Consider the following 72,089-nt stretch of genomic DNA (forward strand, 5'->3'; position numbering starts at 1 on the left):
GGGGGTTCACCTCCAAAAAATTTAGTGTACCACGTGCATTCAAAAGGAGGGGTATTTTAATACCACTTTTGGAAACAATTTAATAGGAGTACAAACCAAGTATCCCCCACATCCTCCATGCAATCATATGAAACATGCAATAAATAAATGAAAGCACCCACAAACACAAGCAATAGTAGGACTACATGAAATATTAGAGTTGAAGAAAGGAATGATAGTCGAAATATGTGCAGGCAGCATAGATATTCAAGACTGGATCGTCAATGGTGCTGATGGTATTTTCAAAACCACAAGTGGAGACCAACGACAACCAGTGATTTGGATTTACTTCCTTAGCACCAACATATTCTATGAAAATAATTCTCTTTACCTAAAGCAATATCACCAAATTGGACACCACTACATCAAACCACCAAAGAATTTCAAATTGGGAAAACCCCTTGAACATAATCACTCAAAAACAAACTTTAATACAACTAGCAAACGCTCAAACAATACATAGATCGCAAGGACTAACATGGCAATTGTAGCTTTTGACCCACGTAACGCTCGTTTGCACGGACTTACATATACAATGCTTTCTCTTTCTTGCTTAATAAGCTAGAACATAAACATACCAAAGTTGACACTAGTGTATAAGATGCCTACAAACAACGACAAGATGGGAATGCCTTCAATGACAAATAGCCTCCAAATAGCAACACGAAATGAAACACTTGATCAAAAGCACAAAAATAGCACACAAAGGCATAGAGCTTATAAGCGTTATCTTCACAAATGAAACATTTGAAACTGTACATATCATCGAAATATTCAAATCATCTAAAACAAACATCAGCAAATTCATCATAATGCTAGAAACACATTAGTGCCAAATACACAACAACAAGCTAGCAATCATCATACGAGACTTCAAAATCAATATCCAAAAAAAGACATATCCATCCAACACCCTTACCAACAATCTTTGACAAAAGGAACTTCATTCTAGTAATCAACATACCAATTAAAATAAGAACACAAGTAGACACATAGATTTCCCATTTTAAATATCATGATCTTTAGTGAAAATGTGGAGTTTATATCACTTTAAGCCCTCAAATTCTTCACAAAGTCTTTTTATCCACAAAACAATTGATCTAAAGATCTCAAGGGTTTTGTGGGAAAAAATGGGGAAAAAAGATGGACCACATGCCACCTTGGAGTTCAAGTTCCCATCCCTAGAACACCATCACAATTTCATATGCCCTTTAGTCTCTAACTATCAAAACCCCCACAATGCCTAGGGAATTGTCTTGGTGGTTGATTGTGTGTGTGAGTGAGGTGTGGGTGTGTGCTCAATCACAAGCCAAGGCTCCTTGTGCCCACTGGTCCCGAATAGTTTGCCCCTTGATAGGGATCGGGTGAGGCTAGAGTAAAGGTGAGATTTTTTAATAAAAACTACATGGCCCTTCTATCTTTTATGATGCTATGTACTTATATGTACTATTAACTAGAAAAGAATTCGAGGGATGATGCTAGACGCGAGGCATGGCGACGTTCGAGGGCCATAGAGGAAAAGGGAACATGAGATGAGTAGCTTTAACATGGGTGGGGAAAAGGGATTCAGAGGGGTGGGAATGAAGAGGGAGAATATGGCACAAGGGGAGAGGGAGAGGGGAAAGAGGAGCATGTACATAATGGGACGAGGAATGTAGAGATGGAGACATCAAGGGAAGAGAGTCATGCTTTATTTGAAAGGAAGGATGGGAGGGGGGGGGGGGAATCAAAGTACTAGCTAGGTGGCTTTACAAGAATGAGCGTGTTCCATCAAGGAATAGCCCCCTCCTTATATAGCCAAGAGAGGGGGTCTCTCCCAATAAATGCATCCTCCCACATGCATGGTGTGTGTGGAAAAGTCTCCCATGTGGGCTAGGCGGTTACACACTCTTAATTGTGTGCGACAACCCTTGGTCTCATTTTTCCACATATATCAAACCCCATATCCCAAGTCTAAGATACTCCCCTGGTCTCTTCCCAATTTTATAATACGTTCAATCATCTAGGAGGACAAGTGGAGGGTGGGCACAAGGAATCTTGCCACCTCATCCTACTTTCCCCATTATTTAACTTGCGTTCTTGGACTATCTACACCCCCCCCCCACATGGGCCTATCCTACATGGAGGGAATAATCCAATATAATATCCATCTCCACCTATTTTATATTACTTCTCCCATGGTCCTTGGTCCATGTCTCACTAAATGCAGGCATGGGACCGCCTAGGTGGAGGGGTGGCACATGGAGGAACCATGCCACCTTAACATTTTATAATATAACTACCATGGATTATGTACAATACACCTTATGGGTTCTCTTACGTGGAAGGGTGGCACATGGTCATGCCCTGCCACCTCAACCTTGGGCCCTATGCACACCATATTTTATTATACTATTGCTAGACATAAAGCACACACATATATTTATGCCTTTTACCTTGGTCAAATTTATCCATAACAGCTCCCCTCCCCAGGCAAGGAATGCACAGCATTTCCATGCCTGGGACCATCACGCACAAAGAAGGGCTTGAGGTAACGCTTGTTGATCACCTTCTTGCCATATGACTCATACAGCTCCTGTACTTGTACAGACTCATTGCTATGTTCCTTGATGAGTGTGTATGGACCGGTCCACAGTGGAAGGAACTTTTTATCCATCTGGTGGTCCAATCTATTATCAAAGCATAGCAAAACATCCCCCTCAGCAAAGTGTGTTTCCCATCCCTTGCGAATCTTAGCATCCATGCGAGCCTTTTGTCGGTTCTTTTGGATCTCTATCTGATGGAGTGCAAGGCGTCGGGTTTCATCTAGCTTCTCAAGTTGTACCAACCTAGCCTCTACATGTTCATCTTCTATCACACTCTGTTCTCGTGCCAATCTCAAGGCTGGAATCTCTATCTCTAGTGGCAAAACTGCCTCAGTACTGTACACCAACTCAAAAGGAGTGTGACCTGTAGATGTTTTATAGGTGATGTTGTAAGCCCACATGGCTTCGGTGACCTTCTGATCCCACTGGCTCTTGTTCCCTGTGGCCATTTTCCCCATGGTTTTACAAAGGAGGCCATTGGTCCGCTCCGTTTGTCCCATGGATGCTAGATAATAGATGCTAGAAGTGCGGTGATCAATACCCATGCGATCCATGAGCAACTCCACTGCTTCATTTAAGAATGGACTCCCATGGTCAGATACTATTTCCATGGGTGTCCCAAACCTTGTGTAGATACGTTCAAATATGAAATTTGAAACTGCCTTACCATTTGGAGGGCCATAGCTTCAGCCCACTTAGTGACATACTGAGTGGCTACCAGAAGATACTTCTTTTTGCAGGTAGTCATGGGCAGAGGCCCAACAAAATCTATTCCCCACTTCTGAAATGGATGGATGGACATCACTGGGTGATGTTGCCCAAGACGCAAATCATTCCTACCAAAGAATTGGCATGGTTCACAAGTTTTGCAATACATAGTGACATCCTTGAACAAGGTCGGCCAGTAGTACCCAGCATGTAAAATCTTCTTAGCTGTATAGTCATCGGAATAATGGCCTCCACAAAATCCATCATGATAATGCTTCAATACCTTAGGTACTTCATCTGCATCAATGGCCCGTCTTAGTACTCCATCCAAGCCTTGACGGTATAACACCCCATCAAAGAGAGTGTAGCACCTAATCTCTCTGCGGATCTTCTTTCTCTCATAGCTAGTACTTTCTGGAGGAAAGGAGAAAGCAGTAAGAAATCTATAGATAATGCCATACCATGGATCCCCAACTTCTATGGCCACTACAAGGGTTACATCGAGGCACTCCTCTAAATCAATCAAAGCATTCTTCAAGTTGGAACAACCCCCTTTTACAATTTTGAAAGAAAAATCATATTCTTTGTAAAACTGCCAACCATTTGCCAACCGGCCCATGGGATTTGGTGATTGAAGAACCTGCTTTGCAAGACCATTGCTGCAGATTATGATGAAGGACTTTCCAGCCACATAATGCTTAAATTTCTCAATGTAGAATACCAAATACAACCCTTGCTGGAGAAGAATACCCACGAGAGTGTGCTCACCAAACCCAAGATTGATATAGAAAGTCTTTGACCAATCAGGATTGCATAGAATGGGTTCTGAAGCCAGAGCACTCTTGATTTGTACAAACCCATGATCACAATCCTCATCCCAAGAGAAATCAACTCCATCTTTTAATAGCATAGTCATGGGTCACGTTAAAGCAGCATATTGATCAATGAAGCAGCGATAGTATTCTGCTAGAATGACAAATGAGCGTACTTGACATTTGGTTGTTAGCTTGACGCCCTCCACTGAGACAATATGTCCCAGTAACCTCCCTTGAGTGGCTCCAATGGTGCATTTATCAGGGTTGAGGCTACCATTTGCATCATTGACTCTTTGGAAGGCCAACCTAAACTTCATGCTGTGCTCCTTACGTGCCGAGAATATACAAAAATCATCTAAAAACACCTCCAAGAAAACCCCCAAATATGGAGCAAACACCATCTGTATAAATCTTTGAAAGGTAGCAGGAGCATTGGTGAGGCCGAATGGCATTACTTTGAATGCAAACGTCCCCCAAGGTGTGGCAAATGTGGTTTTAAGCACATCCTCCTCAGCAATTCTGATTTGATAAAACCCGGAGTAACCATCATAGAAAGTATACATCTCATGACCACTTACCTTCTCAAGAATGAGGTCTTGAAAGGGAAGAGGATGATGGTCCCTCTTGGTGGCCGCATTGAGTTTCTTATAGTTGATGGAGACTCGCCACTTGTTGTTTTTCTTTGGGGTGACTACCACTGGTGAAACCCATTCAGTATTGTGAACCGGAAGAATAAACCCAGCTTCTACAAGTTTTTGCAACTCTGAGCGCAAAGCATCGGTCTGTAGGGGCCCTAATCTTTGATACTTCTGAGCCACAGGCTTCGCATTAGGCTTCAGCTCTATCTTATGCTCTATGGCAGTCACATGGCGAAGGTGGTGGTAGCTAGTTGCAAAGAGGTCAGGGAAATCTTTGAACATTTCTAGGAACTCGTCTTTCTCACTTGGAGTGAGGTCTGGGGAAAGCATAGATTCAAGCTGTTGAGGACTAGCTATTACCTTTTCTGCAGGTGGCGGGGTCAGAGACACCCCCATCATGTAAACTTCCTCCTCTGAGATCTCCTCCCCCCCGTGTGATTTTTCCATTGATTTAGACACCTAGGATGAGAGAGTATCACTGTCTTGCTCCTCTTCTTCTTTTGGTTCAGTGGCACCTGGTTGCACTGGGATCTTCTCCTTAGAAGCACCAAAAGACATGTGTCCTGTCTTCCAATAGCTGACTGCATCACTCTTTCTCAACCATGGTCTCTCGAGTATGGCTGGGTAACTCCTGCTTGTATCTTCGATGTCCACTACATAGAAATTGACGGTGGTGGTTAACCCATTGATAGTGATGGGCAAATCCTCAATGACTCCTAGGGTGGCGAGTCGTTGACCATCTGCTACCTTGATTCGAGTGGAGGAATGCCTTGTGCATTTCAAATCCAATTTCTTCATGATATGGGGCACCATGATATTACATGCAGCTCCCCCATCGACACACACACTTTTGACATGGCAATTATCTATGATGACATCTACTGTATGCGGGTGCCGATCAATTTCTTCAAGGATAGAAGAAACCTCTCGTACCTTTCCCTTTTTCTTGCTGCTCCTTATTGAGAGCCCTTGCTACAGCTCACGTCTCACCTTAGGGCTTAATGCTATTAGTTGAGGAAGCATGATGCTCAAAGACCGATGAGCAAGGTCGTGAACGATCGAATAGTCCTCTTGCCCCAAGCCGATGGGAAAATCCGAGGGCGACCACTTACTCCTGCGAGATCTTTTAGTCTTCTCTGTTGGTGGGTCTGCCATATCAGCATCTGAGGGCTCTGAGAAGGACACCTTCTTCCTAGGGCAGCCCAGTCCACGGTTTGGAGAGGGGTCTGAGGTGGTACGACTTCTTTTCCCGAGGTCAAGGATCTCCATGTCAGAATCCTCGATGCCTGATTCGCTTAGAAGATTCACCCTTGGAATATTGGGACATTCCATGCGATAATGACCCTTCTGGTGGCACTCATAGCACACAACATTGGCACGTTCTCTTGGAGGGTGATTCGCTTGATTTCTGATGCCCACCATCTCAAGCCGAAGATCATTCAGGGCCTTGGCTAGGTCATTGACTCCGGGTTCTTTAGCAAGAGGGGCCGAGGAAGTAGGAATGAGGGGGGCTCGTGGGCGAGGCTGGGAAAATCTTCTAGGTGGAGGTTGAGGATATACTCCTTGTTAAGGGTAAGCATCTAGGGGAGGACCATACATTTGAGGTGGAGGTGGTGGATACATCCCTGATGGGGGGTGGGGGTATGCCCCTGAGTTTGGACGCCCCAGGTTGTTGCAAGAATTGAGGGGTTGCGGAGGGACAATCGTCTTCTTTGAAGCGGGGTCAGATTGAACTTTATCAAACTTTTAAGCAATCTCATGTGCTAGCACCATGGTTTCTGGATTCTCCCATTTAAGCTTGAGGTGGAATTCATCACTTGCTCCTGCTAGGAGGTAGCCTAGCACATGCCGAGTCATTCCAGCTCGAAATCCAGCATTGTCCTCATGTGTGGCAACTAAATGGTCCAAGAGAATGGCCGCTTGATCCACATATCGACACGCCATCTCACCTTCTGACTACTTCAAGTTTGCCACCTGTAGGTACACATTCTCCGGCTCCTCTTCTTTGTCGAAATACTCAATCATCATTGCTGTCAACCTTGGCCAGCTTTGGCGAATGTCTTTGGCGTGCTTCTCATACCACACTTGAGCCAAACCCTCTAGAAATGTGGGAAGAACCAACATCCATCTATCTTCAGTAAGAAAGTTGAGAGAAACACAACGGCGCTTGAAGGCCACAAGATACTCATTTGGATTTTCTTCAACCTGTCCACAAAACACGGGAACTCTGCAGCAGAAAGGGTATAGATGCTATAACCCTTCTACTCGTAAGTTTACAGTAAGCAGAGATGTTTTTGATGAGATGAGCAGCTGGTATTGGTATAAACCAGTAAATGTGATTGATGATGTAGATGCACAAAATGGTAACTCTGCATAGAATTCACAGCAGTAATCACAAAATATTAGTGGACCTATAGTGTCCTCTAGCAGTGGTTCACATACTTTGCCATGGACAGGTAGATTGAGATCAAGAGGATCTCCTCAAAGCAATGCAGATAGTGGTATGCAAGTATCACAAAAAGGAAAAGAGAAAGTAGATCAGCCCATGTTTGATGTGAATGCAGGTCACTCTTATGTGGATGGTGAATCCAGTGGCTCAGAATAGAGCCTTGATGATGAGTTGGGTATTCCTTCTGTTGTTACACCTGGAGTAAGGAAGACAAGGGATGTTTTGAGAGCACTTGGTAGTGAGCCTATTTTGCACAGGTCTACCAGATCTAGGTTTCCTGTGGATAGGCTGAAATATGATGGATTTACAGCCATTCACTATGCCTATATGGTCAAAGTGATAGATGAACCAGAACCCACTTCTTTTGAGCAAGCCATGGGAAAAGAAAAATGGGAGAAAGCCATGGATGAAGAAATGGATGCCTTGGAAGCAAATGCTACATGGGAATTGGTGCCTTTGCCTAAAGACAAGAATGCAATTGGCTGCAAGTGGGTTTATAAGGTGAAGCACAATGCAGATGGTTCTGTGAACAGATACAAGGCAAGATTAGTTGTCAAGGGGTATGCACAGACAAACATATGGCATTGATTATGAAGAAACATTCAATCTGGTTGCAAGGATGGCAATCGTAAGAGCAGTCATTGCTATGGCTGCATCAAAGGGATGGTCTTTACATCAGATGGATGTAAAGAATGCTTTCTTGCATGGTGATTTGCAAGAAGAGGTCTATATGGAGCAGCCACCAGGTTATGTTCATGCTGTTCATCCTGAATTTGTTTGCAGGTTGAAGAAATCCTTGTATGGCTTGAAGCAAGCACCCAAAGCATGGTCTGACAAGATAGGACAGTATCTTGTCTCTATTGGCTTTCAGATTTCCAAGGCAGATTTCTCACTTTATGTGAGAAAAACAGAGAAAGGCATTATGCTGCTTGTCATTTATGTTGATGATTTGATCATCACAGGTGATAGTGATGAAGATATCCTTCATGTGAAAATGCTATTGAAGCAGAAGTTTGAGATGATGTGGGAGAGCTGCATTACTTCTTGGGCATTGAGGTGATTAGATCCACAAGTGGGATATGGCTCTTGCAGAGGCAGTATGGATTGGACATGCTGTCCAAATATGGGATGATAGGCTGTAAGCCTATTTCAGTTCCTTTGGAGCAGAATGTGAAGTTGAGCGCAGATGCTGGTGAGCTTTTGGAAGACCCTACTATGTACAGACGCATAGTAGGAAGTTTGATTTATATGACTATTACCAGGCCAGATTTGAGCTATGCTCTTGGGTTGGTAAGTTAGTTTATGCAGGCTCCAAGGAAACCACATTTGGATGCGGCTAGACGCATACTGAGGTATGTGAAGTCCACATTGCAATATGGACTATTTTATGAGACTGGGGTTCAGATACAGTTGCATGGATACACTGATGCTGATTTGGCTAGTAGTATTTCTGATAGATGATTTACCAGTGGATATGTGTTCTCTTTTGGGAGTGTTGCAGTCACTTGGAGCAGCAAGAAACGGCCTACTGTTGCCTTGTCAAGCACAGAGGCTGAGTACAGGGGTGTAGCAATGGCTGCATGTGAGGTAGCTTGGTTGCTTAAGCTACTTTATGATATGCATCAGTATACAGATGGGCCAGTTGTCATTTATTGTGACAACATGAGTAGTATACACTTGGCAAATAACCCAGTCTATCATGCTAGAACAAAGCACATTGAGGTGCATTATCACTATGTGCAGGAGAAGGTTCTAGTAGGTTTTATTGATCTAGTTTATGTCAGCACAGAGGATCAGGTGGCTGACATGTTCACGAAGGCATTGGGCGCAAAGAAGCTGCACAAGTTCAGAGACCTGCTTGGTGTGTAGTATGGGGGCCTTACAACTTGAGCACCTTGGACCATTGGTGGTTACCAGGAGGGTGGGGCATTGAGCATATCTAACAGGCCTTGGTGCTCAGGATTAGAGAAATCTATGTGTAGGTCATGGATCAACGGTAGTGTGGCTTTGTAACAGCCCCTGGCATTTTCAATAACATTTTGATTGTTTCCATGGCCTTGGATCACATGCCTGCAACACAAGCCATAAGGTAATCCTTTTTGGATTTGATCTTGATAAGGCTTACTGGGATGATATCCTTGAGGTGCTAGATAGGCTGGGGTTTGGGGTGAATTTTATCTGCATGGTTGCAACCTTGTTCGGTAACTCATCGGCCATCCTTTACCTCAATGGGGGCACCATGGGTACATAAGACTCGTGGAGATCAAACTGTCAAGAATGTCCACTTGCCCCCTTGCTGTTCACCATAAGCACAGTGCCCTTGATCCATGCAATCAAGAGTGCCATCATTGCTGGTCACATCATAGGCGTCACTCTCCCGTTAGGGTGACAACTCACCTTGCAACTCTTTATGGATGATCTGATGTCCTTTTTTGTTGAAGATAAGGAGAGTGTCTTGACCTCTATTGGAGATCATGAAATTTTTTTATAGGGCGTCAGGGCCACCATGCAGCTGGACAAAGAGCTTCGCATTACCCACCGACTATGATCCCCCACAAGATTGGCTACTTGAATTGCAGGTACAGGTAGTTCGAATGAAGAAAGTGGTCAAATTCTTAGGGGCGCCCCTCGGCCTATGGCTTATGGTATGTCAGAGCTTAAACTAGTTTATAAGAGGATCAAAAGCAAGCTGAAGGAATGGCATGGACTACAACTCAATTGGAGCACCAGACTCCTCATCATCCAGCATATCCTCTCGGCCACAACAATGTGTGTTGCCATGGTATGGAATTTCTCCAACTCGAATTGGGTGAAAGTTGAAAGAATGTTTCGAGATTTTTTATGGGTGGAGCATGGAAGTAAAAGAAATATGTATTACACCCCTTGTGATCCTCATAAGGTCCCTAGGTCCCAAGGGGGGCAGCTTCTTGACATAAGGTTGTGCAATAGATCTTTGATATGCAAATGGCTTCCTCGTTTGTTCCACGGCCGCTCCTTTTGGACGGAGATAGTGAAACATTTCATAGAGAAAGGCAAGGGTCAAGATGTAGGACGTGGGTTGGCCTCTCATGTAACGATAGGTTGATTTCAAGCTTTCCCTTGTGGGTGCATGGCTTGAATTGTCTGCAGGATTTGTAGCTGCTTATAAAGAGGGTGTGAATTTACTATCCTAGAAGGGTCGAGTAGACATGAGGGGCAATGCCAGCCTCTTCAAGAGTATCTGGTGGAGTAAGGCCTCTAGGATGGATGATGTAGTGCGGGCATGCATAGATTTGTGGGAGCCGAATTAGGCTGATTGGCTCTCGATAGTATAGATAGAAAATAGATTTGGGCTAAGTGATGGGGAGAAAGACCTTTTGCAATAAGTGGTCTTGAGCAGGTCTTGATTGGAGGGAGGATCTGTGGATAATGGATAAAACCCGCCTAAGGAAGATTCTGGCCAGAGTGATGTACCACCATTTGACACAAGGACATTCTATGATTCCTGGCATGAATAAGAAATGGGCTTTGAGAAGAGGGATGGCATGGTGGAGGCAACATCTACACACAATGTGGAAGAACTATGTTGCAAGTAAAGCCTGATTCCTCCTTTGGAAGGTTATGCATTAGTGGTAGGCATCTCCCGATCCCCCTGATGTGCCCTCTATGCAATAAAGTGATAGAAATGGTGAGCCACTTGATGTGGTATTACTCGGTGTCGTGCATAGTTTGGCGCAACAATGGGGAGAAAGCCATTCGTGAGTGTGGCCTCATGGCGAAGTTCTTCATCGGTTCCAGATGGCGAATGGTATTGCTGGGAGAAGATGAGATGCTTCCATCATCCTTCGTTGCTTGCTGGCCTTACATCAGGGTGACGGTCTTGATCGCCATTTGGGAATTTCCGCAATAACCTTGTCTTTGATGTGGCTGAAGCGGTGGAATACAGGGAGTCTATTATTACTGCTCAAGTCAAGGGTTCACTCAAGGACTTGGGTTGGGTCTTGAGTGATAAGTCTCCCGTTATAAGTAGGAATTTGTTTGTGATAGGGACCCATATTTGGGTCTAGGGGTTCCCTCTATCTACGTATAGCATAGGTTGTGGGTGGGTGGCCCTTTTTGCTCAGCCAAATTTTGTAAGGTCTTTCTTTTGGGCATGACCAACCCCTTAATGTAGCTTGCATGTTATTAAAAAAGAAAAAAAGATTGGCGATCTTTATCTCCACATTGAATACTCTCCATTATCCATATTATTAGTGTACTAGCCTTTTCCCACCTAACATAACATAATTCCATTTCTGTTGCATAAAGTGGTCCTAACAAAAAATGTTCCAATCTTTTTTCTCACAAAACGGTATATCTTCAAACTACAATGTCCATTCTTTGAGCTTTCGATCCCCATGGCTTCTTCCTTTCAAGGGCTTTCAATCTAGTACCATATTGTATAGTTTTGATTTAGTTTAGGCTTTAAAAAATAATTAATAAAAATCTTAAGTGTAGTAGCATTTCCATTGCCTAGCGTTAAGTTAAACCCTTCTTTTCTATATTTCAACTTGTATCCTTCACAAAAGGTCCTTAAAGTACCTATTTCCTAGGAGTTAAAAATTTCAAGCGTAAGTGGACCCCCTTGGTCCCAATTGGGATGCATACTATTGTTAAAATCCTTAACTTGTCCTTATTAACCGGTAGTGGGAATAGGCCCTTAGACAATAGGTAATCAACGATGGCTTTCCTAAACTTGTCCTTATTAATAACTAGTAGTGGGAATAGGCCCTTTGACAATAGGTAATGAGCAATGGCTTTCAATCCTCTCACTTAGTGGACCTAGGTTGGGGATGATGACACCATCATCATGTATTATGGCCATTAGCTTTGTGGAAGGGGTCTTCCATTTGCATGTGATGGGATAGTAGGGTCATTTTCCTTAGCTCTCACTTGAGGATAAAGGTCTTAATATGCAATAGTGGTTGTAATCCTAAATGGGGCAAACGGGGTCAGTTTCCTTTGCTCTGAATGAGTGCAACTCCCTTTAGAGGTTGTATGTGCAATGGTTTGTGTTACCTTGCATTGATTGGCCATGCCATTAGCAGCCTTAGAGAGAGGGTGAGCCATGTGATGGTAAGGCGAAGGCACACGGTTGTGTTGAACAACTATGTTGAGGTGATACATATTGACATGGGTGTGGAGGATGATTGAGAAACGTCTCGTGAGAAAGACTTGTAGAAAGAGAATTGTGCTAGAATGCGAAGAGGAAACAACTTGCAAATTGAAGCTACGGTAACACGGATCCGGAGTTGGAGAGACAACCTGAGATGTGGTTTTTTATTTCACTCACACACCCACTGACACACAAATGATCCATTACAAGGGACACATCCGCTTGAGACCTATGTTGCTAGACAACAAGGAGTCATTCGTCAGGATTCGATAGCCGCTCAGGTGAGTAACTGTCAATGGCTGGGGTCGGTGAAAAGTCAATCCCTGCCGTTTGATAAGAAATTCTTCAACATGGGAATGTGTGTGCTAGACACCAAGAATATGGTGCGGCTTTGACACTCAATTGCATTGAGTGGCAACTTAACTGTAGGGAGTAGCGACTGCAACAACCTGAGCCATTATATATGTGCAGATCTAATGGTTAAGAAATACGGCAATCTACATGTTGTTCAATCTTTTTGTCGATCCAATGGTCCAAAAAAGGTGCTGTGTGTTTATTGTTTGATTGAATCTTTGATCCTGTGGCTACAAATGCGCATCCACGAATGCCCTTAGATGATATGCCTCCTGTACGAGATGATAGCCATGTGTCCACCCCCTTCCCTAATAGTTGTTGATCCAATGGTCCAAAAAAGGCATTGTGTGTCTACTGTTCGATTGGGATCGTTGATCCTATGGCTACAAACGCGCATCCACGGATGCCCTTAAATCGTATGCCTCTTGTACTGGATGATGGCCATGTGTCCACCTGCTCCCCTAATAGCCGTCAAAGGTCCATAATTTGCGAGTTGTGGGTGGGAAAGGGCTTGAGGGTGGTATCCCATTTCGTCCAAGAAATGGACCCCCGAAGCCGGATAGTGATGATTGAAATGTGATTAACTGTCCCATTTCCTGCAAGAGATGTGGTTAAGTGGTACCACAATGCACACGAGGAAAGAGTAGAAGCTCTCTTGAGATATTTCCTCTTGAATGCTAGCCGTACGCCAGCTCCCATTCGCCATAGCCAACCTCCTTTCAAGCTTTCCATTCCGCCATAGCTCACCTCCTGCAACCTCTTCTCCTTCATCCTTTCTTCAGAAGCCAAGCCTTTCCCTGAGTCAATTGAGTGCAGAAACCCCGCGTTTCTGCACTCAGTTGGCTCCTTCATCTCTCTGCACTCGCTCTCGTTTTTCCACATTTCCTTCCAATTTCGCGCTCTTCACACTTCTTCTGCTGATTTCTTTCCCAATTTGTCGACACCTCGTTAGCATATTTTGAGCCAGTCTTCTCATTGTTAGCAAGTCAACTTGGGATATTTTCTTGTTATAGCCTGTCTTTGAATTTCAGTGTCTGCATCTCGACGACTATCGCGATCCTATTCACTTCTACATGAGGACGCGGTGGTTGCTTGGGAATGGTGATGGCCTTCTCAGTGAACATGTTCACACCCAAGGAAGTTTGAAAGGAGTGCATCGGCTTGCCTTTTGGTCTTATACGAAAGACAGGTTAGGGGCAATCAATGTCTCTTGTATGGCTTTTGGAGAACCAGAGACCTCGATTTGTAGTTTTAGAACAGCTCAGAAGAAAGTCCTCCAGAAGGCTACCGAGACTCGTTCAGGAAACAATTATTCCAGAAGATCGGCCTCTCCTGGTGGGGATTTTGCTGCACTTGACACATCTGAGGAATGGGACGAGGACGACCCGTACGACCAGTACGACCAGGAGCTTACGCACTACCGGGGCCTTGTGCTTGATGTTACCTACAGGTACAATCCACCGAAATCACAACTGAAAGTCTGTTCTCGGCTGTACAAATTGGCGGGATCACTTTAATTTACAAAATTACCAAGGGCCATCGTCGGAAAAAGGCAATGAAATATTTTGCTATGCCGTTCAAATGTACTTTCGATCCTATGTATAATTTCCTACTTATATTAATCAGCCTACAAAGCTAACAATGCTGGTTTTGCGGCCTCGTATAAGTTTGTGAATGAATTTTTCCCAGGGTTTTATGCTCGTTCTCGGCCACGGTATGACAACAAACCAAACGATATCAGTTAGGCTGTTGCGGGTTTTCATTTTTGCAAAGTGTATTGGCCTGAACAAGGAAAACTCTTAGCTAAGCGTAAAAGTGGTACATGATGTGATACTGACACATTCAATACATAGAGGACATGCTCCTTCCTGAGCTCTCTGGGGAACTACCTTGCTGAAATGACCTGCAATTTAGGGGTGGCAATGCCTTGCAATGCTATAGTTCTACCCTTGTGGACAAAGCTGAGTGATAAGGCATTTAAATCCATGCTGATTTTACCCAAAGTTTTTAACCAATCGCAGCCTAGGACAGCATCTATTGGGCCCATATCTAGTGCCAAGAGATCCCCAACAAAATCATAATCTGTAAGAAATCCTAGATTTACTATATTTAGAAATGTGCTAAGGAACAGAAAGGAGACTGAAATAGCAGAGAACAAGGAATAATTGTATTGCTTGAGTGTCTGTAGTCTAGCTGTAGCCCATACAATTGGGCCTCTCTTATATAGAGAGTGAAGAGTCACACATGAAAAGGTGTGTACTCCAAAGTGTATGTGCATGAAGAGGTGTGTACCCCTTGTGAAGGGTGTGACCCTTGATGAGAGGGTACATTACAATAGGAGTGTCTCTTCAATAGAATGTCTCTTGTGAAGGGTTGTGCCTCATAGGAAGTGTCCCGTCGAAAGGGCATACCCTTCCACAAGTGTCCATTCATCAAACCATCCATAAATCTAGAAATAGAGAAAGGAATACGTCATAGATCGTGACATCCCCTCCCACTCAAAATAAGACCCTGGTGGAGATAATGAACTGATGTAGAAAATATCACGGTAAATTCTAAACATACTGCTGTAAAATGTCAGGGTACTGCTGTAAGTCTTCATCAGATTGCCAAGTAGTGTCGGAGTCGTCCAGATCTCGCCAAAGAACAAGGAATTCCGTGATAAGTCGATGTCGAGTCTCTCACTGTCGATGGTCCAGAATACGCTCATGAATAAGGAGAACATAATCGTCTTCGATTTCTGGGACATAATCACCTGCAGGAGGAACTGCTTCATCGTCGGGAATGTACGTCTTTAGCCAAGAAATATGAAATGTCGGATGGATTTTACCCCATGATGGTGGTAATTCCAATTTGTAACTTAAAGGTGAATTTTTCTTGACGATCCGGAAAGGTCCATAGTATCTTGGTCACAACTTAGGAAACACAGACTTAACCGTCTTATAGCGATGTGGGGTTACAAATAATAGCACCATGTCACGAGTGTCAAATTCCAGGTGACGTCTATGTTTGTTGGCAGACCGTTGATACCGCTCTTGCGCTTTTCGCATATGATCCCTGACTTGGAGTAGAATGTCTTGCATTTCTTGAACCAGTTGATCAGCTAGGGCTACTCGATGTTGAAGTACAAAATTTGTTGGTACAATCGGAGTGTGTCCAGAAGCTGCTTGAAATGGAGTCATGCTGATGGCACTATGGAAAGAGTTATTATAAGCAAACTCAAGGAGTGGTAGATACTCTTCCCAAGCTGCTAGGTGTGACTGAATATAATGTCGAAGCATTTCTTCCAGAACTTGGCTGACTCTTTCAGTCTGGCCATCTGATTCTGGGTGGTAAGCTGAACTAAACAGTAGAGTTGTACCCAAAGATTCGAACAGTGAAATCCAAAAGTGACTGGTAAACTTAGGATCTCTGTCGGATATGATATTCTTGGGCAATCCATGGTGTCGGAAGATGTGTTGTATGAAGAGTTTGGCGATGTCCGGAGCCTGTGCACTGCTTTTGCAAGCAACAAAGTGTGCCATTTTGGACAATCGATCAACAATTACCATAATTTGAGTGTTACCTCTGGAGGATCGTGGTAGTGTTGTAATAAAATCCATGGAAATACTTTCCCACCTTTCAGTTGGAAGTGGAAGAGGTTGAAGAAGTCCTGCTGGAAGTCGTCGGCTTGCTTTCATTTGTTGACAAGATAAGCAAGATGTAACCATTTTGATGACGTCGCTTTTCATCTAAGGCCAGTAGTATGTTGCACTGAGTAACCTATAAGTCTTGTTGATGCCTGGATGGGCAGCATAAGGAACTACATGATGCTCTTTTAACAAAAGACGTCAAACATCCTTGTCATGTGGTACACAGACGCGATCTTGATAATACAGAAGGTCATCCGTATAAGAATAGGATGAGAAAATCTTCTGTTCGGAAGTCGAAGGTTGATCTTTTGAAAGAACTTGTACTGCTGTGCCCAAGTTATAAAGAAAGTTCTTGGAGACAAATAAAACAACACTGAAGACTAATGATAGCTGAAGAAGAAATATATATCACCAAAGGAACTCGATACAAGATAAGAAATATCTGAGAAAGAAACTGTGGAGGGAGCAAACAGCAGTCCTCCAGAATAGCCAACTGAAGTGGGCTCTGCACTAGCTCCACTAGCTGGAACTGAACCAGATTTGGGTTATTAACCTATTGCCAGAAGAGCAAAGGTTTGCTGCAGATCTGGAGAAAATAATACAGCAACAGTAGAGATATAAGACGATGCTGATCTGGAGCAGCAGCAGGAGAGGATGATGGAGCTGAAGCAGAGGAGGCAGAGATGGTGAAGCTGAGGCAGAGGAGGCAGAGATGCTGAAGCGGAAGCAGGAGTGGAGGCAGAGGATGCTGGAGAGGATGCAGGAGTGGAGGCAGAGGAAGCTGGACAGGATGCAGGAGTGGAGGCAGAGGAACCAGAGGCAGCAGCAATACTGGAGCGCAGGTGTGCAGCAGCCTGTTCCAGAAAAGGTGAGTAAGTAGCCAGGGGGCTACAGCCTTTTATAGGCCTGACCTATCTGGTCGGTTACCAGATCTGGTCAGTTAGGTGGGCCAGTTCTGGTCGGCCAGATCTGGTCGGCCAGTTCTGGTCAGCCAGATCTGGTCGGCCAGGTTTGGTCGACCAGTTATGGCCTTTTTGGCCATTTATTTGGCCCTGACCTGGTCGGCGAGTTATGGCCTTTTTGGCCATTTATTTGGCCCTGACAATGGTGTTTGGAGTTTTGCCATTTTTGGCCTTTCTGGCCAGTTGTTTGGCCCTGGCCTCTGCTTTTGGAGATTGCCTGTCTTAACACCCCCTCTCAATGTCCAAGGTAGAATGGTTCCAGGGGTAATCAAAAAATAGTTCCAGGGGTGATCTATCTTCTTCATCAGCCTTTAAAAAAAAAATTAAAAAAAATACAAGAGGGTTTTCATTTAGATGGAGATGCCTACAAAGTAGGTTTTCATCTTCACTAAATGCCCAGTAGTGATGGTACAATCAGAAAGTACAAAAAAGAGGTACTTAAGGAGTGCCCTCGCAGGGGATTTGTTCACTTCCTTAAGCACAAGTATACAAATGCTGCTAAGGAGAAGGAGGCGGTACACCAATCCCAAGCCGTGGGCTAAGATGCTCAAGAATAGGTCGGTTAACCGGCTTGGTAAGAATGTCAGCATGATTATCGGCAGCTGGAACATATATCAATCGAATAGTACCCAATTCCACTTGCTCGCGAGTAAAATGAAAGTGTACGCCAACATGTTTGGTGCGGTTGGAGAAAATGGGATCGCCGACGAGAGCGATGGCACTTTTGTTGTCGACGTAGAGGACCGTTGGTTCAGTACAAGGAAAGTGTAGCTCTGCCAGAAACTGCCGGAGATATATGGCCTCTGTGGTACAATCATACAAGGCCCGGTATTCAGCCTCAGTAGAAGATCCAGCAACAGTTTCTTGTTTACGGTTGGACCAAGAAACAGGTGCCGAGCCGAACGAGAAAATGTAGCCGCCATGAGAACGGCGATTGTCCGAGTCGCCAACCCAGTCGGAATCAGTGTATCCCTGTAGTGTTAGTCCTGGTCTTGCACTGATTCTTGTGGGATAGGCATTGTCGAATAACCCATTGTCCTCATGCCAGCCTGTCCTCTTTCGTCAGGGTATACTTGTTCTTCGTCGGCACCGAACTTGAGATGTTGCTCTGCTTCTTCCGAGTTGAATAGAGGTCCTTGTTGACGTATTGGAGAAAAACGTGGAGAAGAAGAAGCACGAGGTGTGCGGGTACCTGCTTCAAGTTCCTTCCATTTCTGAAATTCAGCAAATTCTTTAAAGAGTTTGGAGAGGTATTAATCACCTTCGATCCTTGCAGCCTCTCTCTCGACATATGACGAGGGTGGTGGTTGAATAGAGGTCGATTCAGGCTGAGATCGCTTCGGGGAAGAAGGAGAAGACATCTTCAGTTGATGATCTATCTTCCAAGCTTTCCAGGTCAAGGCTCAGGTGTTGATAGGCACACCTTGCTCTGATACCATATAAAGAAAGTTCTTGGAGACAAATAAAACAACACTGAAGACTAATGATAGCTGAAGAAGAAATATATATCACCAAAGGAACTCAATACAAGATAAGAAATATCTGAGAAAGAAACTGTGGAGGGAGCAAACAGCAGTCCTCCAGAACAGCCAACTGAAGTGGTCTCTGCACTAGCTTTACTAGCTGGAACTGAACCGGATCTGGGTCAGTAACCTATTGCCAGAAGAGCAAAGGTTTGCTGCAGATGTGGAGAAAATAATACAGCAACAGTAGAGATATAAGACGATGCTGATCTGGAGCAGCAGCAAGAGAGGACGATGGAGCTGATGCAGAGGAGGCAGAGATGTTGAAGCTGAGGCAGAGATGCTGAAGCTGAGGCAGAGGAGGCAGAGATGCTGAAGCGGAAGCATGAGTGGAGGCAGAGGATGCTGGAGAGGATGCAGGAGTGGAGGTAGAGGAAGCTGGAGAGGATGCGTGTTCCAAAAAAGGTGAGTAAGTAGCTAAGGGGCTACAGCCTTTTATTGGCCTGACCTATCTGTTTGGTTAGGTGGGCCAGTTGTGGTCGGCCAGTTATGGCCTTTTTGGCTATTTATTTGGCCTTGACCTGGTCAGCCAGTTATGGCCTTTTTGGCCATTTATTTGGCCCTGACCTTGGTGTTTGGAGTTTTGCCATTTTTGGCCTTTCTGGCCAGTTGTTTGGCCCTGGCCTTTGCATTTGGAGATTGCCTGTTTTAATAGAAGTCTTTATCATTGAAATACTTCCCTTTGAATGAATTCGGAACATCCACATATAATGTAGAGATTACCATAGCTGATGCTAGAGTTAACCTGCTGAGAGCATCTGCAACTACATTGCGTAGTCCGGGAATGTACTCAACGGTCATGTGAAAGTTGGCCAGAAACTCAACCCAGCGTGCATGTCGAGCGTTCATGATTGGCTGAGTAAAGATATACTTTAGAGAGTGATGGTCTGTCTTGACCACCGAGTCGGCTCCCATGAGAGCGATAAGCATGTACAACAGCAAGAAACTCCTTATCATAAACCGGGTATCGGGTATGGATATCGGAATGTTTATGGCTATCAAAAGCAATAACTCTGCCTTCTTGCATCAAGACTGCTCCTGTAACGATGTCGGAAGCGTCGGTCATGACCTCAAATAGAAGGTTTGGGTCGGCAATAGCCATAATTGGTGTTGTAGTGAGTGCTTGCTTGAGTTGTTGGAAACTATACTATGTTTCGGGAAGCCACTGAAAAACTGCTGTGCTTTTCAATAATTCGGACATAGGAGCTGCGATTTCGGAAAACTGATAGACCTTTGTATGGTAGAAGTTTGCCAATCCAAGAAAAGAGCGGACATCATGAACATTCTTAGGAATAGGCCAGTTTCGGATTACCTCGACCTTCTTGGGATCCACAGAGATGCCTTGAGCTGAAATAACATGTCCCAAATATTCGAGTTGGGTCTTGAAGAACTCACTCTTCTCAATGTTGATGTAGAGAGAAATTGCGTGGAGAACTTCAAAAACTTGGTGAAGATGTTGTTTGTGCTCATGTAGAGATCTGCTGAAAACGAGGATGTCATCGAGGTAAACGATGACGAACTTATCGAGGCAAGGCCTGAAGATGTCGTTCATTAAGGTCATGAATGTGGCCGGGGCATTGTTTAACCCAAAAGGGATGACCAAACATTCATAGTGTCCATACTTTGTTCGAAAAGCTGTCTTGTACTCATCGCCTTCTCGTATGCGAATTTGATGATAACCTGAACGAAGATCAATTTTTGCTCGGTAGTCGATGCAGAGGCGCATTGACTTATTCTTTTTTTCCACAAGTAGTACAGGAGATCCGAAAGGGCTGCGACTGCCGAATGTGACCTTTGTCGAGTAGTTCGGTCACCTGTCTTTGGATTTCTTCATTTTGAGTGTAAGAAACCCGATAAGGAGGTTTTGACGGTGGATTATTGCCGGGAATAAGTTCGATTGGGTGATCCACTGGTCGTCAAGGTGGTAACTGCTTTCGCAATTCGTGTGGAAAAATATCCAGGTAGGGCTGGAAAAAAGGTTGGTTGAGGTATTCAGGAGGATCCTTTGTTGGTGTCTCCTCTACTGCCGTAACCAACAGAAGTGAAGTCTTTACTTGACGTTTACGAACCCACTTCTTTACTTGTAGGGCAGAGGCGACTGGGGTTGAAGGAGAGTCCCTAGAACTAGTTAGTTCAATAAGTTTTCCCTGGTGGACAAACTGGATAGTATGGTTGCGAAAACTGATTGATGGATCATAGTCGTAGAGCCACTGTTGTCCAAGTATGACATCGTACCGAGAAAGCGGCATGATGTCGAAGTTCAACTTTCCATGAGACTAGGACTGGTGGTCAACCGAAGTTTGTCGACCATAGAACTAGCTAGGAAGTTATGAGAGTAGCCACTGTCGATGAGGATAGTGATCGTTGTTCCATGAATCGATCCTTGAACACAAAGTACTTGAGTGGCCAGGGAAGGTTCGGGGTTGCTAGCAAGGCTCAGGTGGATGGTATTTGCCATTCGAACAGCTTTGCCTTTCTTGTCTTGTGCTGGGGTAGCATCTTCTGTTTGGGAAGTGCTAGGTTCCATATTGGAATTTTGCTTTGGTCGCTTGGGACAATCGAACCATCTATGGTCGCCTGTACAGATGGTACAAAGTCCTTTTTTGCTGGAGTTGTTCTTTTTGTCAGTGGCCGCACCTTTATGTTGGGGATAACGGGGATGACTTTGTGAAGAAGAAGAGGCGCGATCCTTGGAGGAGTGCTTCTGTTGGAATCCAGCATACGATTTCTGAGACTTGTGGGGATCTTGAGACTGTCGCTGACCTTGATTACTCGAGTTTTTTCTAAACCTGGGGTTATCTTGAGGGCGAGCACCTTTGGCCATAGTAGAGTTCTGTGTTCGATTAGCACTCTGCTTCCCTGTGTTTTGGAAATCTGTTATGCGCTCTGCGTAAGCAATAGCGCCAGCTGTGGTGGTGATGTTTGCTTTAAGGACATTAATGCGTAACGAGGGATTTAGGTCTGAGATGAAAACATGAAGGCAATCATCATCAGTTAACCCATCAATGTGGTGAACTGAGAGATGTAGGAAGACAGGGAGCCTGTTTGCTCCAACTGTTGGAGTTTTGAACGTGCTTGGAAGTCCGCATTGGCATGTATGAACTGCTTACGGAGCACGTGTTCAAAACATTCCCAGGTTAACACACTTTTGCTGTCCTTTAAGCGTCTTTGCCACCATAGGAAAGCTGTATCCTTAAGGAGGGAGGCTGCCAAGGCAATCTTTTTGCCTTCCGTGAGGTCAACAGTATCAAAGTACATGCGCAATTTTGCGAGCCATTGGTCAACTGTTCGGCGATTTCGTTGACCAGAGTAGGCTTCCGGAAGTTTTATGTCAAGTCTTTTAGTTTTGGAAGCTTGGAGTAAACGGTAGAGGGCACGGTGTTCAGTGTTTTCTACCTCAGGTGGGAATGAGTCCACATAGTCGTCTGGTTGCGTCACGTCATCCTTTGTATGTGTGGTACTGCGAGAATCTTGGAGTTGTTGGACTTTCTGGACCAAGTCGGAGATGCTGTCCTGAAGCTGGGACATTTGAAGTTGCAGTAGTATGTTGACTTCAGGAGTCTTTTTTGGACTTGAGTCGCTTATCTCCGGAGAGGCTGCACGCGAGTGTTGCGACATATCTGAGGTCCCCGTGAGAAAAGCACGAACCTACGCTCTAGTTTGTACCATTCCCGGAAGAAGATTCGGGCTGCTCCCTGAGGTTGCTCATGTTGGAGGGGGCAGGAGAAGCCAGATGGAACCAGCCGTGGAAATCTGGTAAAGGAGGTCCTGTCTGAGGTAACACTGGTGATGCCGAAATGGGTGTTACTGCTCATGAAAGTACAGGGGTAGGTTGCAGAGTCCACGGATCTGAGAAGGGATAAGGAGCTGCTGTCGGAAGTGGAGGATATCTAGGAGAAGGAGTGCCTTCAGAGTGTAAATACTGTCTGGGGGAAGGGACAACTTGTATAGGAGGATATTTGGGAGCTGAAGGAGGTGGAGAGTACCCTGGAGATGCTGAAGCTGAGGGGTAAAAATCTCTGCAAAGATGGACAGCAAACTCGTGAGGGATATCAGGTTCTGGGTATCTACGTGTCTCGTGGAACACAACCTGGACTGTGCTGAGGAAGTAATGTAACTGAGGTGTCTCACGCAGAAGGTATAGGATGTGGTCCAAATCACTGGAAGGGCACGTGACACAGAAGACCCACGATGCAAAAGCTCCGAAATGGGCTGGTTGTGCAATTTGAACACGATATTGTGTGGTAGATGATGCCTGAGGTGTCCTTGAAAGGACTGGGGAATTACCAGGGGTTTCCATGCTTTAAGGAAGCGGCTTTCATTTGTTGTAATTTGATAATAAGCGTCAAATAACAATATGAAAGAGAATCCTTAGAAATAGAATGGAAAGAATCCACCTGGCATAAATTAGATCTGCTAATTAGTTGCATAGAAAGGCGTGAAAATCTCTGTCCGGAGGTCCATTTACTATCTTTGCAGGTTGACGTTGAAGTGTGAGCAAGAAAAAGGTGCCTGGCGAAACTTTTGAGGCAGATTTCGGCGTTGGTAGAGGCTTGGTGCAGGAAAGGGCAGATTGCGTGGAACCAAACACGCTTTTCCTGCGTGAATTCAGATGAAAAGTGCCTGTGGGGTGCGAGGAGCAGATCTGGGCCTGGCTGGTCGGAATTGGAAGGCAGCAAAGAGGCGCTGTTCACAGGCTAAGGTGGCGAAATGAGCCAGCAGGCTTCAGGCTGGTCTGAATCGCGATAGAGAGGCAGAAAAACTGCTGGGCACAGGTAGGTATGGTGGCGATTGCGACAAAAAAAAGGTGCAGCCTGCTTGCATGTGGCGATGCTTGCTGCGTGCTTCCAGGGCTGATTCGCGGCAGCATGGGCAGGGATCTGGCGCGGAAAGACTTGTTAGAATTAATGAAGTCAATCTAATGTGCACAATGTGCAAGGACATTAATAAATGTGTGGAACAATGTGAGTACCAATTTATAAGGTACAAGAGTGGTGTGGATTAAATGAGTCTAAGACTAAGGTCATAAATGTCTAAGGTGCAAAACATACATGTAATAAAAAAATTTGGAGCGTGGAATTCAGTTACGCTTCACCTTCTACGTCTCGCTCAATTTCTCTCCCTCTCTCCCTCACGTGATCTTGTGGACATTTGCACACTGTATTGTGCATATTTTTTCATGGTATCAGAGCAGTCATGATCGGGAGAAGGAGACACACGCATTGATGTAACTTTCAGCCAATTTGAGTGAGAGTTGATGGAGCAAATGTGGAGAAATCAGATCTGAAGTGAAGCAGCAAGAGATACTTTCATCGCGAAGAATCAAGCCAAATCCATCAAATGATGAGTCAAATGGAAGGAGATTTAGGCCAGCAATGAAGATGCACCATTTTTGAAGCGGAATATGCAAATCGGAGTCCCCAAAGTGAAGGAAATCAAGGCGCCCAGTTTCAGCACGCAGTGAAGCATCCCAAAATGAAGAAAATCCTGATTTTTAGGGAAAAAGACTCTCAAATCTAGGCGTCTTCAAAACGCCCTTGTTCAGTCATGTAGGAGACCTCCTCAGCATCCTCTTTGTGAATTTTGGTGGCCAACGGAGAAATTTTCGAGGTACAAATCTCGAAATTAGGGTGTGCAGTCCCGGAATTAGGGTTTCTGCAGAAAAATCAGATATGAAAAAGTCTTCAAAATTGACTCAGAATTGAAGAAATGGGCTTCCCTTTCCAATGTAATCACGAAATTAGGTTTTCACACCTGTTTTTTGTGCAAAAAGTGAAGAAAACACAGCCCCAAGGTTGTGCAAAGCAAGCTTGAATGATGGCCGTGTGGATGAGTCCTGAAATGATGGCAAAAGTTGAGGCAAACGATGCCCAAGTCAAGAGAAAACAGTCCCAGCCATGTGTGAGATATGGAAGATGGATATTTGCTGCTGTTTGTTGAAGCAATTGTGTGGCATTTCATGCGTGAAGTGTCGAATTTGTTTGTGGACCTGTTTGTGTGTCCAATGGGAAGCATATTGATGCTATCCAACATCCAAGGACAAATGAATGTCAAGGGACTTGAGGGAAGGAAAATTTCCAGCCTATTCGTGAGCCCATGAAGAGGGCACAATTGAAGGAGAAGGCAAAGAAAATTGACCAGCAAAGTGAAGAGTTGAATGTGAAGGAAAATTGCAGCCAATGGTAAAGTGAAGAGTTGAATGTGGAGAATACCTTTCTTTAATTGTTTGCTGTCCTAAGGTTGAAATGGCAGAAACAAAGTCAGATATGCTTTTCCTACCTGAGAGTGGGAAGCTTGATGGAAAGAACTATCCTATATGGAAGTTCAAATTGATGAACATCCTCAAAATGAAGGATTTGTGGGACATAACTTCAGGCAAAGAAGGGAGACCTGAAGTAAGGAAGCCCGTGTATGCTGAAAAGGCAACAAGTCAACAAAGAGACACTGAAGATGAAAGGTATGAAGCTGAATTGAAAGCAAGGGAGCAATTTGATAAGAGAGCACAAAGGGCTCTTGTTTACATCAATATGAATGTAAAAGACAACATTATTCCACAAATAAGTGGACAACAATGGCCGGATGAAGCATGGACTACTTTGTCAAGCTTGTTTGAGTCAGTGAATACAACAAGGTTGCTCTTCCTAAAACAGAAATTGCACTCATTCAAATGGGAGTCAAGAGAGCCAATCACAAGCTACTTGACACGTTTGAAGGACATATGTGATGAACTACTTTCTGTTCAAGAAATGGTAAGTGATGTTGATATGGTAAGCATTGCAATTAATGGGCTTACATCACATGAAACTAACTCTCCATGGCAGCAATTAACTACCTCTGATGGTAAGAGAGACTACTCCAACTTATGAAGAACTAAGTGCTCTTCTACTTCAAGAAGAGCTGAGAAGGCAAGGAAGCTGCACAAGGAGTATCAAAGGCAAAGATGAAGCCCTTAATGTAAGAAATAAGCAATGGACAGGCCGTGGAAGAGGAAGCAATTGGAAGAATCAAGAGAGGCAAAATCAGTCCACCAGCCAAGAAGAAATGGGTGAATCAAGTAACTTTGGGAATGATAGAAGACCATTCAATGCTCGTGGAAGAGGCAACTATAGAGGAAGTGCAAGAGGCAATTTTAGAGGTGGCTCAAGAGGAGGATTTAGCTCCAACTCAAGAGGTAAAGGACCTTGTTTTTATTGTGGAAAGGATGGTCACATTGAAGCAGAATGTAGAATTAAGCAACATGCACAAAACATGAGAGGTAGGGGGAGAGGTTACTCCAACTACCAAAGAAGTCAAAACAGCAATTATGTGGAGAGAGATGCTCACAATTATGAAGGACAAAGCAGAGAAGAATTCTTGTTAATGGCTGATTCAACTCAGTCACAATTCAAGAGTGAATGGTACATTGATTCCGGTGCTACAGCTCATATGACTTGCCATAATGATTGGTTTGTCAATTATGTGGAAGAAAACAGTCCAAGTAAAGTGGTTTTAGGTGATGACAGCACCCAAGTGATTAAAGGACATGGAGATGTTCAAATACAGCTTTCTAATGGTGATCAAGGCACACTTAAAGATGTGTTGTGGATACCCAAACTTGCAAGGAATCTCTTGAGTGTTGGCTGTATAACAGACCAGCACATGTCAATTGAATTTTTTAATGATCATTTTGTCATAAAGGATCTCAAGAAGCAAGGAGAAGAAGTGGCTTGTGGTGTACGAAGTGAAGATAGGTTATACAAGCTCATGGGAATGAGCGTGCAGCAAGCTCTCATGGCAAAGAAGAGTGAAGTGACTAAGCTTTGGCATCGAAGGTATGGGCATCTTAATGTTGATGCTCTAAAATATTTGTTTGATAAAAAATTGGTCATTGGTTTACCTCCTATTGAAGCAATTCCAAGAATGTGTGAGCCATGCATACTCGGCAAGCACTCAAGGACACCTTTTCCTCATGCAAGCTCATGGTGAGCTCAAAGGCAATTGGAACTAATACACAGTGACTTGTGGGGACCATCCCAAAGAACCTCATTGGGTGGTTCAAGATATTTTCTTTCCTTCATTGATGATTACTCAAGGAGATGTTGGCTGTATTTTCTGAAGCACAAGTCAGAAGCATTTGAAGTATTCAAAGAGTGGAAAGTACAAGTGGAGAATGAAACAGGAGAGAAGATAAAAAGATTGAGGACTGATCGTGGTGGCGAGTTCAACTCTGAAAGGTTTGATTCCTTTTGTATTGACTACCGCATATAGCTCACAACAAAATGGGGTGGCTGAGAGAAAGAATCGTACCCTTGTGGAGGGCGGAAGGAGTATGTTGAAGGATGCTAATTTGGGATCAAGATTTTGGGCAGAAGCTGTTCATACTGCAGTGTACCTTCAAAATGTTTTGAATCGGGCTCCCACAAAGGCTTTGAAGACCAAGACTCCCTATGAAGTTTGGAAAGGGAGAAAGCCTTCTGTTAATTTTCGTGTTTTTGGATGCCTACTGCTGCTCGAAACTTGACTGTCCTCCCAAAGAACTGAGGAATAACAGTTTGGCATTGGGACTGATCTGGTACCACTCCAATCGGCTGAGGAACGAATGTTCTGGAATGATAACACGGCAGCTCAATAAAAACTCCTGAGAACCGGTACTTCCGTGAAGACTAGAAGCCGAGCTGCTTAGGCCAGTCATCCCACCACGCTACTCCTGCAAACTCCTAATCCTTAGGTGATATGGCACTCTGATAGGCTCCTGACATAGGAACTACCTGCAGTCCTCGCGACCTACTGAGGATTGATTGGGCTGCTGATGTGGAGGCACTGCACTCCGGAAGTCAAATGGCATGAAACTAGCTACCAACTATTGGCATGCCTTCTCCCTACTGCGGAAGATACACCGACATAGAAATGCTAGTGCTACTCCAGGAACTGAAGGGGTGATGAGAAAGCCATTGAAGCTAGGCAACCAAAACTGAAAACCTGGGAAGTCCAGAATACCCACATGCCCTCTTGGAAACTGTGGTACTGTTGTCTGCATGACTGCAGTGAGGGAAAGCTGGAAACTCTTCTCAGCCCTTTGCTATGCCATCATTTCGAAGAGATGAATTCGGCAAAGAGACCCAGCCAGGGGTTCATGCACCTATTGCTCCGCCAGCGAGCACATATAGCCATACGCAGCCAGTGCATCAGATGGCAGCAGCTACTAAGCAGCAGGGGGTTAGTGGTGGGCAGCAAGCCACTTTTGATGACATGCTCGCATATTCTTTGCATTCATATAAGGCCCTACCTGAGGCCATCAAACTTGAGATGTCCTTTTTCAATTATGTGAACCTCAAGTGTGATGATACCCGCACTTCCGGAGGTTGCACACAGGAATTATGCAGCCAAGGATATCAAGGACAAACTCACAATGCATAAGTTCAAAGGGGTTGGCACACATGAGACCTTCAAGCCAAAATTTGTGAGGCAATTTTTTGCTTTTTAACATGCATCTATCCATCTCCATAAGAGTACGATTTTTCCTCTCAGCTTTGCCATTTTGCTGAGGGGTTAGCCTCATTGTAAGCTGATGTGCAATGCCCCCTTGTCTTTCAAAAATGCATCAAAATCTGTAGACAAATACTCCCCTCCTCTATCTGTGCGTAATGTCTGTATCTTGAGTGCTGATTCATTCTCAACCATGGCTGCAAAGTGTTTGAAAACCATAAACACTTCTGATTTTCGTTTCAGCCCATAAACCCAAGTGTAGTTGGAGTAGTCATCTATAAAAGTGACAAAGTAAAGATGACCACCCAATGATGGAGTCCTCATGGGACCACAGACATCACTATGAATCAGCTGTTATTTTCGAACAGCTTTTACTGATCCATCCTTCTTGAAAGGAAATCTGTGCATTTTACCAAGAATGCACCCTTCACAGGCATGTGGAGGAGGTGTTTCAAGAGGAGGCAATGCATCAACCATAGCATGTTTTTGCAGTGTCATCAAGCTGCCATAATGCATGTGTCCATATCTGGCATGCCGTAACTCCGCATTCTGCATAGCAGCAGTAGGAGTGGAAACTGCAAGAGCATGTGCTGGTCTTTTCTCATACATGTCAAGCTGAAAAAGACCACGTAACAAAGTGCCAGACAATCTCAACTCTGTCATGAACTGCACACTCGTCATCTTAAAAAATGACCTGAAATCCAGCTCTGTTAAGAGTGGACATTGAAAGTAGATTTTTTGTGATACCAGGCACATACAAGACATCATAAATTTTGAATGTTGAGCCATCAATGGCTGTAAGTTCAACTTCTCCTGTACCACGAACTGAATAGGAGGAGTTGTTGGCACATGTGACCTTTTTACCAACGGGAGGTGGATGCAGAGATGTGAAAAGACACTTCCTGGAAGTGATATGCTTTGAGGCACCACTATCAAAATACCATGTATTTAGTGTCTCATTGACATTGAAAGCTGATGCATCCTTGGAAGAATCATAACTGCATGTCAGAAAAGCATAAGAGTCATCATTACAAGTGGTTGTAATATCCAGAGCAGCCAACTGAGAGTCTGAAATGCAAGACAAGAGGGCATAGTCGTGTTCCACAAAGTTGGCTGTAGCTTCCTCATTGTTAGATGCATGAGGAGCTGAATCTGAAACAGCCATACCGGAGCTGTTTTTCTTTTCTTTTGCAAGCTTCTTCTTGCATTCTCCAATGTAATGACCTGGCTTTTTGCAGTAATGACATATACCCTTCTTCTTGGCCTAACTTGCATCACCCTTAGCCTTTTGAGAAGGCTGTCCTAAACCACTGGAAGGCTGATTTGCTGATGTCTTTGCTTGTCCCTTTCCTTTAGGCTTGAATTTTGAAAGCATGGCATGTTCACCTGCTCGTGAAGCCATGTTTTTCCTGGTCTGCTCTTCTTGCAACAGAAGTCCTATCAACTCGTGAAAATTGAGAGGATTTGCACCCCCCCCTCAATGACAAATTTAGCGAGGTATGAAAGCTGAGATAAGACTCAGGAAGAGAATTCAGAGTAGTGGTAATCATCTTTGAATCAGGAATGATCTCATGAATATTCAGCAATCGCTATCGTAAATCTTGTAGCTTTGTGAGGTGCACTGACATGGAGTCACCCTCTTCCATATGTGTATGAGACAATTCTCTTTTCAAAAAAGACACGTGAGCTGCATACATGCTCTCGAAAATATCCCATGCTGCCTTTGAGGTATTACACGACTGGATATGCGGAATGATGAATCTTTTCACTGAAAGAGAAATACAGGACAAAGCTAAAGCATCACGTGAATCCCATCTCTTTTGCTCTGGAGTAGTAGCTATAGCTGCACCAATAACTTGTCCTGCAGTTGTACCCTGTGCACGACCTCTGCCTCCTCCTTGCTGGGGAGGGGTATTAGGTGCCACATTTGCTGGCCGGATCTCATCCCCATTTACATAGTCCCACAAATTACGGGAAATCAGAATGTTGTGTACCATAAAACTCCAGAGGGAGTAGTTGGTACCATCTAGCTTATCCTCTTGTGAGAGACCATCGAACTAGAAATCATTCTGATTTTGATGGGCCATGTTTAAGAAAGAAAATACAGCAAATGCAATCTGAATTCCCTTGCTGGGAATGGAGTGCACAATTCCCAAAAAAAATACAGGCAAACACTGGCTGAAAATGCAACTCAAATCTCTGTAATGTCTCTGTCAGAAATCTGCCAGAGCATCCAATCTCTCCCAAAACCTGCCCAAAGTGCTTCAAAACACTTATAGAAAGGCAGTGTGAACTGAAACCTGCAAAATTGCTCTCCCAACACAAAAGCCCCAATTTGTGGCTTGAAATTGTAACCAGAAAGGAGCAAATTGCCTGAAAGCCCCAAAAATGCAAGAAATTGCTGTGTAAAGCAAAAAGCTCCAAAATTTTGCAAGAAATTGCAACTCAAAAAAGGGGCAAATTGATTGAAAGCCCCAATTTGCAATTTATCTGCAAAAGGAGTAAATTCTACTGCCAATGTGCTCAAATGTGACTCAATCTGAGTCCAAAAAAAAAACTGCAAAGTTCCCAAATCGCTCTTCTTCTGTAAAGCAAAAACCTGCAAAGTAATCCTGCAAGAAAATCCTGCAAGGAAAACTTGCACAAAGTGCAAACACCAACGAAGGGTACAATGCTAACGAAAGGTACAAGGGCCCAACTGTACGGACGACTGATGCCCAATAGTACGGATTTGCAGCAATAGTACGGATTGTACAGAAGATGCTTGAATGGACTGCTGCTGTATGGATGTACAGAGACACAGGCTGCTGGTACGGAAGAGCTAGTACTGTAGAGGTGGCGCTGGAATAATACGGACGCAGGCAGTACTGAATGTATGGCGGGAAGCAGTACAGGAGTCTGTTGTCACTTGCACGGTAGTCGTACAATGGATGTACGGCGCAGGTACTTGTACCAAACAGCGCTTAATACAACGAACTTACAGATGGTACGTGCAGGTCGTACAGATTGTACGTCGAGTGTTGAGCAAGGAGCAGATACAAAGGAGCAGCGAGCTGTTGAGCTTGGAGCAGGGAGCTTGCGAGCAAGAAAGCAAAGAGCAGGATCTTGCTGCTCTGATACCAAATGTGAGTAGGAGAGTGAGAGCTGAAAGCAATAGTTGCAATAGAAGAGTGTGATACATTTGAAGAGTGGGATAGGTTTTGTCTAAGTGACAAAACCTTATTCTTCACTAACCGTAGTTTCAAAAGTTTTGTGACTACGGTCACTGCGGGTCAACGGACTAAGCCAATCACCTTTGAGGAGCTTGGCCCATTCCTGCTTCAGGAGGAGGCTCAAGAGAAACTCTTCACGCAAACCGACGAGAAGGCATTAGTGGCCAAAGACAAGCCTGGAAAAGGCAAGCCAAAGGAGTTCAAGAAGTCAGAGGATGCTGACTGAAAGAAGAAAATGAAGTGCTTTTACTGTGAAAAGCTTGGCTACTCCGCCAAAGAATGCCGAAAGAAGAAGGTGGATCAGAAGCGGAAGAGAGAAGCCAGGAACAAAGAAGAGCCTAAGAATGATTCTACCAATGTGATGACTCGACGGTTGTTTTTAATCAATGAACATTGTTCAGCGTATGCAGCAAGTGAAGGAAAAGAGGGTTGGTATGTTGACAGCGGTGCTTCAAAGAACATGTCTAACAGAAAGACTTGGTTCAAAACCATGGAAAGTACACACCTGGATTTCAAAGTTTTTGTCGGGGATAGCCGGACGTGTCCTGTGAAGGGCATCGGTAGCATTCCTTTCATTACAACCACGGGTGAGTAGAAGGATATCTCTGGAGTACTTCATGTACCCAACCTTTGCAAGAACTTACTGTGTGTAAGCAGATGGACAAAAACAACACGGCAGTTCTCTTTCAAGATGTGACATCCAAAGCAAATGGACAGATGGTGGCTCAAGGAGTTGAAGAGAATGGACTGTACTGCCTCAGTGCAATGTTGGCTCATGAAGACAACGGAAAGTCGAAACTTTGGCATGAGCGCTTCGGTCACGTCAGCTATGGAACCTTGGCTGAAATGTCAAAGTCGAAGATGGTGGATGGACTTTCACCAATTACGGGCAAGGATGGTGTCTGTAGGGCTTGTCTAGAAGGCAAGTAGCACAGGGACAAGTTCCCACAAGAGGCCTCGTTTCGGGCCAGCAAACCTCTTGAGTTAGTTCATGCCGACATTTGTGGCCCACTGTCTATAGCATCGTGGGCAGGTTCCAGGTACTCACTTCTCTTTGAGGATGATTTCAGTAGAATGACCTGGGTGTATTGCTTGGCCAAAAAGTCACAGGCTTTCGAGAAGTTCAAGGACTGGAAAGCCAGAGTTGAAAAGGAGATAGGGGAGGATGTCAAGACGTTCCGTACAGATAGGGGGGGAGAATTCACCTCAAATTATTTCAACACATTTTGTCGCAAGCATGGGATCAAGCGACAACTCACCATAGCACATACTTCTCAGCAAAACGGGGTAGCCGAGAGGAAGCATAGAACCACCACGGAGACAGGGCTTGCTATGCTCCGAGATAGGAACCTTTCTAAAGCCTATTGGAGTGAAGCTATCAATACAGCCGTACCTATGGACATTGGAAGACTCTCGGGTCACCGAAATACCTGAGAGTAGCAGTTCCGGATTGCGACGGTCCCAACGTCTTCAGAAGACCCCATCCGTGAATTTTGCGTTGGTGGCTCAGCTTGAAGAGCCAAGGACCTTCGAGGAGGCGAAGGACCATCCAGAATGGTAGGCTGCCATGCAGGCAGGGATGGATGCTATCCTGAAGAACAATACCTGGGACTTAGTGGCCAGGCCCCTGCGACAGAAAGTCATCGGCACTAAGTGGGTATACAAACTTAAATACAAATCAGACGGCAGCTTGAATAAGTATAAAGCAAGGTTAGTGGTCAAAGGTTTTGCTCAAACTGAAGGCATGGATTTTGATGAAACTTTTGCTCCCACAGCTCGCATGGTTACTATCCGGACAGTGATTGCCCTTGCTGCCCAATTCCAGTGGCCTATTTTTCAAATGGACGTGAAGTCCACATTCCTTAATGGAACCCTGGAGGAGGAGGTATACGTAGAGCAGCCACCGGGGTTTCAAGATCCAGGGTCCCCATTAAAGGTCTACAGGTTGAAGAAGGCGCTATACGGGCTGAAACAGGCCCCTAGAGCTTGGTACCAAAGGATTGATGTATTCTTTCAAAAGATAGGGCTAAGTCGGAGCCCTTCTGAGGCAAACCTCTACTTGTTCATTGAGAAGGGGTTGCGATTGGTACTCATCCTCTATGTTGATGATCTTATCTTGACAGGTGACCATGTCAAGAAGATTTCTCAGGTCAAGGAGCTACTCATGTCTGAGTTTGAGATGACTGACCTTGGGTTATTACACTACTTCCTTGGGATAGAAGTAAAGCAGGCCAAAGACAGGATCTTCATTTCACAGGAGAAATATTGCAGAGAACTTCTAAAGAGATTTCAGATGGAGAATTGAGGGACAGCAGTAACTCCCATGGAGGTCGGGCTCAAGCTAAGTGTTCACGACACATCTCAGCCGGTCGATACTCCTTTTGTTAGAATTATTGTTATAATTTAGCAGTGACCAATGTAATGTAATAAGTAGGTTAGGGGCACTTTTTCCTCATTTTAGAGGTTTTTTCCCCTAACCACAGTTAGTTCACTAACTCCGTGGCAACTTGTGGAGTGTGAGCAACCGAGTCCACCTTCTGACCAACCGCTGCGAGCTGGTCCCGCATGACTTTCACCTTTGTCAGATGGTCATGCACACTATCACCCTCATTCATATCAAGATTATAAAGCTGATGCTGAAGAGTAATGATATGGGTTGTATTATCGGTTTCATACAACTCCTTCAGTATGGCCCACGCCTCTGAAGACGTCTCTGCCAACTGGATATGAGGAATCACAGCATCTACTGTCGTGCCAATTAGCATTGCTAAGGCTTGAGCATCCCTCTCCTCCCGTGCACTGAGTTCATCCGCATCTGCTTCAAATAAAACTTCACCTCTTTTGTCCACAATGTCCTCCGGCTTCTCCTCGGTCCCAATCACTATCTTCCACAGCTTCCGTGCCAACAAATGGCTTCGGATCTTGACTTTCCAGATTGGATAGTTCGTCCCATCGAGCTTTCGAGCTTCACCAAAATTGGGAATAAATGAAGAAGGAAGATGACTGGAGAAGGTAGAAGGACGAGTAGTGGGTGTAGAGGCTTCTGAACGCTGATCCATCTCGGTGAATAGCAAACTGAAAAACTGAAGCAAAAAAGATGTACTGACCTCCCGTGCTTGCCTGAGCTGAAAATAGAATCGCCTTTCTGCCAAGGGACTCCTTCCTTCAGAGAGTGCTTTGATGAAGAAGAGTTGAGAGCCTATGGCTCTAATACCGTGTTGGAAATCAAGAGGGAATGAATCACTCAAACCTCCACCCAAGATCTCTCCAACTCTTACACACACTCAACTCAGATAGATGATCACAGATGCAACAAACACTCTCTCAGAAATAAATATGGACGGAGAGAGAAAAAGAGTATATTCATCCACCAGATGGTGGGCAGAAAAATAGCTCCAAGGGAGCAGTACAAAACACAGCAAAGTGCTGGAGAATATTGATGGACTCTCTCTCACCAACTGCTCCAGATCTGAGTGCTGAACATAGCCTTGGAGAGGGGCTTTCAGTCTTGCACTGGATGCTGGAATGAATGGAGGAGTAGGCCTTTTATAGGCACTGCCCAGGCCCCTTGAGTTGACCGACCAGCAAGGTCGGTACCCTGTCTGGTGGCCGACCACATGGGCCCTAGAAAACCGACTAGGGTTGGCCCTGGTCGGTGGCCCTGGTTGGGCCGACTTGGCCAGCCATAGGCCCTTAGTTAAGGGCGCCCTAGGTGGCCAGTCAATGCTGCTCCTGGTGCCTGTGTGTGAGGCCTAGAGCCCCTTTATTCCTGCTGTTGCAGACTGCAACCAGCCCGTGTGCTGGTTGCCTATGATGCCGGCCTGAGTCTCTCTGTCTCCCCAGCCCTCCTACCTCTCACTGCCCCTTGTCCCCTCAAATCGGGGGCTCACAGGTGGGCACAGTGAGTTTCTAACATAATAGACTCTCTAGTTCATCTTGGTAAGACGATCAACTACCACAAGGATAGAATCATATCCACCTTGTGTTGCAGGCAGACCTACAATAAAGTCCATGGAAATGCCATGGAAATGCTCTCCCACCTACCTCGTGGTAGTTCCAAAGGCTGTAAAGTCCGGGTGGCTTCACCCGCTCTGCCTTACTTACTTGACACGAAAAACGTCACATATTCATGAATATGTTTTTTCATTTTTGGCCAAAAGAAATCTCGCTTCACGAGATCATATGTTTTTTCGATTCGTGGATATCCTGCACATGGGCTATCAGGCATTGTTGAATGACTCTCTGCGTGAGATCATTCTGATTAGGTACTCCTATCTTGCCATTTCTTTTCAGCATACCATCTCTTATGGTATATCTTGCATAAGTTTGGCCTTTTTTGGATGCCAGGTCACCCTTTTCCCCTGGTTTAAGTACATGAGCCTTAGGCCAAAGGCTTTGGACGAACTTGTCCACCTTTTGAGTTTCTCTAATCTCAGCCATTAGAGCACTCTCTAATACCGTGAAACTCATATTATGGATAATGCGTGACAACGCATCAATAACTTTATTATCCTTTCCTCTTCGGTACCGAATTGTCAAGTTAAACTCCTGCATGAGTTCTGCTCGCCTAGCTTGGCGGCCTCTTAAGTCAGGTTGTTTATAAAAATGTTTCAGAGTATCATGATCAATATCAACATAAAACTTTGATCCATACAAATAATGTCTCCATGTTTTCAAAGCATGGACAACAACGTACAACTCTAACTCATGAGTTGGCCAATTTCGTTGAGAGGGAGAAAGCTTCTTGCTTTCAAAGGCTACTAGTTTTCTGTCTTGGAGAAGAACTGCTCCTACCGCAATGCCACTTGCATCGGTTCCAATAAAAAACGGTTTCTGGGGATCAACTACTTTTAACACCGGTCCTGAGACCACAGCTTGTTTTATGGTGTTAAAACTTTCTGTCCCCATATAAAAGGTACTTTATTTAAGGTCAGATCAGTCAATGGCGATACTATCTCGGAATACCCTTTGATATGCCTTCGATGAAATTGGACAAATCCCAAGAATGATCGCAAAGTGGTCAAACTCCAAGGGATAGGCCAAGTCAGTATTGCAACCGCTTTCTTTGGATCCATTTTTACTCCCTTAGGAGTAATAATGAATCCTAAATATTCAAGTCTTATCATACACAGTACAGTTTTCTTTTTATTTACATAGAGACTGGCTTTTCTCAAAGTATTGAAGACTATTCTCAAGTGTTCGCGATGCTTAGCAATACTTTTGCTGAAAACAAGAATGTTGTCAATAAAATGTACTACAAACTTTCCGATATACGGGCGTAGTAAATCGTTCATAAGCATGACGAATGTAGCGGGAGCATTGGTAAGCCCAAATGGCATTACCAAAAACTCATAATGTCCAAACCTGCTTCTAAAAGCGGTTTTATGCACGTCCTCGGCTCTAATACGGATTTGATGGTAGCCACACTTAAGATCAATCTTGCTGAAAATTATGGCCCCATGCAATGCATCTAGCAAATCATCGATCCGAGCTATCGGATACGTGTGCTTAACAATGATATTATTCAATGCTCTGTAATCTATACAGAGGCGGAAAGCATCGTCTTTCTTTTTCTTTAATGCTGAAAATTATGGCCCCATGCAATGCATCTAGCAAATCATCGATCCGAGCCATCGGATACGTGTGCTTAACAGTGATATTATTCAATGCTCTGTAATCTATATAGAGGCGGGAAGCATCGTCTTTCTTTTTCTTTAATATCACTGGCGAGAAAACTGGGTTTAATCTGCCTCAGCTTGAGGTATATTGTGTCCTTTTCGGATCTCAACACAACCATACACTTGCACTATTCGGGCTGGCTACAGACCGAAGCTCTGATACCAATGAGCCATCGGATACCTGTGCTTAACAGTGATATTATTCAATGCTCTTGAATCTATACAGAGGCGGAAAGTATCGTCTTTCTTTTTCTTCAATATCACTGGTGAGAGAAACTGGGTTGAATCTGCCTCAGCTTGAGGTATTGTGTGTCTTTTCCGGATCTCAACACGACCATACACTTGCCCTATTCGGGCTGGCTACAGACCGAAGCTCTGATACCAATGTAATATGCAAAAGTAATCTGATTGTGTAATCACAGCAAGACCTTCTCTAAACCTTTAGCGAGGAATTAGCGTTATGCACCATAGAGTGAGAAAGGAGATAAGGGTAGAGAGAGAACGGAGTCGACACCCGATTGGGTCCCTGTACCCACTGTGGGCCCCTTCCCCAATCAGGGGATAATTTTTTAAATACTTGGAGAACTGAGAAATACAAATAACACTCTTCGAAAGAGCACGGAAAATGCGCTTCTGAAGAGTACATTGTGCACACGTATAGCAGACCCAAAGGTGTGAGAGGCAACACAGACCAATATCGAGACCTTGATGCTGTCCACACTGACAATGTAGGGCACCTCTGCAAGGCAAGGAAGAGGCTTGTGCTGTCCACAGGAATGCAGGGTTACTGTGTGAGTGATAGAGTGAAAGCTAGGAGTAATAGATTCTAAAGAGAGCTGAGAGATGACTGAAATATAGAGCTGAGAAGTGAGCTGTGCAAAACTGTAAAGCAAGCTGTAAAAGCTGCTGAAACAGTACCCTAACCTTTCTCTGTTTGCTGGTCCGAATCCTCAACTGTGGTGCTACGTATACACCTTCCGAACAGGCTGAGCTGAAGGCCAAAGCCTGAGGCTGATCAGGGCCAACTGTGGTGGTGTTCAGGGCTTCACACAAGAGGCCGGAGGTGAGCTGTTTGGAGTGCTGAAGGCTTGGGAGCTGGATGGGAAATGAGGGCATGGAGGCCCCCTATTTATAGGGCTGGAGGGGCTGACCTAAGGCTAAGAGATTGACTTGACCTAACTTGACCTAAGGCTAAGAGATTGACTTACGTAGCTTGTGCCTAACTATCCGTGGACAAGGGCTCACAACAGCATACGACAAAATCTCCTATTAGGGAACTAATACGCACTTGTCGATGTAGCCAGTGTGTCACATTGCACCCAAGTGCAGGGGTGCATTTGACATTAGTCCACAAGGGACTAAAGAGGAACAGCCATGAATATGGGCTGTCCATTGCTACACATGGGCTGGAGGGCTGGTATAGAAGGCCCTTAAAGGGGGCTGAGAATGTGGACTGCAGCCCCAAGGAGTGGCAGGTCGACGGCTTGTTTCAACTCGTACAAAGCTTTCTTTAATTTGCAAACTGTGAACTTGTACTTGGAACATGAAATCCTTGTGTCCGATTCATGTATATATCTCTTCCTCCAGGTTTACGTTCAGAAATGCAGACTTTACATCCATTTGGAAAATGGACCCCGACCATGATGGGCAGCTAAGGTTATCAATATACATATTGTCACCATCTATGCTGTTGGAGCAAAGGTCTTATTTGATGTCAAGACCTTGCTTGGCCATACCCTTTGACCACAAGCCTGGCTTGTATTTGTTCAAACTCTCATAGGATTTGAACTTTGCCTTGAACACCCACGTAGTGCCAATCACCTTCCTTCTTACCAAATCCCAGGTGCCATTCTTCTTCAAAATGGCATCCATTTCAGCCTTCATGGCATCTTGCCACTCTTGTACATCTTTTGCTTCCTCAAAAGATATTGGCTCACAGATCTGAGCCATCAATGCAATTTCAACAGTGGGAACCCTGAAGAAATGTTGAGATCTTCTCACCTCTAGACTTGACTACGGTATGTCGGTCACTCGATAGTCGTGCAGTAGTAGTGAAGTAGTGAAGAAGACCCAGAGATTGAGCTTCTGCGAACTTGACTCCGATGTTTGTCACTCAAGACATGTTGAGAGTCCTCCGGTATGTCTGTCACTCGAAGTAGTGAAGAAGACCTAGATCCGTCATCTCGAACTTCTTTATCAGCAGCTCCTTGACATGCTTCTTCTCCTTGTGATCACGTATAAGAATCAAGTCATCAACGTACAAGATTACAATTAACCTGTTGTCCCCCTTTGAAAAGGGATATAGGTTAGCGTATGATGGACTTCGACTCAATTTGACTTTGTTGAAGAGGTCATCAATGCACTGGTACGACGCTCTCCTACATAGTTCTCTTCAATCTGCAAACTTGTGAATCTGTACATGGAACATGAAATCCTTGTGGCTGATCCATGTATACCTCTTCCTCCAGTTTTTCGTTCAAGACTTGACATCCATTGGAAAATGGACCACTCATGGTGGGCAGCCAAGGCAGGCTATCACTGTCCATATGGTCAACATTCGTGCTATTGGAGCAAATGTTGTTGGGTAATCGACATAGTTTCCACAAGACTTGAAGGGGTGTTCTTACCATGACATGGCAATTGGCCCATGGAGCAGTTAAGTGGACGTCCACCTGAAAAAAGCTGAGTGGAGGAAGGTATGTGGTCCAATTATAGATTGAGGAACCTTCACGCAGTTTTGAGGTGCCGCTTTCCATAGATGATGGCCTGAATTGCTGATCTCTCTCACTTGCCTTTCAGAAACTCAGTACGAAGACTTTGTATAAATGGATGCTCAAGTATGTATGGGTGTGTGGATTTGTATGTGTGAGAGCTTATGTTTATACTATGGTCTACACCCACTGTTGGGTGCTGATGACGTCAGTGGGGATGTCATAGTAGCTAGTCCCTGCTATGTGTGATGGAGTTTATGGTTTTCAACCTTATGAGTGACTATCGTGAGATTGAAACTGCACTATGTTGTATTTTTAGAGGGAGAGTTTGGGCATGTTCTTGGACTCATCTAGGTATATATTGCCTTTCAGATACATCTAGTGGATATATACCTAGTTGAGCCAAGCATTGGCTAGTTTGGGCAAAGACTCTAAGTGTGCAACACACAAGGGAGTTTTGTAGACTGTTTTTGAGGTGCATCCTTGAGCCCAGCATTGACTTTGAAAGTGAGCATACTTTTGGTTGTGCAATGTGTTCACAGTACGTGGACTTGATAAAGTTTGTTGCCTTTGTGTATTTGTTTGAGATGGCTCAGAATCCAAATGATGTTTTTGGTGTGCTTGCCTAGGAGGCACCAACCGTTTCATGGTTAGAATTCTCTTGGTAGCCAAGGGACTTTTGGATGGTGTTATCGGCAGTAAAGCAGTGAAGAAAGAGAGGCAAAGGGCCGCATCAGCTAAAAGCCCTGCCAAGGTCTTTTTAGAAAAGACAGGTTTTCGAGCGTTTCGCCATCTCGGAAGTCTCAGAAACGGTACCATTTTGGTGTTTCCATTTCAGGGCACCGGAATACCGTTTTGTGCAACTATGCACCATGCTCCTGTGAGAGAATGGTAAGTGAGAGAGAGCAAGAGAGAGTGAGAGCTGGAAGCTTGGAAGCTGAAAGCTGAGTTGCAATAGAAGAGTGTGTTAGAGTACAACTCAATGAGTGAGAGATAAGGTTTTGTCCTAGTGACAAAACCTTAGTAGTCACTAACCATAGTTAGTGAACTAATTGCGGTTAGGGGAAAAAACCTCTTAAAGAGGGAAAAGTGCCCCTAACTAGCTTATTATATTACATTGGTCACTGCTGAATTATATCTATAATTCTAACACCTCCTTGCAGTGCCAATGTCATGTACAAGGCTGATCAATCACCAAATGGATATAAGTTCAAAGCACTGCGAAATGCCTCAAACTTTTCACGTGGTAGTGCTTTGGTGAAAATATCTGCAACGTTGTCATGTGTGGACACAAAGATCATACTGATCTCTCCTGCATGCAACTTCTCTCTGACGTAGTGATAGTGAACCTCAATGTGCTTTGTGCGAGCATGAAACACTGGATTCTTTGCCACTGCAATGGCACTCTGACTATCAGTGAGAATTGGAGAAGGACCCTCCAAAGACAGATGAAGATCAGCAAATAGACGTCGCAGCCAGACACATTCAACTGTTGTTGTGAAAGCTGCCCTGTACTCAGCTTCACATGATGAGGTAGCCACTGTAGATTGTTTCTTGCTCAGCCAGGAAATGCAAGATTTACCCAAAAAGAAACAATTGCCACTAGTGGACTGCCTAGTGTCATAATCACCAGCCCAATCTGAATCACTGTAGGCATGCATCTGCAAGTCACCCCCCCTGGGAAAAAGCAAGCCAAAAGACTTCGTGCCCTGCAAATAACGGAAGATGCGCTTAACTGCCTGCCAATGCATAGTTTTTGGGCTGTGCATGTATCTGCTCACCTGAGATACTGCAAACTGAATATCAGGTCTAGTGTTGCAAAGATATATGAGGCATCCAACAGCCTGACTGTAAAGTGTGGCATCAACTAATTCTCCTGCATCATGCATCGTGAGTTTCAGCCCCGGCTCCATGGGAGTGGCTATGGGCTTACACTCATGCATGTTAAATCTGTGCAAGAGTTTCTGAACATACTTGGACTGAGACATAACAGTGCCACGTCTCTCATGAGAGAACTGGATCCCCAAATAAAAGTGAAGCAGCCCCAAATCCGACATGTCAAAGTTGGTCTGCAAATCAGCTTTGAAATCTGCAATTTTGTCTTCATTGGACCCTGTGAGCAGTAAGTCATCGACATAAAGAAGGATGACTAAAATTTTCCCCCCATCCATCTTGATGTAGAGGGTGCTCTCAGTAGGACTATTGTGCAGCCCCTTGCTAGTCAAAAAGGCATGGATCTTGGCATACCATGCACGAGGGGCCTGTTTCAGCCCATATAAAGCTTTGTTGAGCTTGCATACTTGAAGTGCATTTGCTGTAATTTCAAAGCCCGGAGGTTGTTTGACATACACCTCTTCCAGCAAGTCCCCATTTAAGAAGGCTGTTTTGATGTCCAACTGATGAACATTCCACTCAAAATGTGCAGCCATTGCAATAACTGATCGGATGGTGGTCATCCGGGATGTAGGAGCGAATGTCTCCTCGTAATCTATGCCCTTTTTCTGAGCATAGCCTTTAGCAACCAGCCTTGCCTTATATCTGTCAATGGAGCCATCTGGCTTCCGTTTGACCTTGAAAACCCATCGTGTGCCAATGGCATGTTTACCCTGTGGCAAGTCTACAACATCCCAAGTCTGTTTTTTTGCAATGGACTGCAACTCATTGTGCATGGCATTCATCCAATGCACATTATCCTTTGCCTCTTCGAATGTGGCAGGCTCCTCCTCATCAAGAAGAGTACCTGCATATGCTGATTCCATTGAATTAGCACCTTCCATGTGCCTTGCTGCACTGCGAGTTCTGCCAGGTAACGGAGCATCAATTTTACTCTCCCTGAGAGTCTGTAACAGCCAGTTTGGGACTGTTTTTGCTGCATGTATGTCTGCAATTTCTTGCTGCACCACCTGTTCCACTGCCTGTGGAGGGGGCAAGACATCTTGTGGCGGAACTGAAGCATCTGGAGGTTGCTGTAAATTCTGATTTGCATCAGAAAAATCAGCAGGGGAACCCAAGGCAATAGGTAGCAACCCCTCAAAGACATCCTCTGAAGACGAAGGCATTTGAAATTCAGCCTGAGTGTGAGCTGAATTTTCAGAAAATATCACATCTCTACTGACTATGATCTTGCGTGTGGCAGGATTGTAGAGACGGTACCCCTTGCTTTTTGCACGGTACCCAACAAATATGCACTTAATGGCTTTATCAGACAATTTGTGCCTAAATTCAACTGGCACATGAGTATAAGCAAGGCATCCAAAGACTCGGAAGTGATCCACTGAAGGCTTCCTGTCATTCCAGACCTCATAAGGAGTTTTTGTTTTTAAAGCCTTAGTGGGAGCCCGATTCAAAATGTAATTGGCACACATCAAACCCTCAAGCCAAAATTTGTGAGGCATGTGTTTGCTTTTCAGCATACATCTGTCCATCTCCATGAGGGTTCTATTTTTCCTCTCAGCTTTGCCATTTTGCTGAGGGGTCAGCCTAACTGTGAGCTGATGCACAATACCCTTGCCTTTCAGAAAAGCATCAAATTCTGCAGACAAGTATTCCCCATCTCTATCTGTGCGCAATGTCTGTATCTTGAGTCCGGTTTCATTTTCAACCATGGTTGAAAAGTGTTTAAACACGGTGAACACTTCAGATTTGTGTTTCAGCCCATAAACCCAAGTAAAATTGGAGTAATCATCAATAAATGTAACGAAGTAGAGATGACCACCCAACAATGGAGTCCTCATGGGACCATATACATCAATGTGTATGAGCTGTAATTTGCGGACAGCTTAACTGAACCATCCTTCTTGAAGGGGAATCTATGCATCTTGCCTAAAATGCGCCCTTCACAGGCATGTGGAGGAGGTATCTCAAGAGGTGGCAATGCATCAACCAAAGCTGTTGTAATGCATGTGGCCATATCGGGCATGCCATAATTATGCATTCTGCATGGCAGCTGTAGGGGTAGAAACTGCAAGAGCATGGGCTGCTCTTTTCTCAAAAATATCAAGCTGAAAAAGCCCACGTAGCAGAGTACCAGATAACCTTAAGGCATAGTCATCTTCCGTGTCTCGGACAGCACATTTGTCATCCTCAAAGATGACCTGAAATCCACCTCTGTTAAGAGTGGACACTGAAAGAAGATTTTTGGTTATGCCAGGCACATATAAGACATCTGAAAGTCTGAAAATTGAGCCATCAATGGCAGTGAGCTCAACATCTCCTGTGCCACGTACTGAATATGATGAGTTGTTGGCACAAGTGACTTTCTTACGAACGGGAGGTGGATGCAAGGAAGTAAAATGACACTTCCTAGAAGTGATGTGCTTGGATGCACGGCTGTCAAAATACCAAGTGTTCAGTGTTTCATTGACACTGAAAGCAGATGCATTTGTAGAAGAGTCATAACTGCAAGTAAAAAATGCATATGTATCATCACTGCAAGTGGCTGTACTATCCCGAGCATCTGGAACAGCCAGCCTAGAATCTGAAATGCAAGATAAAAAGGCATAATCCTGTCCAACAAAGTTGGCTGCAGCATCCCCACTGTCAGATGCATGAGGAGCTGAATCTGAAACAGCCATTCCGGAGCTGTTTTTCTTCTCTTTTGCAAGCCTTTTCCTGCATTCTGCAATGTGATGACCTGGCTTTTTGCAGTAGTGACAAAAACCCTTCTTCTTGGGCTTACTTGCATCATTTTTAGCCTTTTGTGAAGGCTGTCCTGACCCACTGGAAGGCTGATTTACTGATGTCTTTGCCTGTCCCTTTGTTTTTTATTTAAACTTTGAGAGCATGGCTTGTTCACCTGCACGTGAAGCCAAATTTTTCCTGGTCTGCTCTTCCTGAAGCAGAAGTCCTATCAACTCATGAAAAGTGAGAGGATTTGCACCCCCCCTCAATGATAAGTTCAGCGAGGTATGAAAGCTGAGATAAGACTCAGGAAGAGAATTTAGAGTGGTGGTGGACTGACATGGAGTCACCCTCTTCCATATGTGTATTACTCAACTCTCTTTTCAAGAAAGATACCCTTGCATCATTCCGAGCTGCATACATGCTTTCCAAAATATCCCACGCTGCCCTGGAGGTCTTACACGACCGGATATGCGGAATGATAAATCTTTTCACTGAAAGAGAGATGCATGACAAAGCTAAGGCATCCCGTGAATCCCATCTCTTCTGCTCTGGAGTAGTGATTGTAGCTGCACCAACAACTTGTCCTCCTGCAGCTGCACCCTGTGCACGACCTCTTCCACCTCCTTGCTGGGGAGGGGTAGCAGGTGCAATATCTGCTGGTCGGATCTCATCCCCATTGACATAATCCCATAAATTGCGAGAAATCAGAATATTGCGTACCATGAAACTCCAGAGGGAGTAGTTGGTACCATCCAACTTGTCCTCCTGTGAAAGACCACCGAACTGGAAGTCATTCTGATTTTGATGGGCCATATCTGAGAAAGAGATTGAAGCAGATACAAAACTGAATTCCCTTATTGGGAATGAAATGCACAACTCCCAAAAAACACAGCCAAGCACGGGCTGTAAATGCAACTTAGATTTCTGTACTTGCACTGTCAGAAATCTGTCCAAGCATCAAAAACTCTCCAGAATCTGCCAAAAGTGCTGCAAAACACTCCAAGAAAGGCAGTATGAACTGAAAACTCCGGAAATTGCTCTCCCAACACAAAAGCCCCAAAATAGATGTTGCAAGAATTGCACTCTGTCTGCAAAACCCCCAAATTTTACTGCAAAATTGCAGTGTAATCACAAAATCCCCAAATTTCTTCAAGAAATTGTACTGCAAAACTGAAAGCCCCAAATTTCGAGCTTGAAATTGCAATCAGAAAGGGGAAAATTCACCAAAAGCCCCAAATTTGCAATTTTTGAACAAAAGCCCCAAATTTTAGACCAAATTTGCCAAAGGTACTGCAACGGTGCAGGTGCGTGCGTGCAGTACTTGTTGTACTGAACGTACGGCACTGTACGGACAGCTCGAGTTGTACGGACGCAACGTTTGACGCAGATCTGCAACGCAGGTACGATTTGGTACGGCAGGATTCCGTACAGTCGTAGGGACTGTACGGACGAGGTGTAGCAGCGAAGCTGAGTTGCAGCTGGAGCTCAACGGGGAAGTCGTAGGGAGCTGGATCTAATGCTCTGATACCAAATGTGAGAGAATGGTAAGTGAGAGAGAGCAAGAGAGAGTGAGAGCTGGAAGCTTGGAAGCTGCAAGCTGAGTTGCAATAGAAGAGTGAGAGAGAGTGAGAGCTGGAAGCTTGGAAGCTGAAAGCTGAGTTGCAATAGAAGAGTGTGTTAGAGTACAACTCAATGAGTGAGAGATAAGGTTTTGTCCTAGTGACAAAACCTTAGTAGTCACTAACCATAGTTAGTGAACTAACTGCGGTTAGGGGGAAAAACCTCTTAAAGAGGGAAAAGTGCCCCTAACTAGCTTATTATATTACATTGGTCACTGCTGAATTATATCTATAATTCTAACAGCTCCGAGCTGGCTAAGGGTTGTAGGTGCTTTTAGCGGTGCTGTTTGGCCATATCTCCATGTGCCGCTTAACATACATCAATAGATACCACTGATGGCATGGGCAAGGACCAAGAGTTGATCCTATAGGCCCCTATGTTATTGCATCTCCATCTTGAAGGCTATTGAAAGTTGGGTGAATCCTTGTGGCCGTTAATTTTTGAACTAACACTCCATGAGTAATGTCGCCGTCATTATTTGTCCATCACTGAATCCATCTAATGCTTTATGTTTTGGACATGTGCTATGTTTTGTCTGTGCTTTTTTGCTTTTTGATTTATTTTTGGGGCTGAAGGGGGGGGGGATAGCTTCTGTAGAGGCTTGCAATAGAAGTGATTGCAATCTGCACTCTGCACCATATTAATTAATGTTTTTCGAAAGATGCAATTTTGTGTTGGGCTGTCCATGCTGGAAATGGCCATTGTAGTGTATTGCTTGATAGGATGGTAATGGACAGCTTAATCACTATCGGTATGTGGACTTGGTGGCCAGGCCTATCAATATTGTGTGCTGGAGGCGTGCACTTTGCCTGGAAATTCTGGAGAAGGTTAGTTTGGATATTTATACATCTCACACTGAAACAATTTTATAAGGGTTTTGTACGTTTCATCATTTTAGCTTGTCTTCATCAGCAACTACTTTAAACCATTGAAATGTTCGAGATGGAGCTGTTTCTTTGTAATACAGGCGGATGTTCTTGAGTACTATGACCAGGTGATCAACTCTCCTGGCAGAACTTATGCCATTCCAGCTGTGTTACGAGTAAGTCATGTACCATGTATTCAAAGATTTGCTTGACAATTACTGAGTACTTCAAATTGTTGATGGAACAGAGATTTCTGTGAAATTATTTTCCTTCTGTGTATTTTCAGATCACAGACTATGTTCATACTCCCAAGCTTGCCAGGATTAAGCTGTCACTGAACCGAAAAAACATATTTTTACGAGATAAATTCAGATGCCAGTAAGTTGGTAGATGGATCTTCTGTGTAGTTGACCGCTCTATTTTTGGAGCCAAACTTGTACTGATGGTAATATTTGCTGTCATCATACTGTGCAAAGAATACTGATGGTAATATTTGCTGTCATCATACTGATGGTAATATTTGCTGTCATCATACTGTGCAAAGAATCAAACCCATTGAAAATTACATAGAATAACGAATGTGAAAAAGTTGTCACCTCCTTCACAGAGTATAAATTTTTTCCCAATGGTGATATCTGGTGATCTGTTCTCATGACATCTCTTGCTCCTTTCAATTTATTCCAGGTTATCATTGATTTTTGGGTCTTGTATTGTCCTTAAATGTGGCCAGTTGCCTTTTAGCAAACTTTTATTTGCTTGTTTCTGAATGGCTAATGCTGGCAGTGAATAAAACTATTATCAGTCTGCATCAATCACTTGAAAGTGCTGCACAGTAATTTATCATTCGACTGACCTTTGCTAGTGAGAGACGAGATTGGTTATGCGTATTTGGTGTAATTTCTTTCTGACAAGTTATATCCGCTGCACATTTCCTCAACCAAATAGAGGTCCCGCTGTGGGTTGTGTTTGAGTACAGACTTTAGCCATTGTAATTGTGGTATCTGTTCAAACCAGAAACAGCTTACTGATACAGCCCTTGTTCCTGCAGATATTGCAATGCACGTGATAACTTGACATTGGATCATGTAGTCCCCATCTCTCGAGGGGGAGAATGGTCTTGGCAAAATCTTGTAAGTGGTCTTCATACATGTGCTCCCAAGTTTTGCTAACTCAATCCCCAGCTTTACGTCTGGTCCTTCAAACTGAAGTCTCTGCATTTCTATAATTAATGCCTCTCCATGTGAACTTCAAAAATTCCCACACATCTTAATGCCCTTACATGTGGAGGCATAGGCAATTGGAAACGGTAAGGCGATATCATGGAGTGATCACTTTTAAGTGCATGAGATGCTCTGTTGCAAAGCTATTGACAGGGTTGTGGAATTACACCCTATACAGTAGAGAAGGGAGAAGACCTTCCCCATATTTTTGTGTAAAGTGCATAAAACTTTTGACAGCTCTTGTTTTCTTGGGAGGTTGCCAAAATAGAAAAAAGAACGAACTTCTGATTAAGCTTTAGAGAAAAAGAGAGTACAAAGCAGCCATCTTGGGGCCTTGGTGAGAGCAGCCCCTTGTGGGATGGTTCCATGTTTCTTGATTAATTTTCTTGAGAGACTTGGAGCAGCGACAAGGATCCAATTGAGGAAAGTATGTTTGATTGCAAATCCATAAATGCTTGGAGGCCAGGTCTTGTGAAAGCTGTCGTGCGGGGGTCCTCCCTGGTCTGTTTCCATATAGAAGATAAGGTGTAGACAACGTTGAGTGGAATACCCACCATGAAGGCCGCCAATCAACTGTATCCACCCTATCACTTGCTTGCCATAGTATGCCAGCCTGTGAAGCTGTCTATCATCTCCCTCACGTTGTCCTCAAGTCAAGGAGGATCTCTGCCTGGGTGATGACTGCAAGCTTGATCATAGGGATCTGTTTCAGCATGAAGGCTAGTGAACCACTCTCGCCCTTGAAAGACCTACTCCCCCTATAAGAGCCAAGCTAATGTGCCCCATGTTAGTACTCTATGAATCCTTGGAGGAATGTGAAGGATCCTAAGGGCATGCCTCCAAAGCTGGTGGGTAGTTAGGAATTGCCACAAGCATTACTGAATGGTTTCCTGGAAATTGCCCGTGCGCTGATTATTGCTGCCTCTTGTCTCAGTTACACCAACCACAGTAGATCTTTGTGGGATAGCCCAAAGAAGTATGATATCCATGTAGGCTTGTGGCTAGACCATACACGGGCCTTTGCTTGAACATGTTGTTGAAAGAAAATAGGGGAGGCACTAGTTTATGATGCCCTCCCACAAATGCGCAGATAATGGATGCATCAAACTGAAAATGCAACTACTAACTGCAAACGCACAACATCCTTCATACATAGAGCAACCCCTGAGGAGGTGAGAGGGAGAAGCCTCCTCGTGGCTTCTCGAAGAAGCTGGAGCTTCAGCCCCATCCTATTTGGCACATTGACATAGTGTGCCCAATCAACATGCATTAAATACATCTATAGATGCAATACCTGTATTTAATTGGCTACCCTAGAGTGAGTTACATGGTGATTGCATGTGACACTGGCAAGGCTACCAGACATTGAGATAGACCAGTTGATTGGTGCCATGTGGCCCCCATCCCCTTCATCCATGATAAATGTATGTGGGGGCTTGCCACATTGTGTAATGCCTTAAAAGTCTCTAACCCCTTCCGTGATATAACATCATGGATGTTCTAACCTAAGACAGAGGTCTACCTACCACTCTTTTGGACTTTTAATTAGTTCTAACCCTAAATTACCCCAAGGGTAACTTAGTAAACTAACTTTGTAGTTCATCACTTTTTCCAACACTCCTCCATGATGAATAATGGATTAGGCTTCACATGCATTAGGTTAGAAAACTTTCCTTGCTTAATTCTTGAAAGAGGTTTGATTTGGATATTAGCCACTTGACCTTTTGTCAGAGAATAGAAAGCTCGTTTTCATGTATAAAGAGGTGTTGCTCCTCAATATGCCTTGTCCAAGTATGAAATATAGGATTCTTGGCTAATTTAACAGAGCTTTGATTATCGGTCATTGACGGGCCTGGATGTTTTTGAATAAGGTTAATATAATTTAAGATCCTCCTCAATCAGATAACCTCACAAGTTGTGTTGCTGGATACTCTATATTCGTCTTCCATGGAGGATAAATTAATAGTACTTTTTTTCTTATTGCTTCACAATATTAGGCTAGATCCAGTATTGAAGCAATATCTAGAAGTAGGCCTTTTGCCATATGAGCACCTCACCCAATCACTACCACTAAACCTTGAAGTTTTAGATTATAGCTTCTTTTATATTCAATCCCAAGAATTAGGGTTTCCTTGACATACTTGAGAATTCCCTTAGTTCCGTTCCAATGGCTTGCTTTCGGATAGCCATATATTGGGACCTCAATAATTGTATATGCTATGTTCATGGTGGTCAAATATGTTAGGCTATCTACAACTTGATCATTGGATGCTAAATTTGTTGCTAGCGTTGAAACTCCTCTTAGCACCATGGGCTACCTCAAATTAGACCTCTTGATAGTTGCTGACACACTCTAGAAAGGCTCCTCATCAAAGGAGAGTCCTTCCCTATGAAGGAAGCCTCTGAGAAAATCCACCGATAAGATTCTGCCACGGGCCACCTGTGCGCAAGGTGTTCCTAAGAAGCCCTCGTTGAAGTAAGAGCTTTGCAGCTTGGAGTGAGTCCTCACACTATCAGCTTGCTCACCAGGGCTTTGCTTTACATCTCCGGGCCTATGATGCCTCATCCTCTGTCTGCTTGGGGAAGGATCACCGGTTGCAAGACGACCTTGGCTCTAGTGTTCACTCTTGCGTCCAATCCTCCCCACAAGAAGTTGCATACCGAGCGCTTGAGCTGTCGCATGCATCCCTTGTGAAAACACCAGCACGAGGCTATGTACTAGTTTGTGGCCAAAAGAACCTGGTTGGCGACCATGGCCCGTCCGGCAAGGGAGAGTTCCTGCAAGGGAGAGTTTGGCCGAGCTCCAATACAAAAGCTTGCACCGCACTCTCTCTAGCACAAGGATGATCTATTAGCTCTGCTGACGTGAGATATGAGAGTGCATGGCTTGACCTCTAGGCCACAGAAGTCCGCAGAGGGAGAGTTCTCTTATCACTCCTACAGGGCGTTGGGTCTAAAAGGGGGATATGGTGACCAGATGGTTTTTCCAAACCGTTGCCTTGCGCTCGGCAGGGTCCTAGCTACAGCATCTATGAGATGAGAGTGCTAGATTTTCTTGGACCGCAAGAGTTGTAGAGACAACCACCTCTTTCTATCGATACCAAATTCAGACGCAGGATTCCCCTTAGGTTCTTGTAGCCCGGCATGTGGTTTGGGTGCACATTTCTTCAGTGGTTCAGCAAGTAGGTGGATGTCCCTTTCACAGATGAGGAGCTCTTTGTTGCCCTCAAGGACTTTTCGCCTCGCAAAATTGTCCAAGTGCGGATGGCATGACACCATCCTTTTTCAAGTGCTTTTGGGAGGTCATTCATTCTCCCCTATGGTTGGCCTTTCAGGAGGTCTTCAATTCTGGATTGCTCCCTCAGTCACTTAGCTAGATCTTGGATTGTGCATGGGCGCTATAGGATCTAGGCTTTTGATTGGATATTAAGGAACTGTGGAAGAGGTCAATAGTAGAAATTAGTGACCCTTGTGTTCGACAGGATACAAGTGTTAAAGAAGTAACAAGTTTCCTTGGAAATGGTGCAAGGAGAGGCTACACATTGAGGCACACAAACAACTGGTAGAGCTCATGGCCATAAGAGGGGTTTTGAGGATGTAGTAATATCCTTCCATAGTTTTAGTTTGGAACTAGCAAAAGTAGATGGAAAGGGAGACAATTACAAGCTTTGAAACAAAAGTAAAAGCAAGAAGTGATTGATAGAATGATGGATGAGGTGGCGAGCACTATGACCAGAGCCATGGAGGATAGTGGATGCCTTTTTGAAAGGGCTGGCCAAAATTGTAGGAGAGAGACCAATACACAACAGGGATTTAAGGAAGTCTTGTCGAGACTAAAAACTAGATTGATGGAAGGGAAAGACAATATTTAAGTAAGACTATTCTTGTTGTGAGGGTTTGAAAACGGACTAGAGTTTTGGACATCATTACATTGTTATTCTTGGCCATGGCAGCCATGGCTAATGAATCCCATAAAAAGGGCCGTCTGTTAGATGATGTGAATGCATGATTGCTTAAGTTGTTTAGGTTGGTTGGTAGTGGGATTGGAGACCAATTACAATGTTAAATGCCCCCTATAAGATTATAGCCAAGTCATCGGCTTTGCATATGGGCGATATATTGGCATCAATGGTGAGGAGGGAACAAAACAGATTAGAGGGAGTGCCATATTTTAGAACATTGTAAATGTTTCTCTAGCAGTTGACTATGCTATAGAGTTAATGCTTATGCTTGTTTTAAATGTGACAAAGCTTATGGTAGAGAAAGGTGGGATTTCATTCTTTGGTCATGGAATTTGGGGATAAATTGTGTAAAATGGTGGCTATCTTGTTCTTTAATACTTCTTTAGTAGTTTGATTAATGGGGGAAGTCTAGGGTAGTTTGAACTCCAAAGATTTATCCTTTGAGACACGCTCTCAACCCATACACGACACACACATGCCCACCCCTTCCACATACTACTAGACTCCATTCCCAGTGTGTTCGGAAGATGAGATCCTTGTCTGATGGATGTATAAACTGCCATAGATCGTCTTGGATGGTTTGATGAATCTCTTGCTGTGTCAACCTGAAGAAGAGGGCATCAAGTGAGTATTGATATATGCCCTGTCAACGGAACCATCTGGACTCCTGTATACCAGCACTGCTGATCTCCCTCTGTTGCAAGCTGCAGAGATGATGAGAGGGACCTCAATCGCAGTCTCTGTCAGCCTACCTTAGTTCAGTTTGTTTGACTCGGTTCAGAGAGGTGAGAGGCATCTGTACTAGGACAATGTCGTGCAGAGTGCACCTCTTCCCTTGATTCATGTGAGATAGCATCATGACCTTTAGTCTCTCAAGACCCGTTCACTCTTCCTCTCTGAGGTCTACTGTCCAAAAACACCTTAGGGCCGCTGGTCCAACTAAAGAATAAAAAAAGAGATGATGGCCCTTTGTTTTGTCTCGTGTAGTGGAGAGCTCTAGTGGGTATGAGGGTTGATGGCTAGTTTCAGCATGCAATTGGTGTGAAGAGATGCATGATGCGGGCAGTCATGAATGGAATTGGAATAGAAATGATAGAAGGAGAGGTTTTAGTAGCTGTGCATGGGGCTTGTTTGGTTGGGATCATGAAGTCCTATACCAGTATTATAATTGAAAATGTGCTTTAGGGGGTGAGTTATCTAGAAGGGATGAGGTGATTCGTTGGGAACATTGTATATGAGAACTCTCCAATGGTAGGAGCAGTCCTCTTAATTAGAGTACTAGCAAGTAGCCTACGTGAGTTGTTTGGAGATGTTAGAGCCATGGATAAGTGCAATTGAAGGAATGATTTGTGAATCTGTTTTACTCAATCAAAATCTGAAAGGATTTTTGTTGATATCAAACAGATATGCAACTTTCATCTCACATTGGCATGCATGGGTGACTTGTCCTAATTATTTTCCTAATGCAAGTGTATCATGTCTCAGGTAGCAGCATGCTCCAAATGCAATACAAGAAAGGGAGACAAAACCTTGGAGGAAGCTAATATGGAATTGATCAAAGTACCAAAAGTAAGTTCTTAGTTCTCTGGCTGGGAAAGAGCAGGCAGTATAGGAAATGTGAATTTAGTTTTTTTCCCCTTTGAAGGAATGATCAGCTATGTAATGAATGTTGATGGGAAGTCCTAACCTTGAAGTTTTTTGAAGTCAATGTTTAAATGCCATGAGATCTGTATAAAAATTGAATGAGATCTCTAACTCTGTCTCTGGTGACACCATTGAAACCATCAGGAACCTAAGCCATTGGAGGGAAGAGATATGCCTTCTAATTACGCAGCTTACAGGACCTTGAACAGCGCAAAAAGAATGCCGTCGGAGTGGATAGACTATCTGCCAAAGCGTTCTGCAGCGCCTTGAAGGCAGTTGGTCAAAGCCTCCTAACAGTGCTAGAAATTGTTAGTATAAAAAACCAGCATACTTCATGATCTGTAAACTTGATATTTACTACTGCACATTTGATAATCTGTACAGTGAAATTTCCCTTCATCTGTTATGTATATATGAATAAAGCCTTCACACTATGTAATATTCCCTATGTGGAGACTAAGTAGTTAATGTTTGGTCTTATATTTCACAGTATCCTGCAGCAATTCCGAGCAAGCTGAGTAAATAATTGTGAACTTTGTATACATGTGGTTTTTGTAGTGCCTTCAAAATGCAGAAGCTTTTGGCTGCAAAGCAATGTGTGAATACTAGTTATTCTGTCTGCAATGCCATCATATGCTCCTGCCTATCATTGAGAATTCTGGATTTGTATAGCAAGCTGTAAAGATTGTGCTCACATTTCGCAACAGCTTAGGGGAGGAGGCCAAACTGAGTGAAGTCTGTTACAAATTCAGCTCATTCATCTGCTATGTTCTTTGCATATGATCACATGTATGGCTGACATCTGGCTGGCATTATCCTTGGATTTTTCAAGGGATTTTCGACTTCAGAAAGGCCCTTTTTCATTGCAAGAATTTCAAAGATAAGAAAACTTTTGGAGGAAGCATGAAAATGTTGGAAAAGAATAAATCTTTTTTAACCATACAAATTCTGCGACAGTTTGGGAATCTCATTTTGGAGCATATATAGAGGCTGGCATCTTATGCACGGCAATTTGGTTTAATGGGTTGTCTTGTCACGACGGGCGTCAGTGAGCATGTAGGGGTTTTGTGACGAGATGGTTAGGGAAATATCTGCTGGAATGTATATCCTTTTATTTGATGGTGGGTTTAGAAGACTCTCTCTCTCTCTCTCTCTCTCTCTAAAAAATGGACTCCGGATGGGCACAGGACCTAAAAAAATGGTTCAAGAAGTGGGAAGTAGAAGAGTATTTAAACTACTCTTCAGAGGAGATTGATGAAGAGGCTTTTCATTATGACCTGTTGAATGCACTACACAGGAAATGGCAAACAGCAGAAAACAAAGATAAATTTGAGTACTATCGCACATATATAAACCCCGAATATTGGTCAATTTATACAGGAAGGGAGACAACAACGCAGAAGTACATATGTACACCTATAGCAGTGCATAAACGGAGGGCTTTAGCCTCACTTTGCACCCGATCACACCAGCTACAAATAGAAACAGGGGGATGGAAAAAGATGCCAAGGGAGAGTAGAATATGCCAACTATGTGATCAAGGTATGGTTGAAACAGAAGAACACATGGTAATGATATGCCCTCACTATGCACACATTAGGGAAGAGTTCAATCACCTCCTTGAGGGACATAACAAACTGGCTGATTTGCTGCATAAAGGGTCACCTTCAGCTTTAGGAACATTTGTGTATAAGCTCTTCAAGCATAGGAATCCACCTGAATCCTAGAAGGTGGTTTCTCTTTCCACCCTCCCATCTTCGGGAGGAGCTTTCATGTACTTGTGATATTGTATTGCTCAGGTCCCATAGGCCGGTTTTGGTCTTCAGAGGACGATAATATATTCTTCTTCTTCTTCTTCTCTCTCTCTCTCAGCGTGCCTTCTGTACTTTTGAGTTTGAGTTTAGTCTATTGTAACTCATTGCCGAATGTGGAACTTCAGGAGCAAATGTGGCTGATCAAGTACAAGAAGCCATGCATGTCTTTGTGTTCTCCATCTCATTACTTCTTTGATAAGATATCCAAACATCTGCATGCGGTTATCTTTTGCATTGAAATAAAGTACAAACTGAGCAGTGAGAAGTATGCACAGAATTTGCTCTAGTCAAGATATAGTATGTATACAAATTTCTTCTATTAGATTAGTCGTGAAGAACAATATTTTTATACCCACCATCCGTCGACACAGGTATCTCCAATATTCTTCCTTCTAGTGTCTCCCCCACTTTGAGAGCTTTGTTGAGGTTCAGAGGGCTGACTTGACTGCTGTTGGAAGAAACCAAGGGCTTGCAAGAGCACACAAGCGTGTCAAAAGCTGCGTAAAGCCTGACAAATGGATTGTATTATGAGAAATCTTTTTCCTTGATTTTTGGCGGATGTATAAGAGTATAAGGGCCGCTGAATGCTATGTGGAGTCTCCTTTGAACTTTGTAAACCTCTCTCTCTCTCTCTCTCTCTCTCTCTCTCTCTCCATCCCCTCTCCAAAAGATTTACTCTCCTCAAATCTCTCTCTCTCTCTCTTTCTCTCCATCCCCTCTCCAAAAGATTTACTTTCCTCAAATCTCTCTTTCATTGTCTCTCCTTGACAAACTTACACAAAACTCTCTTTCCACTCTCAAAGAAACTCCCTCAATTGAAGCTTTGCAACCAACTCTGTTCTCTCTCACAAAACCTCTCTCTCTCTCTCTCTCTCAGCTTTAGGAACGTTTGTCTATAAGCTTTTCAAGCACAGGAACTCATCTAAGACATAAAGGTAGTTTCTCTTAATACCCTCCACTCCAAGGGAGGAGTCTTTGTGTACGAGGATTTTGTATTGCTCAGGTCCCATAGGCCGATTTTTGGTCTTCAGAGGACGATAATATATTCTTCTTCTTCTTCTTCTTCTTCTCACCAAAAAAAAAAAAAAACATAATTTTTTTTTTGGTGTGAAAAGGTTTGTCTTTTATATTACAGAGTCACAATCTCGAAGCAGGATGTGCTCAAGTACATGAAGAGAAGATGTCGCGATCCTTGTTTGCAAGCAATCAAAAAAAGATTGCTGTAAAGAGTGCCTGAAGAAATAGTGTAGGGGGAAAACAGGATCACCAAAGGCTCTATGATTTCAATCTTTCTAGAAAGTCCATAGTGCCCAATACTGAACCCATACAAAAAATGAGTCAAAACCTTGTCTATGTGGGTGAGTCCCAAATAACCAGAAAGAGTTTCCAAAAGTAGCACTAGGAAATCTGGTTTGTAAATGTTGGCGTAGCAATCCCAAAAAGTCATGTGTGAGGGCAATGCCAAAGAAGATGAGGCATTGACTCTCGTGGAGCCAAGCATCTGTGACAAATAGGTGGAGCAACATGTCTACGTGATAGAAATTGTCCAGATGAAAGAACTCCTAACAATATTCTCCAGAGAAAAACTTGCTGTCGAAGTGGAATTTTAGATTTCTAAATCCCTCGCAATCTCCGTCGCCACCATTGTGCGGGAGGATGCATATGCCAAAGGTTGTTTGCTCGTCGTGAAACCCAAGGCAAGGGCTGAAGAACTTTATACAAAGAAGAAACTGTTATGTGAGACAGCTTCAAGGGACGACATGCCAACCCTGGCAAATGAAGTGTCCAACGATCTTGAATTTCCAAAGGAGTATTTGGAATATAAGGTTTAAGCATATGAGTAATAAGATACCAAGTAGGACGGTAATGCATGCCAAGACTGAATTTTGCAACAGCTTGAGGAAAAGAAAGAGGATCCCATCATCATGAATCACATCTGCAACAGAATGGATCCCCTTAATACTCAAAAAATACGAACGTTGATGCTCCTGCAAAGGCAACAAAGGGGAAAATGCTCTCGACCAATGTATGCTTTCAGAATGTAAAGCATTGCCCTGTAAAGAATCCTTGCCATTCCATTCCAAGTGAGATAGAATATGTTTCCAGTCTATCAACATGTTGGAGATCAGTGGGCAGTCTTTGATTTTTCCCTCAATAGAACCCAATATAAAGTCCCAGGGAGTGGGCTGCCAATAACCAAGGGCAGGGGTAGTAAGTTAGAGCAAATGACGCATCATGGCAGCCCATGGCTGAGAACACTGCATAAATTGCAGCATCATTTTGCATTTATGAGAAAGAATATGTACATGAAGATTCAGAATATTAAGTCCTCCATGCATCTTGGGAGAACATAGATGTTGCACCGAAAGTAACCGCAAGCTTTTTTGCCATGTTTAGAGCACCAAAAGACTTCCATAACCAGAGATATGAAGGTTGCAAGATGCCCTTTGTTGAACATGATCAAGGGAAAATAAAACTGAATATATGCCATAAGAATGGATTGAACAATCCATAGCGTGACATGCAAAGGCCATGTGGCAAGTCTCTAATATTCCAGTTTCTTCTTCAGTTTTGCCAAAACCCAATCAGATTGTTGTCAACGAGTAATCATCCAACCAAGAGGATAACCCAAATGACAAACCAGCAGATTTGGTTGGACAATTTCACCAGGCCATAAAAGAGAATGCCATTCCTTGGAATGCAAAGGTAACAATTTGGATTTCTCAAAATTAACATGAAGGCCAGTAGCCAAACCAAAAAGAGAGAGTGCTTGCATGAGAGAGGATAAATCCTACTGAGTATTCCTTGGAGCAAAAAAGGAATCATCAGCATATGCTTGAGCAATCAGCATACCACTACCGCGAATGTCCAAACCATGAAGCATGTTTGTTGCTACCAGATGATCCCTATACTGAAGCATGGGATGTGTAGCAATAGCAAAAAGCAATGCACTAAGTGGACAGCCCTGACGACCGGAGAATCCATGCTTCAGAAATATCTCCTGAGAGTATGCAAGTAGTCTTACACACACACACACACGCACGCACGCACATACAAACATTTCAAAATTGAAAATATGTAGTAGTAATGAAAGTTAACATCTCTCAATTGCAGCCAGGGCTCGCCATGGATTCTCGATTTGACAATATACGACCTTATGAATATATCATGTTCACATAGTTTTTGTTTTGGTGAAATCGGTATGTCATTATATTAGAAAGAACAGTCCCAAGGAATGGGACCTCCAACTACAGACATAAGAAGATCTCATTGTATGGCAAGAAAGTAGGATAACCTAGATCCCGCACATGGAGACAATCATAAAACAACCGTTGTAGCGATGCTGGAAATACCCGCCTATAATGCTGTCCCAAGTCATACTGTCTAACAGCTCGTAGGAAATAGTAGCACAAGATCAAGATCATCATCCATATGACAAATTCCTTTGGACCAAATAAAATAAGAGTGGCGAGATTTGTGTAAAGCCAACGGAGGCACAAACAATGAAGAGTTTCAACACGCAATGAGTTACCAACAAGAGTGCCTCTGCCATTCTGTATAAGTCGAGAAAGTATGTGCTTCCAATCAGTAACCAGACTAGAAATACAAGGGCATTTCTTTATTCTGCCATCAATGTGACCTAAAAGAAAGCCCCAATGAGTGGGTTGCCAATGACCAAAAGTTGGAGAAGACATCAAATGTCTCATCATGACAATCCATGGTTGATCACTCTACATGAATTGAAGCATCAATTTTCCCTTGTGGGCTGGAATATGCAAATGAATATTTAGAATATCCAGTCCCCCATGCATTTTAGGCATGCAACGGTGCTCCACTAAAAAGCAGCCTAAGGGCTTTCTGACAAAAGCGTCAGTGCCAAAACAGCCCCATGATAGTAGACATCATAAGAGAGGAAATGTTTTGCGTAGCAAAGAGGATCAATGGCAAATAAAACTCCATATAGGCAACCGGAATGGATTGAACAATGTAGTACTAGACGTGCAAAGGCTAAGTTTCCAATTTCTAGTATTCTAGCTTTTTCTTGAGCATATCAAGAATCCAATCCTTTTGGTGACAACAAGTGACCGACCCTAATTTTCCTAACCCCTATTAATCTTTCCCTATTTTCCTACTTTTTCTTCTTTTCAAAATTCCCCCTCCATCCCTACCCTTCGACCCCCCCCCCCCCCCTGCCCCCCACATCTACACTCTCAAGCCTTTCTCTCTCTTTTACACTCCCTAATTTCCCTTTTAATAATTTCCCCCTATTTTCCTATCTTCCTTATTTTCCTATCTTCTCTATTCTCTAATTACCCTATTTTTCTATTTTTCATACCTTCCTATTCTTTCCTTTTTCCCTAATCTCCCTAATTTCCTATCTTTTTTAAAAAAGCCTTTCTATTAATTCTTCCTACTTTTCTCTTTCCCTATATCAACCTTTTTTCCTTTTTTTTTCTACTTCCCTATATAAAATTTTAAAAATAAACTTTAATCGTCTTCTTCAAAAATTTTAAATAAAAATTTTTAAAACTTTTCTAAACACCCCCTATATTCCTAACCCCCTTTTAATTTTCCCCTATTTTCCTAAACCCTTTTTAATTTCCTATTGTTCCTATTTCTCTAATTAAAATTTTCCTTTTTTCCTATTTTCCCATTTCCTAAATGTCCCTATTTTCCTAATTTCCCTATACTTTTCCTTTTTTTTCTCGATGTTCCCCTAAAATTTCCCATATCTTTTAACTAAGCCTAAAATAAACTAGCCCTATTTTATCCTATATCTCTTAAATTAGGCCTAATAGGAACTTTTTAACTACGCCTAAAATTAACTAACCCCCCCTCTCCCACCACGTGCCCTCTACCTCCCTTCACTCTCTTTGCTTTGCGTGCCTATCATCTCGCATTTTGTGCCTCTCCCACTTCCCTGCAGCGGTCTCTATGTCTCGCTTTACGCGCTTCCACTCCCCCTACCACTTAGACCTCTCACCTCCCCGACTCTCCCTACCCAACCATTGCTCCTATCTATTTAAACCTCACATCACTCTCCACTCATCGCACTTACCATACTTGCGAAACCCCCCTTGCTAATTTTTCTCCTACTCTCTGCACCTGCAACAACGCTACTGCACACAGCCTACACCTCCTCTTTACTCTTGCGGCCTCCACCCTTTGTGGGCCTACGTACGACCTGCTACTGCTAGCTACTCTGACGCCCTCCTTATTCTCCAACTAGATCTCTATTACCTGTCGACCTCCTTGCCGCTTGTTTTTTCCTCTGTCTGCCGATTGACGTTGCCAGCACGGCCACCTCCTCTCTGTTCCACGCCATCCTTGCACCTCCAATACGCGCGATGACACCTCTCCACCATGGACTCTTTTTCACCCCCTTTTTCTTTTTACTTCCTCTTTTTTTTGTGCCAATCCATATCCCTGCCGGCCTTGTGCCTCCCAAGAGCACCTTTCATTCCTTCATCAACCTTGACCTCCTCTCCCCTGAGGACAAAGCCTCTTTCGAGACCCTATCCCAGTGTCACTCCCAACCTCCTCAACCCCTTGAAGGAAAAGAGTTGAAGAATTTCACCTCATGTGTTCCATTACTCCCCTCTAGACACATCAAAATGAAAGCCCTTTGCTTGACCACAAAATATGGTGCCTCGACAATCTCAGCTTCCTTGCCCCTTTCACCATCCAGTCTCTAGCCTTCCTTTGCAACCTCTCTTCCAAAGAGGTCGAACAATGCAAAAATGATGCCTACCATGGTTGGCAGCATTTAAATTCTAACCACTTCCTCAACCCTTCTTTCTTAAAACCGTTGATCACTCCAAGTGTGGTCTCACTAAGGAGAACTTTTTCCGCTCTAAAGGCTCCAACCAATAGGACTCTGGCTTCTCAAACAAAGATGACAATTACTATGTCAAAAACTGCTGGAATGTGTTTCGTCCTTACATTAAATGTACCTGCCTTATCAAGAAGACCAATCTCTCCTGTAACTCCTCCATCTTGTGGCTTGACCATGTTTTATGGTACATGCTTAATCACTTAGACATCTTCTTTCCTCTCGGCTCCCTTCAAGCTAAGTTCTTCACTTTTCTCAATTGGACCCCTCAGTTACCAAAAGAAGTCATCTTTTCCTTATCACCTTTTATCATTTCCGTGTCATACTTATTGAAACTACCAAATCCCTTGCACCCTCCATTGAATTTACCTTCCCCTCCTCCTTCCAAAACCATTCGAGACCTTCTCTTGCTCTCAGCATTCTCGCCCTTCCCTCGTCTTCAAAAACCAACCTCTCACTCAAAGACAGATACAGTTCCCCTCCCAAGTATACACCTAAATTTCAGAAGACGTCCCCTCTTGCTCGTGAGATTAATCTTTCGCAAGCCTCCCTGGTTAAAAAATCCCTACCGACCTCCATTGCTTCAGTTCCCAAAGTTAAAGCTCTTGATGATGATGATCTACACTACTCCATCGATTGGGATAAGCATTGATCTACTTCGGCTCTTCCATTTTGCAGATTGCCCTGTCTGGTTCACCCGAGGTATGCACTGCTACCCTTCTCAATGATGGTTTACTGCATTTACATTTGTCTCCTGTTCAAAAGAAACTGAAATATTTTCATGTTCTGTACGCTAACAAAATTCTAACTAAAATCCCTCCCAAGTCCCTTTACGGAAATACTCTACTTTTACATTTTAACTCCCTTTCAGACACTGTTCAATCCTTTGACACTTTTGCTTTTAGTTGGAAATATACGCCTCCCCTTAGATCCCTTATCTACAAGCCTAAACTCACTTTCTTAGCATAAAACTTCACCTCGTCTTGTCTTTGCACTTCTCTCAAAAGGTTTAAACCCTTTCTCAAATCCTTTGATAACAAACTTCATATTTGTACCTCTGACCCTAGCTTCTTTCGTCATCCCTTTCTCCGCTCCCACATTCGTTATGGCCTCAATCACATTCCTATCACACCCTTAGATCCACATCTCGCTCTTCAAGCACTCAGCTGAACCTTTCACGATGTCAGCTTCTCCCTAAATTTGGACCCTAACCCCCTTTTAGAAAGCCTCTCCCTTCTTTTTTGGAAAGATTTCCGTGCCTTCTTTCCCCTCCTTAAAATCCAAGTCACCTCGTGAAGATAAAACTCTTCTTGACAAAGTTAACTAGCTTCTTGGCCATGTTTTCATCACTGGTCTAGATAAGGCCTCCTAGACCCCCATCGTTCTTTGCAAATTTTTAGTACACACCCTAGCCCTTGAAAGATTAAACTCCCCTAAATTCCCACCCTCATCCAACCCCCCTTCTACTACTCTTTCATCCCTTGCTAATACTCTTGATTCCCTCAATATTTCTTTTTCTTTCAACTCTTTACCCTATCTCATGTGCACCTACAAGGCACACAAACATAGCTTTCGTTGGCTTACCAATGCCCATAATTGCATCTTCTCCTCACTTACTGATCTCTTAGCCTCAGGGCTGAAAGAGCTAAAAAATGTCACATCCATAGAGGGAGAAAAACGACATTCCACTTATAAAAACTTTCTCAATGTATCTACAAACATGCTTTGGGGCATTGATTCTAACTTACAATTCCTTGTTAACTTGCCCCTTGAAATTCACTCCTTATATTCTGCTAACATAGCAAACTACTACGAAGCCATTCCCCACTTTGGCCCTTTTAGTCTTATGGAATCCCTCACCTATCTTTGCAAACTTGCTTCAAAAGTAGGCTACAAAGGCTTCTATCTCAATTTTGGTAGTTTCCACCTCACAAAAAGAGCTGACGTAAAAACCCTCTTTAGCTTTGATACATTTCTAAGCTACAACCACCTTCTTCTTGATTCATGTGTTATCCAAGCTGGCTCTCTCTGCTAGACCCAATCTAAAGGCATCCCTATGGGCTTCTCTTGTTCACCCCTTTGGAGCCACCTGTATCTCACTTCTTTCGAGTTTAAATTCATAAAGAAGTTAGCACGTCTTGGCCTTTTCGACTTTCTCTCTCTCTTTCTCCTTACCTTTAGGTATGTCGACGACATCCTCTTCATCAATAATCCCCTCATCACTAATTTCCTTGACGCCTCCAGACCTCTCAATGAGGATGACCCCTTTACCATCTACCCTCTTCACATCATCTCCCTCAAATGCAGCTTAACCTCCTTCTTTATCAACACCAACCAAAATCTCATTGGACTCTCTTGCACCTTTTTAAACACTCACATCTCCCTTTCCCCCCTTTTCTTGGAGATTTTTCTTCCACATTTGTTTGGAAGAAAAAACTCCTCAATTTTCCCACCATCTCCCTTATTCAGCAACCGACCTTTTTCATCATCTTACAAAGTTTGCCTAACCTTGATTCTCCCTATCCTTTACTCATGTTTTGACGAATGATGCCTTCTTTCATTTATCGTTACTTATTGACATGTGCAAGGACAACGGCTTCCTTCCCCACAGAATCAGTAAAATTATCCACAACTGCATTGGCTCAAACTCATTTCCACATCTTAAACTTAATTTACACACACTTCTTTCCCTTTTCGAGTAGATAGTAGGTCATCACACTCGGTGATGACCTACTGTCTCACCTTTTGTGATGTACTCTCCTGGGGCAAAGGCGCAGGTACACACACACACACACACACACACACACACACACTTCCTATGCATTTCTTCCTTAACATTTACTTTACTTTTTCACCTTCCCCCCCCCCTTTCTTACATTTACACTCTCTGCCCTTTCTCTCTCATCACACTCCCTATTTCCCCTACTTCCCCAAAATTTTCCCTAATTTTCCTAACCCCTAGCCTTTCTCTCTCTTTTATACTCCCTAATTTCCCTTTTAATAATTTCTCCCTATTCCTTATTTTCCTATCTTCTCTATTCTCTAATTACCCTATTTTTCATACCTTCCCATTCTTTTCTTTTTCCCTAATCTCCCTAATTTCCTATCTTAAAAAAAAAAGCCTTTCTATTAATTCTTCCTACTTTTCTATTTCCCTATATCAACCTTTTTTCCTATTTTTTTCGACTCCCCTATATAATTTTTTTAAAATAAACTTTAATCGTCTTCTTTAAATTTTTAAAATAATTTTCTTTTAAAACTATTCTAAACACCCCCTATATTCCTAACCCCCTTTTCATTTCCCCCTATTTTCCTAAACCCTTTTTAATTTCCTATTGTTCCTATTTTTCTAATAAAAAATTTCCTTTTTTCTATTTCCTTTTTTCCTCTTTTCCCATTTCCTAAGTCTTCCTATTTTCCTAATTTCCCGATACTTTTCCTTTTTTTCCTGATGTTCCCCTAAAATTCCCCATATGTTTTAACTAAGCCTAAAATAAACTAGCCCTATTTTATCCTATATCTCTTAAACTAGACCTAATAGGAACTTTTTAACTACGCCTAAAATTAACTAACCCCCCCTCTCCCACCATGTGCGCTCTACCTCCCTTCACTCTCTTCGCTTTGCATGCCTATCATCTCGCATTTTGTGCCTCTCCTACTTCCTTGCAGCCGCTTTATGCGCTTCCACTCCCCCTACCACCTAGACCTCTCACCTCCCCGACTCTTCCTACCCGACCATCGCTCCATCTATTTAAACCTCACATAACTCTCCACTCATCGCACTTATCGTACTTGCAAAACCCCCCTTGCTATGTTTGCTACTACTCTTTGCACCCACAACAGTGCTGTTGCACACAACCTACACCTCCTCTTTGCTCGTGCGGTCTCCACCATTTGTTGGCTCCACGTACGACATGCTATTGCTAGCTACACCGGCGCCCTTCTTATTCTCCAACCAAATCTCTATTACTCGTCGACCTCCCTGCCGCCTGTTTTTTCCTCTCTCTGCCAATCGACATTGCCAGCGCTACCACATCCTCTCTATTCCACTCCATCCTTCCACCTCCAATACATGCAACGACGCTTCTCCACCATGGACACTGAGGTTCTTTTTCACTTTTTCTTCTTACTTCCTCTTTTTTTGTTTTAAACCCCCCCCCTTTCTCGGTTTTTCTTATGTCATTAAAACCCCTCTCCCCTCTCTATCCTTTCCCCTAATCCCCCAAATGCTTTTTCCTATTCCTACAAATCCTTGTCGACATCAAACCCCCCTTTTCTCGTTTTCCTTTTTATAGTTACATATAATGGCCTCCCCTTCCTTTAACTCCCAATTCCCCCTTCTTTTCTCCTTACTGAGTTCTTTTCTCTTTCTTTCCATGCTTTTACTATTCCTCGTTGACATCAAACCCCCCTTCTCATTTCCCTTTTTATAGTTACATGTCCCCTTCCTTTTATATACCTTTAACTCCCAATTCCCCCTTCTTGTCTCTTTACTAATTTTTTTTCTCTTTCTTTCCCCTTCCTGTTTATCCCTTCCCCCCCCCGCTTGCTCTTTTTGTTTCAAACCCCTCAAAAAAACTTCTTTCCTTGCTCTTCTCTTCCTCTTGCCATCTCTTTGCACCTTAATTTTTAATTTATTTGGTAGTTTGTTTCCCTATCTTTTCCATTACTTAATATTGCAAAAACTTTTTTCGTTGTCATGTCCCCCATAAGCTTGCTCTTTAGCTTTATCTCCTCTAAATAATCTCTCAAAAAATTTCTTTTCTCTCCCTATTTTCTTTTTGTTCATAACTACCATTTTTTCATTTAACCTAGTGTCCTCTTGATCCTTTGGTTATGCATACGTCTACTTCTTCACCCTCTTAATTCTCTTAACATAATTCTACACACCTCTATCGCTTTCTTGGATTAGCCATATACCGGGTAATAACTCTCACTGCAAATGCAATGTCTGGTCTAGTAGCTATCATAGCATACATAAGATTCCCAATCATTGATGCATAAGGAATGTTGGCCATCATGGCTCTCTCCTTATCTAATTTGGGACTATCTGCTTGACTCAATTTCACATATGGAGGAAATGGAGTACTTACGCACTTGTCCCCCTCCATATTAAAACGTTGTAATACTTTTGTAACATACTCCTTCTGTGAAAGTGAAAGGACTTTCCTACTCTGACCATGCGTCATGCGCATACCAAGAATATGACCCGTAGGTCCCAAATCCTTCGTGTCAAAGGCCTCATGCAACTTGGCCTTCAATGCATCCAGCTCATAAGTGTTCTTGCTAGCCATTAGCATATCATCCACATAAAGTGCCAAGAGTATCGGGCTATTATCCTTAGCCTCTTTAGTGTAGAGGCAGTGATCAATCTCACTTCTTTTGAAACCCTAGGACCGAATGAAAGCATCAAACTTTTGATACCATTCTCTAGGTGGTTGCTTAAGGCCATAGAGACTCTTTTTTTGCTTGTAAACCAAATGCTCTTTGCCCTTTTCTTCAAAACCTTCTGGTTGTACCATGTAAATTTCCTCATGCAAATCCCCATGCAAGAAAGTTGTCTTGACATCCATCTGCATAAGCTCAATATCCTCTACTACCACAAGTCTAAGTACACATCTACATGTGGTCATCTTCACAACTGGAGGGAAGATGTCATCAAATTCCACACCCTTCTCTTGCTTGAACCCTTTAGCAGCCAAACGGGCCTTGTACTTAGGCACATCATCACATGTGACCTTCATCTTGTAGACCCATTTACATGGCAATGCTTTCTTTCCATGTGGCAAAGAAACCAAGTCCCAAGTCTTATTCTTCATGAATGAATTCATCTATTATTGCATAGCATACTCCCACTTGCGCTGATCCTCGCGCATCATAGCCTCTCTTAGCAAGAACGCTCACCACAATCAGTAAGCATCACATAGTCTACTGCTGGAATAAATCTCTCAGGTGGTCTAGACACTCTAGTTGATCTTCTTAAGGGCATTTCAACTTGCTGTCCCGCTTGCATATAATCCACATTTGGCTCATCATTTCCACCAATGTATGATCCATCATTTGCCCTCGATTGTGAACCTGTGTGAGTACCTGGGGGCACCATTTCGTGCACATTTGGTGCATGGATAGCTTGCTACATATGCATGTGGATTCACATTCTGGAAAGTAATTCTCCTCATTTCCACATCCCTCATGGGTGTCTTATGCATCTTGTTCTCATTGAAGACAACATCATGGCTTTGTATGATCTTCTTTGCTTCTGGATCCTAGAGATGATAGCCCATCTCTCCACTTTCACCATAAGCCAAAAAGATGCATTTCCTAGACTTAGGATCTAGCTTCTTTTGAAGCTCTTCTGGCACATGTGCATATGCCTCACACCCTAATATATGAAAATGAGAGTAAGAGAGCTTCTTGCCACTCCATGCCTCTTTTTAGGAACACCACCATCCAAATCTTACTAGGTGATCTATGATCACATGCACTGCAATATTTATTACCTCAGCCCAAAAACCACTAGAAAGACTTACATTGGAAAGCATACATTGCAACCTTTCCTGAATGGTGTGTTTCATCTGTTCTGCAACTGGATTTTTCTCTGTAGTATGAGGGGACATGAGCTCCCTCTTGATCCCATGCGTATCACAGAAATGCTAAAAGTCATGAGAGAGATACTCTCCACCATTGTCAATCCGTAGGCATTTAAGCATTCTACATGACTTATTTTTAGCCAAATCCAGCCATTTCTGAAATACCTGGAACACATCGCTCTTTCGAGCTATAGCATAAGCCCACACTTTCCTAGTTGCATCATCAATGAATGTCACATAGTATTCAGCCCCACCTAATGACCGTGTAGGCATGGGACCACATACATCTGAATGCACCAGATCAAGCTTTTCAAGCTCTTTCTTTCCTGTTCTTTTATGGGTTGATTCCTAGAGAGACAGTGCTCACAAAATTCAAAATGAGAAAAATTCAAATGCGGTACATAACGCAAATAGCATAAGAGTTTCATTCCATTCTGGCTCATGTGCCCCAACCTGCAATGCCATAAAGAGGTACTTGGCTACTCGGTTATTGCAACAACATGATCAGACACCCGTGATACATGTAACGGATACCATTAATGTCCCACACTTGGTACCCCTTGCCAAAACCATTGAGCCCTTTTGAAGTTTCCAAACTTTGAAAGCCAAAAGTGGTCTGAAAACCAGTGCCATGTAGGCGACCCACTGAAATAAGACTCTTGGTCAGCTTAGGCACATGTCCCACATTTTTCAAAACAAATGCAGACCTACTTGCAAAAGAAAACTTGATGTCACCTGGTCCCACTATGGCACATTTATAGTTATTTCCAAGATGCACATAACCTATCTTTCCACTGTCATAAGTGGAGAACCATTCCATATGGGGAGTAACATGGAATGAAGCACTAGAACCATTCCCTATGGGGAGTAACACTATCCATTGGTATAAGCATCAATAATGTCTCATCCAAGAGAGCACAACACTATTACTGCATCATTTGCAATGTGTCAAAGTTGTCCCTCAGCATAAAATAGCATCTGTGTGCTAAATGTCCATTAATAAAGCATCCCACAAGGAAATTTGGGCCTATCAGTGCATCCAACAAGGATCACAATGCATCTAAATGGCCTTTAAAGCATCCACTGCAACCTAATGCAAACCACAAATGAACACACATGGCTCAGACTACAACCAGAGTGATCTGCGTAAGGTATATTAGAGAAATCATGGCCCTATGGCAATGACTGCTAATGAAAATAAAACCTGAGATGCCTCAAAACAAGGGTGCCACTGCATAATCAGACTCAGCAAGAAATCTGCAAATATCTCTCTTTTGCTGAACTCCAAAATCCCAACTGATGAATGGGAAACGGGGAGTCAACCCTTGCAATTGACCTATAACCAAAAAATCAAAGGTTTGCACCTTTGAATGAATTTTTGACAGAGAAATAGATGATTCGATGCCTCAGAGAGACAGAACTTCTCCAATTCTCCATGAAATCATGCAAGAGCTGATAGGTTAGGAATTTTTAGGCCTCCAAAATGCAATGGAATAGACAGTTTTGGAAACGGTTACTCCTACATGCAAGTCCTACAGGAAGGTACAAAATCATCATCTGGGAGGTCAAAGGGGTCCTCTAGAGCGGTTTGTGGTGTGATTTGTGTTCTTCTTCTCCAATTGATTAAGTGGTCAATTTAGTGTGGAAGAGTCTACCTTTTGGTTTCAGTGGTATCAGAGCTTTGGTATGCTCCTTGAGGAAGTGGATTGTGAAGTACTTGAATTAAGGTGGATTGGGAAGAGAGCCTGGAAGGTGCTGACATCACAAAGCCCAAGGAGAGCAAGAAAGTGGTTTAAAAAACTACTTTAATACTTGCCTTGCGGGAGAATTAGTAGCCAAAGTCCAACCTATGGAAGAAAATCTCACGTAGTGATGTAGGAGATGTAGAAACAGCCATGAGAAGTTGCTAGCTTCTCCATCTCTTTTTTGGGTTGCCCAAAATCTATTTCAGAGGCTTGTGTACCCCTTCCAAATCCTCCTACCCATCCAAAATACCCATCCAAAATCTGGAAATTCATTTTAGCCTGTTCAAATTGAGTTGAAAAACCAAGCTGCATGCGAGAGAGAGAAGGTGATAAGCACCCGGCAATCGATGATAGATTGGCTTCATATGCTGGCTATACCATTTTCAGGACCTCCGCATTCATTTTCCTTGTTTGTTTGAGCTCTCGTCAAGAGATTTAACGGGTCCAAATGCGCTTATCAAGAGAGAAAAAGCTTGCAAGTCATTGAAGAAGAAGATATGTGCAATGAATTTTCATGATACATGATTTACTTTTGTTGGATAAGCTATCATTCTCCTCTTTGGCTTATAACCCCATCTACCCACTCTTTTTTTCCCTCTCTAAAGTCCTCAAAGTCCCTCTATTCTCCCTCCTAAAAGCCTCGCTTTGAAAGATGGAAGATCCTAAACACACGCGCAAGCATTCAAGGATTATCAAATCGTGTAAGATCGATACGATTGAAGCCAGTTCTACACAAGTAAGCGGGTCCAAAACGGGGACCTGTTGTAGAGAGCACGTCCTTATGGAATTGCCATGGGTCTTCGGATGGAAGAACAAGGACAGCTCGCCCATACGCCCGCGAAAAATGTAACCCTAATCTGTGATTAGGGTTTTTGACGAACTCACACATGACCATTCTAATTCGTAAGCCTGCAGCAGCTGGCTTATCGTGACTCTCCCTCCCTCTCTTCTCGCGCGGACGCGCTCTGAGTGTTCAAACCAGCCGCCCGCCCAAATAGAATTGGGGGTATAGTGGTTCACACCTACCCGACACTCATCATGCTGCTAATTTATGTCACCAACGCGTGATTGGTCAGAGGAGATGAAATAGGCCAAGTCAGCCGCCTCCATGGGCCAGACATAAATCTTTTGTGTTAGTGTATTGGAGGATGGTGTTGGGTGGTGTGAACCAAGCCTATGTTGCATCCTCCTCTCTCTCTCTCTCTCTCTCTCTCTCTCTCTCTCTCTCTCATATATTGTATTCCACCCACTCACTCAATTATCTTCATCATTTTAATGTCTTTCCTATTTTATGTGGGTTTTCGTTTCCTAAATGTTACTGTTTGTTCCCACACAATGTGAGTGACTATTCGTAAAATTTGTTGTTATCAGTAGGCCGGCCTTATATAGGTGTGTCAGCCCAACTGGCTGAACAATAGGAAAGGTTCCAACAAGGCCCCATGGAACACGAAAAAACAAGCAAAAATTGTAAACAAGGCCCCATGGAAGATGGATCTCCACTACTAAAATCTCGAGGTGGCTTGGTTGGCTGCTCCATTTTGGGACCTGTTTGCTATCTCGAAATCTCCATCCAAATTTGGACATGGGGACCTACTCATTATGCTCTATTTTCCATGTGTGTGGTCCTCCACCATCCCAAGTATAGACTCAAAAATACATTTTATGTCCTATCTCCAGTGGGGGACTGCTACTGTTGTGGAGGTAGTATCCATGACCAAATCCATTAATGGCTAAGCCTCCCTGCTTTGTTTCTTTCTACATTCCCTTGTTGTGCAAGTGAACTAAGGCAAAGTCCTATGGTGCAAGTGAGGAAGAATTAGAGAGTGGCTAAGAATTCATGCAGGCAAAGTCATATCTCAGTCATATGGCACAAGTGATGAAGGAATAGAAAGTGGCTAAGAATTAATTAGCCATGAGTTTCGATACATGTATTTGTCAATAAATTTGAAACACGAAAATATGATTTTTAATATACATTTTCCAATAAAATACGTAATGTATGTGTTTACTTGTCAAACAGTCAACAAAAAATAATGAATATAATTTTTAATAAATATGAAGAATAAGCATTTCCAATAGAATATTAATATATCTAAAAAATGAGACAACTTTGTAGCTTCTATTGGGTTGCAATTCCATTCCATTCCATTTTGTTTCTATGAGGCCTTTGGCGATGTACTCACTCGACTTGTTAAATGATGTCCATCCATAGATGTATTCTTTAGGGAATCATCCTCCCATGTTAACATTCCCTAGCTATAGTGAGG

At 43.4% G+C, this 72,089-nt stretch overlaps 1 protein-coding gene across 2 annotated transcripts; it reads left to right on the forward strand.

Moving 5' to 3' along the window:
• The first annotated feature begins 13,230 nt into the window (after nt 1-13,230).
• LOC147899570 (HNH endonuclease) lies at nt 13,231-54,530 on the forward strand. 2 transcript variants are annotated; one of them, XM_087378678.1, is made up of 7 exons: nt 13,231-14,172; nt 46,921-46,975; nt 47,116-47,190; nt 47,301-47,392; nt 48,063-48,148; nt 53,686-53,765; nt 53,985-54,530. In XM_087378678.1, exons 1-7 carry the CDS (start codon nt 13,796-13,798, stop codon nt 54,108-54,110), a joined length of 891 nt encoding a protein of 296 aa, XP_087234804.1. In that variant the 5' UTR covers nt 13,231-13,795; the 3' UTR covers nt 54,111-54,530. The 2 variants fall into 2 exon arrangements, with proteins under 2 accessions (XP_087234804.1, XP_087234802.1); XM_087378676.1 differs by having other exon boundaries at nt 48,063-48,144; nt 53,682-53,765; nt 53,985-54,526.
• Nucleotides 54,531-72,089: the final 17,559 nt, after the last annotated feature.

The sequence above is a fragment of the Dipteris shenzhenensis genome, chromosome 8, assembly GCF_047967505.1.
Source record: "Dipteris shenzhenensis isolate YYH24624 ecotype China chromosome 8, Dip_SZ_1.0, whole genome shotgun sequence".
NCBI lineage: Eukaryota > Viridiplantae > Streptophyta > Polypodiopsida > Gleicheniales > Dipteridaceae > Dipteris > Dipteris shenzhenensis.

Coding starts and splice junctions, on each gene's coding strand:
- LOC147899570 (XM_087378678.1), top strand. CDS start 13,796: ATGAGGACGCGGTGGTTGCTTGGGAATGGTGATGGCCTTCTCAGTGAA. Junction 46,976..47,115: donor GCCTGGAAATTCTGGAGAAG/GTTAGTTTGGAT, acceptor TTTGTAATACAG/GCGGATGTTCTTGAGTACTA. Junction 47,393..48,062: donor CGAGATAAATTCAGATGCCA/GTAAGTTGGTAG, acceptor TTGTTCCTGCAG/ATATTGCAATGCACGTGATA.